The sequence below is a fragment of the Rattus norvegicus genome, chromosome X, assembly GCF_021556685.1.
Source record: "Rattus norvegicus strain SHRSP/BbbUtx chromosome X, alternate assembly SHRSP_T2T, whole genome shotgun sequence".
NCBI lineage: Eukaryota > Metazoa > Chordata > Mammalia > Rodentia > Muridae > Rattus > Rattus norvegicus.
The window spans coordinates 159,630,956-159,702,350 of record NC_141554.1 but is presented as its reverse complement, the minus strand read 5'-3'; the positions used below and the strand labels follow the sequence as shown (position 1 = coordinate 159,702,350).

The 71,395-nt window shown below is 45.1% G+C and overlaps 2 protein-coding genes across 8 annotated transcripts; one reads left to right on the top strand and one right to left on the bottom strand.

Moving 5' to 3' along the window:
- Positions 1-16,562: 16,562 nt before the first annotated feature.
- On the top strand, positions 16,563-18,487 carry Pnma5 (PNMA family member 5). Its single transcript, NM_001107579.1, has one exon. The coding sequence runs from the start codon at positions 16,563-16,565 to the stop codon at positions 17,871-17,873; it is 1,311 nt and encodes a 436-aa protein (NP_001101049.1). The 3' UTR covers positions 17,874-18,487.
- Positions 18,488-21,696: 3,209 nt separating this feature from the next.
- Zfp185 (zinc finger protein 185) lies at positions 21,697-67,455 on the bottom strand. 7 transcript variants are annotated; one of them, NM_001433021.1, is made up of 21 exons: positions 67,297-67,455; positions 57,544-57,621; positions 57,254-57,377; positions 56,832-56,897; positions 55,895-55,933; positions 55,732-55,809; positions 55,112-55,198; positions 54,192-54,275; positions 53,224-53,307; positions 52,870-52,911; positions 51,643-51,723; positions 51,392-51,481; positions 50,717-50,803; positions 41,276-41,470; positions 39,011-39,187; positions 37,248-37,358; positions 36,685-36,765; positions 34,775-34,846; positions 32,282-32,384; positions 24,541-24,639; positions 21,697-23,824 (listed from the first exon to the last, which is right to left on the bottom strand). In NM_001433021.1, exons 2-20 carry the CDS (start codon positions 57,575-57,577, stop codon positions 24,541-24,543), a joined length of 1,734 nt encoding a protein of 577 aa, NP_001419950.1. In that variant the 5' UTR covers positions 57,578-57,621; positions 67,297-67,455; the 3' UTR covers positions 21,697-23,824. The 7 variants fall into 7 exon arrangements, with proteins under 7 accessions (NP_001419950.1, XP_087456934.1, NP_001419951.1 ...); XM_087600808.1 differs by having other exon boundaries at positions 52,870-52,908; NM_001433022.1 differs by lacking the exon at positions 67,297-67,455 and adding an exon at positions 58,248-58,296.
- Positions 67,456-71,395: the final 3,940 nt, after the last annotated feature.

Here is a 71,395-nt window from a genome sequence, read left to right as displayed (position 1 = left end):
AGTGTGCCATCCAGATATGACACTGCAGATGTAAGCAGACACACACAGCAGCTATGGATACCAGCACAAGATTGGGCCTTCCAACTTTCCACCATGGACAGGGGCGGTGCCCATGTGGCCTCATTATTCCCTCAGGAGCTATTGACTGTCAATGGTTGTTAATGAAGGAAGTTTTTTTCTCTAATGGGGCAGTCACTGCTGAGATTTGATGGGAGGAAGGGGTTCAGAGGGAAGGGAAGAGGAATAGTAGCGTTCATATAGCAATGTAGTGTTTGTGTGTGTGTGTGTGTGTGTGTGTGTGTGAGAGAGAGAGAGAGAGAGAGAGAGAGAGAGAGAGAGGGAGAGAGAGAGGAAGGGGAAGAGGGGGAGGGGGAGAGGGAGAGGGAGAGGGGAGATGGAGGGGAGGGGGAGAGGGAGAGTGTATATGGAGGGGAAAATTGTTTTTAAAAAAAAAAAGTGTGGGGAACTCTGCCAGGACCAAGCGGGAAGGAGTTCAGACAGAGAGAAGGGGATAGCACAGCCTAATGGGGAGTGAATATTATCACAGTTCACAATAAACTGCCTGTGTGTATAAATGTCAAGGAAAAAAAAAAACAGGTAGAAAAAAAATACTGTCTCTGCAATACCAGGATAGAGTAATCCCCATTTTGGTCTTCCACTTCTGTTTTTACATTTAAAGAGAGGCTCCATGTCCACTGGGACTGGACAAACTGTGGTTCCACAGCTGGGCTTAGTCTCATCCCCACCCACCCACCCCCATCCCCCAACCACACCACACCCCTTCCTTATCAAATGCACAGGGAACTGAACTTCCACAACAGAGCCGGGGCACGGCTGAGATGGAATCATTAGCGGGAGATGGAAGGAGAAGGGCTGTCTCTTTGAGATCAGGACGAGTAATGCAGTCGCTTCCGCAGACTGCCCAGGAGAAGACACGCTAGGGTTCTCCACCATGGCTAATCGCGCCCGGAAATGGGGGAAATGGTAATGGGGGATGGGCAGCAGGAGCTTCCTGGGCCAGCTGTGACCATTTGTGGTCTTCTAGCTCTATCTAGCGGTCAACTCGGGCACTACCTCAGGAAAGGTTCAGCAGGTCTCATTAGCAGCCATTTCATGGTTTGTACTGTCGCATTTCCCTGAGGTCGGTGCGACTTGAGCTCAAGGCTCCAGAAAATGGCTGCTTGCGCAAGCGCACTCTTACTTAGTCTCCGGCTTTGCTGGGGACAGCCCCTGGTGTATTCATGCGCCTGTGCTCATTACAGGCTTGGAGATCGCTAAAACTTAGGCTTTAAACGCTCGATTACTCTGCTATGGAGTCAATACACAGAGAACACAAATATGTATGAACTGTTTCTGTTGCTTATGTGTCCGGAATTTGAATGAAACAACTTCCTCCCCACCCCCTTTTACATCTTAAAGTGTGTTTCCAATGAGATCATGAACACAGACACTATAAAATGCAAAAAGAAAAAAAAAAGAAACAAACTAGAAAGCTGTGAAAAGTATGCCGATGTTGGGGCTTATATGCATGTCATCTTAACTTCCCTTCGATATCTTATTATTTTTTTATGAAACGGTGGTATATGAAAAAGAGGATGCAAGCAGACACTGTCATTGCCCATCAGTGCCTAGAAGTTGGCATCTGATGGTAAAGTGCAACATAGTCTTTTCTACAACTTCCAGCTGATACTGGAGCTTTACAAGAATTTTATGAGAAGGACTTTTAAGGCTATACTTAGAAGACAACCAAAGAAAATTTAAAATCTTGAGCTTGTGACTTCTTGGAATCTTAGTATAACAATAGCATAGAGGGGGCACATTTTTACGTATGTCACCCCCTTATAGCTTTAGAACTTGCATTTACACATCTTAAAACCCTTTGTAGACCCGCACAGCTTAGTATGCTTTCACGTTCTCAGATCTTTAAAGTCTGCATTTATATACCTTACAGCACTTTTTTCAGACCTTTAGACCTTACATAAACTTTAAAAATGTTTTTTCATTGTCCAATTATCTACCACAAGACATAGTGAGAGCAGTCATGCAAAGCAGTTTCCTTTAAATAAGGGAGTAGTAAAAAGTTAGTTCAAAAGCTGTTTTATGAATTTGATCTCTTTCAGCATAAGGTCTGCCAGCAAGGTAAACTGTGACTGTGTCTTTCTCAGTTAGAAACATAGCAGCTCTAGAAACAGCAAGCTCAGTTTTTTACATAGGAAATGAACTGAGAAGGCAGCTACCAGTCTATGAGGCCAGAGAATAAAATGTGTTGTTCTGAATGGAAATGCCTCTCATTAGGGGTGGCATTATTGGAAAGAGTGTATTACCTGAGAGTGGGCTTTGGATTTTAAGTGCTCAGGCCAGGCCCAGTATCTCATTCTCTTGCTGTTGCCTATAGATTCAGATACAGAATTCTTAGATACGTCTCCCACACCTGCATGCTGCCATGTTCCCACCTTGATGATAATGGACTGAACCTCTGAACCTGTAAGCCAGCCACAATCCAATGTTGTCCTTATAAGAGTTGCCTTGGTCATGGTGTCTATTTAGAGCAGTAAATCCTAAGACAGTCAGGGGTGGCACACTCTAATCACTTGGGAAGCAGAGGCAGGATGATCTCTGACTTCCAGGCCAGTGTGCTCTACAGAGTGAATCCCAGATCAGCCAAGGAAGACTACACACAATAACTCTGTGTCAATGCCCACCCCCTGGAAAAACCATCAACAACAATAACAAAAAACCCTAAGACAGCATCCTAAGACCAAACTTACCCATTCATCAAAACCGCCTGAACAGACCCAAGAGTCAGCTAGAACATACATGAAATTTATTGAATAGAAGCTTAAAGTGAAATCACTGAAAGGGGGAGTGACAACACACGTGGGCAACCAATGAGGCCAAAGTTCTTAAGAGCCTCTCTGTTCTTTTGCAAAGAGGACCTTATTCATACCCCCACCGTCATACTGGGGACCATTATCCACCTTTTTTCTTTCTTTCTTGGGTCCCCAGAGAGACCCCCTTCCAGGCCTATGATAATGTCCTTGCTCCTTGGGAAACCATCTCAAGGAGTAACCATTGTGGGTGGCTCTGCCATATTCTAGTACAGAGTAGTCATAGGGCAGTGGAAAGCACATAAGTAACACCCTACCCTAGCAAACAAGGACATTGAGTCACAAGTGACAAGAGTGGAATATCACACAGCAAGATCTCCATCCATTACTGGTTCCAGTGTTCCCTGCTTTTTTAGTATTTTTTTCAGAATTTTTATGAAGAATTCTGAAAAAAAAATAAGAGTGCACAATGAGACTTGGGAAATTGACATAAGATCACTGCTAAGGTGAAATTGTTTAGCAATAAATTAACTTTGCATTCATACTTACTATCTGGAGACATATATATATATATATATATATATATATATATATATAATCTCCAGATATTCTCCTGAGTGATAAATCAGCAGCACCCATAGAAACATTTGTCCTATCCCAGGATCCCATAGTGAATTAGTCTATCATGGCAATACATGGGGAAAATTAATAGAAACAGCTATGGTTTCCCTCACTCTTAATTTATAGGTCATTCCATTATGATCTTATAAGGTACAAGTAACTAATCTCTTCTTTTTGTATTTGTTAGAGTTGACTTTATGACTTAAAATGTGATCTATTTTGAATCAACTAGGTTTTATTCCAGGGGTGCAGGATGATTCAACATATGCAAATCTATAAGTGTATGAATAAAGAATTACAGAAAGGCTGGTTGGTGGTGGTACATGCCATCAATCCCAACATTCCCATGGCAGAGACGGGTGAATATCTGAGTTTGAGGTCACCACAGTCTACAGACCTAGTTTCAGAACAGCCAGGACTATACAGAAAAATCCTGATTGTCCCAAAAAACAAACAAACCAAGAAAGAAAGAAAAAAGGAAGGAAGGAAGGAAGGAAGGAAGGAAGGAAGGAAGGAAGGAAGGAAGGAAGGACATGTCATGGTCATCTGAAAAGATTTTTATATTGAAATATTTAATTACATCATTTCTCCTTCCCCTTTCCTTTCTTGAACACCCCCATATCCCCCTCTCTAATCTTAAAAGGTCTTTAGCAAAGTCTTTTTCTGTTGACAATTTATGTGTTTTAGCACTAGACATCGTATTTAAACTTTGTCAAGATTATGGATGGTAATGCTCAGGAGTTTAATAGCATATATGGAGATTTCTGATAATTTTTCTTAAAATAAATATTTTCTTGTAGTTTCATCTTCTAGAGTTCTGTCTCTGTATACACTAGACTGTTCTATGCTGTCACATAGGTGACTTAATCCGAAATAAATGTGACCATTTTGAAAACTATTGAAATTTACAGTTCTAAGGACTAAGCATGTATTGTAAATTATTATAATTAAAAACAAGCACTTGTGGCAAGCAAAAACATTAGGTCCAGCTCACTTCTATAAAGTAGTTGGACCAATGTCAAATTTACAGTGACATTTATTCTATACTTATTAGTGTTTAAGCACTCATTTAGACTGTTTTAGCAAACAGGAATAATTAACTAAATGTTCACACTGTATTTCTTGTCTTCTTCTAAGTTTCACATAGCCTCTCATCTCCATAGGCCCCCAAGGAGGGCAGAAACTCAAGGACCACTCAGCATGACCAAAGTTCTGAATTGAGAGTCTGTATTGAGCCGGGTGCTGGCTGCCTGGAGAGAAACAGTTCTCAGAGTAGTGGAATGGATTTTACAAGGAGTATTTAAAGGCAAAGAATGCACAAAAACTCATATACCCTTAATTGGCTTAATTAGTGTGGTGGCCTTTATAACAGAGATAAAGTACCTATATCTTGTTTAAGCTGGAGCCATCTTTGATTTAATCTGAAACTGATCTCCCCTTTCTCTATCCCTGTCATGAAAAGTACTGTAGGAAAATATCCAGACCTGCTCTAAAAACTTGGGGTCAAAATGCACACAGCTGGTGGATGATTTCTGCTTTTGTTAAACTGCTTGTTTGCAACTGCCAACCAGAATGTAGATTTTATGTGTTCTTTGCCTTAAATGCTCCTTGTAAATTTTACCTGGTAACCAAGAACATAGTACTGCCTTAGAAAGTCCCTTGAGGGGTTGGGGATTTAGCTCAGTGGTAGAGCGTTTGCCTAGCAAGTGCTAGGCCCTGGGTTTGGTCCCCAGCTCCGAAAAAAAAAAAGGAAAAGAAAAAAAAAAGAAAGTCCCTTGATTTTGAAGCTCAGGGGTACAGGATTTTATAAGAGCATCAATGTTAAATGAACATTACAGTAGACTTGCAACATCAGTTTTCATAGAACATAGTAATTATTTCAGACACCACATGACAATTTGATTTATATATTTTTCAATTATTTTTGTCTATATTTTGTTTGTATAAACCTTAATTATTTGAATTAGTACATGTGGATTATGACCAAACCATATGGTCAGGGTTATGGAAATCCCAAAGAAGGCAGATGTGACTGCTGTAAGGAGGCTGGTATATGGCTGAGAAGTGTTTAAGCAGACACACTATGGAGTCAGGACAAGATAGTATTACCTTAGTTGCTCCACCTGACCTTCTCAGAGTCTTAGATACAATGTGCTCACGTGTCTCTGAGCAAGATGCTCAGCATACTACTGGCCTTCCATCCTGTGCTTTTCATGGCATCCCACACCGAGATTCCAGGTTCCTATCAGTCTGACAGCATGATATCTGGACTGTAGAGGCCCCAAAATCACCCTTAATACCATATCATTTTAAAGGACTGTTCAATGGGATTCTTAGAGTGTCGCAGGAAGAAAATTATAAATTCTGCTGGTCTTCCTGATATGAAGATTGATTTAAGTCTTTGCAATTTGCTTGCAATCTCTTAATTTCTGGTGAAAAGACTACCGAAAAGATCACAGGCTCCTGGGATAGAAATAAACATCTAAGGTGTCACTATGACAAAAAATGGGTGAGAGCATGAGCACATGCGTGAACACCCTATGGGGTCATTTAGAACCTGGAGAAATTCAACCAGAGATAACAATGGTGGTTGTAAGAAAGGATGGATTCTAGATAAAGTTATTATTCAATTAGCAGATAGCAGCAAATACACTTATCTGAAATAAATTCTTAAGGGATTGAGGAAATTATTATCTCATGAATTTTCATCTTAGAATTTCTACAAACCCTTTACGGAGATAATTGCCTCATCTGCTTGAAGGATCCTAATGTACCAGATAAAAATATTAGCACCATGTGGGTCTACAAATCTCTGTGTGAAAAAGCATGGAATGTGGACTCTAGCTTTCCATGGTAGTCAGGTATGTATTTGCATCAGTACCTGTGTAAATTAACTTTGTATTCTGTGCTAAAATATATGACACAAACAATTCTAGTGAGTTGACTTTGCCCAGGATTTCATAGTTTTAATCTTTTGTGGTGGGAAAGCCAGTGAAGAGCAGTTCATCTCATGGTGAATAAGAAGTAGAGCAAAGCATTCACAGGGAGTCACCAACATCAGATAGAGTCCTGTAAGATACTGTGGAGAAGAATGAGGGTCCACCTTCCATAGCTCTATCACCTCCCATATTCTATTCAAATTTTGCACCCATCAATAGTTTTAAGCTATCAATTAGGCCAGAGGCTCATAATCCAATAATCATCTCTACAAATGCTCTGACAGAAACATGCAGAGGTATAATTTGCCATTTAGGCTCCTCCTCCCTACCCACAGCAGTTTCATAAGCCTGCAACCACCTGAAAGAGAAAGTGGAAGGGCTGGGAGCAGAAGAGCTCACAGGCAAGCACTGAGAGAACAGACTCTTGGGAGACAGCTTCAGTAAGACAGCTCATTTAATGGGGAGAACAAAGTCTACTTAAACCTTTGTAAGGTAGATAGGGGCTTTCATGGTGAGTGTATATCATTGTCAGGGACCAGTGCATTGCTGGTGCCCATTTACATAAGGAGGAATTCTGGAGGTACTACTGGATCTTGAATAAGGGAAGAGAAAGTTTAGCCTGGCTACTCTGGTAGGCAAAGGTTATGGTGCAAGGCTACATGCTCCAGGACAAGCAGGCCCAGAGCAGGGAGCGCACCAAGCCTACTCCTGCTGATGTCAGGATAAGATTTTCAGGATTTGAACATGCCTTGACCTGACTCTTGCTCCAGTCCCAACCCCAGTTACATGGTTTCCCAGCCCCACAGTAATTAACTAGCATTCAAAGTGTTTCTCAGTCTGATCAGTTGACATTCAAGATTAGCCATCATATAGTAAACTAGATGCAACTGAAAATACTACCTATAAAAGGACCCTTAGTGATATCGCAGTGGAAACAAAGATCTTTTTGAAATATTTACGTTGCTATTTTATCCATACAAATCTCATATAGGAAAAACAAATAAAATTTGTAGTGTATAATGCATGTGCACGTGTATGTACAGCCTCAGGAAATATCAGTCTTTTTTCTTTCCTTTTCTTCTTCTTCTTTTTTTTTTTTTTTTGACACAGGATCTCTCATTATCCTCAAACTCTTTGAATAGGTTTAGGCTTCTTGAACACCAAGGATCTACCTATCTCTGCTTGCCAGAACGGCAATTACAGATGTGCACTGCCAGGTCATTTTTTATTTTAAACTTGGGTTCAGAGGATTAAACTCAAGTTCTTGTGCTTGAAAGAAAAACACTTTTTCATCCTAAAGCAAAAGGATATACCTTCTTCTCAGCACCTCATGGTACTTTCTCTAAAACTGACCATATAATTGGTCACAAAACAGGCCTCAACAGAATACAAGAAAATTGAAATAATCCCATGCATCCTATCAGATCACCACGGACTAAAGCTTCAATAACAACAATAACGACAGAAAGCCCACATATACATAAAAGTTGAACAACAGTCTACTCAATGATAACTTGGACAAGGAAGAAATAAAGAAAGAAATGGATCTTCAATTTCTTTCATCAGAGACTTGAAGTTCTTGTCATACAGATCTCAGAAGATGAAAAGATCTCCCATGCTCATGGATTGACAGGACTAGTATAGTAAAAATGGCCATCTTGCCAAAAGCAATCTACAAATTCAATGCAATCCCCATCAAAAAAAGAAAGAGCAATTTGCAAATTAATTTGGAACAACAACAACAACAACAACAACAACAACAACAACAACACCCAAGACGACCAAAGTGCAGACCAAAATATTCAGAGGAGGAGATGTAGAGACAAAGTTTGGAGCAGAGACTGAAGGAATGGCCATTCAGAGCCTGCCCCACCTGGTGATCCAGCCCATATACATACAGCCGCCAAACCCAGACAATGTTGCTGATGCCAAGAAGTGCATGCTGACAGGAGCCTGATATAGCTGTCTCTTGAGAGGCTCTGCCAGTGAGTGACATATACAGTGGCAAATGCTAGCAGCAAACCATTGAACTGAGAATGGGGACCCCAATGGAGGAGTTAGAGAAAGGACTGAAGGAGCTGAAGGGGCTTGTAACCCCATGTGAACAACAATACCAACCAACCAGAGCTCTCAGGGACTAAACCACCATCCAAAAAGTACCCATGGACAGACCCATGGCTCCAGCTGCATATGTAGCAGAGGAGGGCCTTGTTGGGCACCAATAGGAGGAGAAGCCCTTGGTCCAGCCAAGGCTGGACTCCCCCCCCTCCAGTGTAGGGGAATGTCAGGGCAGGGAGTTGGGGAAGGGGTGGATGGATGGGTGGGGGTAACACCCTCATAGAAGAAGGGGGAGGGTGGTTGGGGATTTAGCTCAATGGTAGAGCGCTAAGTGCAAGGCCCTGGGTTTGGTCCTCAGTTCCAAAAAAAAAAAGAAGAAGAAGAAGGAGAAGAAGAAGAAGAAGAAGAAGAAGAAGAAGAAGAAGAAGAAGAAGAAGAAGAAGAAGAAGAAGAAGAAGAAGAAGAAGAAGAAGAAGAAGAAGAGGGGGGCTGGGGATTTAGCTCAGTGGTAGAGCGCTTACCTAGGAAGCACAAGGCCCTGGGTTCGGTCCCCAGCTCCGAAAAAAAGAACCAAAAAAAAAAAAAAAAGAAGAAGAAGGGGGAGGGAGGATGGAATGTGGGGTTTTGGACAGGATAACATTTGAAATGTAAATAAATTTTTAAAATTCAATAAAAAATTGAATGGCATTGTGAAATGGGAGAATATATTGATAAACCAAATGTGTGATAAAGAATTTATATCCAAAATATGTAAGGAATTCACACAAGTCAATAACAATGTCAAATTAAGGCAGATAATAAGGCAGAGAGTGAGTTCTAGGTTTTGCATAAAACTTACAAAATTAGCACATGAAAAAGACAATTAACAAAGAAGAAAACTGGAAACATCCAAACAAAGCTAATTAAACCAGTAAATGGCATAGACACACAGAGGCATTCCAGACCAAATGTGATCATTATAATTGATCATTATAATGAAGCTATAAGATGCTAGTGTGATATGCCACATATTCTTAGAAAGTTCCCTATATGATTTGAATGAGAATGACCCCCCTACCAAGCTCAGTTGGTGGAACTGTTTGGTAAGGATTATGAGGTGTGGCCTTGTTGGAGAAGGTGTGTCACTGGTCGTGGGCTTTGTGGTTTCAAAAGCTCGCACTATTCCTTTGCTCTCTGCTTTCTACTTGGATCAGTATGTGAGCTCTCAGTTGTTGCTCCAGCCACCTGTTGCCATTCGTTACTCTGCCATCTTAGATCCCAGCCCTCTGGAACTACAAGCCCAATTAACCTCTTTCATTTGTAAGTTGCCTTGGCCATGGTATTTTCTCACAGCCATAAAACAAAATAATATAACAACAACCTAAGACACCCACATTGTACAAATGATACAGAAAAATCATTTTATACAAATGAACCAAAAAGCCATTTGACATAAAAAGTTTTATTCTTTGGGCACTAGAGCCATTTGAGCTGCTAAACTTTTTCCATGCTCTGCCTGTTTTCTCCTTTGGAAGTGTATCCTTAAAAAATTGTCTTACTTGACTTTTTAATATTGGTGGATAAGAGTAATCTTGGTGTTGTACAAAGGAACACACAAAGTGAAAGTAACGTTGACAAGGGAATTTCTTTTTAAAAGGGTGAATGAGACCCCACAACTGGCTATCAAGTACACATGGCTGAGATGGCTCTGTCTTTTATCCCCGATTTAAGTACTGATTGTGTCTCATACCATTGGCAGGAACTTGACTTCACAATCTGACATGATTGACTAATCAGACACAAAAGGAAATTTGGGCCTTTGTCTAGATATCTACCTTTGACAGAAAAATAAAAATAAAAATGTTTTTCACACTATATCTTGGTCCATTTTTTGTGGGTGTATATGTGTGTTGGGGTGTTTGTATCTGTTCACATCTCTCTGTCTCTCTGTCTCTGTCTTTCTGTCTATGTCTGTGTCTGTCTGTCTGTCTGTCTGTCTGTGTGTGTGTGTGTGTGTGTGTGTGTGTGTGTGTGTGTGTGTGTGTGTGTAGGCCAGAGATCAGCCTCAAGTTTCTTCTTTCCTTCCACTCTGGATTCTGGATATTGATCTCAGGTTACCAAGCTTGCAGTCATCTTTAGATTAACTCTTAAAAGAAGGGTCAATAATTTATCTTTAAAGTATTATAATCTTTTGGGCAATTTGGAATGTCATTTCTCCACTTAGGGCTAGAGGTGTTTCATAACAAAAGGAAAAATGAGAGAAACAGGTTTGTTGAAAAGGAAGCTAAGACGAATTACCCTTCAAAATGAGATTTATTAGGAGATCTCTGAAACCATGTGGGGAACATGGTTGGGCCTTGCAGTAGGATAATATTAGAGAGAGGTGGAACAACATTTCAGTGCCAACATGAGGGAGCCTTAAAGGGAGAAAGGGGGACTTCCATTTAAAACCTTTTGATTTAAAATATCATGTAATAAACTACATTTAAAAGAATTAAAGAAAAATATATATACTTTTAAATCTATAAACTGCGCACTGGTGAGATGGCTCATTGGGAAAAGGTGCCAATTGACTTAACTTCAATTCCCAGGACTAACATAGTAGAAGAACCAACTTCTGTCAGTTGTCCTCTGACCACCACATGAATGCCATGACACATATGTGCCCACATAGTGCACATACATGTACAAATTAGATGGTGTAATTACTTTTTTAGTCTATAAAATAAGAACTGGAAATATGACTCAGTCAGTAAAATGGCTACTGTGCAAGCATGAAGTTCTGATTTTGGATCTTAGCACCTATGTTTAAAATCTGGGCACAAAAATAACACAATTCTAACCCTAGCACAGCATGATGTTAAGACAGAAGGAATCCTAGAGCTTACTCAACAGTCACCAGGTTCAGTGGGAGACTCTTGTCTCAAATGATAAGGTAGACATTTGAGGCCACTCAGTGTCAATGTTTATCTTATACATGACATACATATGAACATATACATTCATATAGTGTACTCAAATGTATACATCCCCAAAATCTATAAAATACCCTTACTTTATCAAGAAGTAATGTTTCCCTTCATGGCTTTCAAAAACTTCTACTGTGTTCCCCTTTTCATACTCTAAAGAGGGTATTTGTGACAGTCTCTCCTTTCCCGTGGTGTTTCAAATTCTAAGGTGGGGCAATTGTGATACTTGGCTAGGGATTTAGGAACTGAAGCACAAAGCTGTTTGTGATCTTCACTGACTAACGATCCTTCAGCAAAGCTTGGGAGAAAGAATGAAGTCTGACTTTAGGAAAGTCAGGTTGTTGCAATAGGAAAAAATTTGAATCATGAGGTCTTTAAATGTCCCAAAGGTTAGTTAAAAAGGAGGGTGGGTGGGCTTTTTGTTGTTGTTTTGTCCGTTTGTTTTAGTTTTACTTTGTGTTGCCATAGTAATAAGGCTTTCCTTTAAAGGGAAGAACAAGCAGAGAGAACTCGTGATGAGCAGACACATGATGGAAACCTACCTGGGGACCTGCTGATTCTAAGGGGCAATTAAGGCTATCTTCTGACTTTGGACTGAAGGATGGGGGCAAAGTTCAAGAAGCTACTTCAAACTTTCAGGCAAACAATATGTTCTTGTGATCAGAGAGGATGAGCAGTTCAGCTAATCATTTATGATATACGAAGAAAAGGAATGTTAAAGACTTTGGGCCTGGCTTTCTTATATGTAACCAAGAAAAGCATCTCTTGACTCTTAAGTTTGAACTACCTTCTCAAACCTCTACTCTGAGTTCTACCTTTAGGCATGTATAAATGAACAAAGGAGAGGTAGGGATATGGGCATGTCTGCAAATAACTTGATCAGTGACTTGTTTTTATTAAAATATTCCAGAGGTGCCTATCCTTTTTTTTTTTGTTTGTTCTTTTTTTCGGAGCTGGGGACTGAACCCAGGGCCTTGCGCTTCCTAGGTAAGCACTCTACCACTGAGCTAAATCCCCAGCCCCGTGCCTATCCTTTTTATTTGTGTATTTTTCCTTAGGGTTTTGAAACAAGATTTCACCGTGTAACCCAGGCTGGCTGGGGACTGTGTAGCTTAGTCTGGCCTTGAACATAGTATATAATATAACCTGGGTTGCCTTGAAACTTTGCATCCTCTTGTTTCCATCTCCCAGGTATTGGAATGACAGGCAAGAAACATCCTACACTTTTTTTTTTCCGGAGCTGGGGACCGTACACTTTTTTTTAAAAAAAAAATTCAAATAAAGCAAAACAAATCTATTCTGCCACCAAAGGCCTGAAACATACACCTTGCCATATGTTGGCTGTGCTTTATCCATGTCCTTCTTTGGAGAAGCAATCTGGTGTTCCTGGATTAACATTTGAGTCTTTCCACTGAGGGAGAAGCCTTCCTTAGGAAATGGTGCAAAGTATTTAAAGTATGAGGTGGGTAATTCATGGCCAGGAAATCTAGAGACTGAGGTGAATAGAAACGGGGGGGGGGGGAGGAAGAGAGGGAGGGAGGGAGGGAGGGAGGGAGGGAGGGAGGGAGGGAGGGAGGGAGGGAGGGAGGGAGGGAGGGAACAGGTAAGAACAAGGGAGCTAGAGCAACAGCATGAGCTGCAGTGAGTGCAAACGCCAGAGAGACAGACACAGAGGCTAAGAGAGGGAGGGAGGGACAGAGAAAGGGAGGAGGGATGGAGGGACAGAGGGAGGAACAGAGGGGTGGAGGGGGAATGGGAGCACAAGCAGGTGAAAGAGAGAGAGAGAGAGAGAGAGAGAGAGAGAGAGAGAGAGAGAGAGAGAGAGAGAGAGAGAGCAAGAAAGGAAGGAAGAACGGAAGGAAGGAAATAAAACAAAAGGAAAAAGGATATGCAGGTTCTCGTTGACCACTGAGCTAAATCCCCAACCCCTCAGGCTGAAACTCATGTTCTTCTGCCTTCTGGTGAATGAATGCTAGGATTATAGGCACTTGCATTTAAGTCCAGACAATGACATCTTTTAAAAAAAGATTTATTGGGGTTGGGGATTTAGCTCAGAGGTAGAGCGCTTGCCTAGAGCGCTTGCCTAGCAAGCGCAAGGCCCTGGGTTCCGTCCCCAGCTCCGAAAAAAAGAAAAAGAAAAAAAAAGAAAAAAAAGATTTATTTATTCTATATAAGTACACTGTCGCTCTCTTCGGACACACCAGAAGAGGGCATCAGATCCCATTACAGATGGTTGTGATCCACCATGTAGTTGCTGGGAATTGAACTCCGGACCTCTGGAAGAACAGTCGGTGCTCTTAACCACTGAGCCATCTCTCCAGCCCCAGACAGTGAAATCTTTTAATACTATATATGTCTTGGTGAACCTGGAAAAGTTTTGTATGCTGGAGAAACGCAAGGGACTTGTAATATTGGCCTTCCAACTCGACAGCAGAACCTAACAAAGAACAAACAGGCAATATATAATCTTCACTTATAAAGTCCCCTGCTGGGCTTGTATTTTGTGCTGGGCCCTATATTTTGCAATCAGACACATACTTTGTGCTCAGCCTGTACAGTTAGACAGTTACACCCACCTTTCACTATTTGAATGTACAAATAAGAGTAACTGATGACCATCACGTCACAGCTAGTAGCCAATGAGGCACGAACACGTGAACAGGAGAACCAATGGCTGCTGGGCCTGGCATGACACAAGCCATGCTTGGTGGTCTCAGCGGACAAACTTTAGTCCAAACCTCCCGTCACTCTGTTCAAATTCTGAGTCCCTCCCATTTGTCCCTCCCCCAGGACCAACAGGATTGGTTAAGGCAACCAAATTGTCCTATTAGGGAATGGGGGGAAGGGGAGGTGACACCAAGGCACAGCCCCAAAAGGGTCGTGTGCAATTCCACGGGTGTGGGCGGGACCAACATATATAAGATCTTCCTGCCCGGGTCTTGGAGCCCATTTCACCTTGAAGCATCTGTGGTTGCAATGTCTCCTGGAGTTCTCGCCTGGAGGCCTCTTCATCAGGTATGGTGCTGCCTTCCGCTTGGCACCCTAAGGATTTCTGCCATTTCTAGACATCACCCATTTCATTTATGTCCTTTTCTTTTATGGTCTTTTGTTTTCTTTCACTAAAACTCTTTTTGGGAATGAGAGATAAGGGATATGAGGAAAGGAGGATAGGTGCAAAGCGTAATGGATTATTTCTGGTTGTTTTCCCTTTGTGAGATAGGTTGGGTTTTTTTTTTGTTTGTTTGTTTTTTGTTTTTTTGTTTTTTTGTTTTTTTTTTTTTTTTGGAGCGGAGGACCGACTCAGGGCCTTGCGCTTGCTAGGCAAGCGCTCTACCACTGAGCTAAATCCCCAACCCAGTGAGATAGAATTTTTATGTTGCACAGGCCGGCCTCACCTTTCTGGGTTCAGGTGACCTTTCTGCCTCCTGAGAAGCTGATCCCCAGGGTTTGTTTGGGTTTTAGAATAGGTCGAGGTAGGAAAATTTAGGCATAAGTGAGGGAAATATTTGGCAACAGGAGTACTTTAGATTGTCACTAGGATGCGGTGTTGGGACATAACTTGAAAGGTATTATTGGAAGGGGCTGGCCTGGTCCAGTGCAGGGACTGAGAGATGGCTGCAGGATTCTGGGGACTTGATGGAACTGGGAAGGGCCAACACTTGGGACAGTTGAGAAGTTGCTGGAACCCGGATCGGTCTGGGTCTTGTTCAGAGCTGGAACTGAGATAGATGGTGGGTGGACCAAAATGGCGCTGGAACAGGGACGAGGTGGTGCTGGGCACAACTAGCAGGTTGCAGGGACCAGGATGGAGCTGGATGGCAGCTGATTCTGGAAATAGGAGTGACATTTTGTGATGGACAGAGGTCAGTGGAGTCTGTCTCAGCAGCTCCTCCTAGTGGAGCAGTTGCTCAAATCCTTGCAAGGAATTAAAAAAAAAAAAAAAAAAGTCTTACAAAGTAGCTTCCGCTGGCTTACTTTTCAAAACTGACAGATCAGCCTCAGCCTACTTCAAGTGCAGGGATTAAAGATGTGCTCAACCACACCCAGCAAAAGGGGCTGTCTTTAGATTCTTGAGCAGACTCAGAATTGCTACAGCCTGCATGGGCAGGGACATTCAGGACAGACCATATTAAATATTGCTCTGCCTTGCCTTGAACAGATCAGTGGGCAGGAACCAGCATTCCTGCACTGCCTGTCTGCATAGAGCCAGAAGACTGTGAGGATCAAGCACCAGTACCAGGAAAGTCATCATCTCAGCACTTCAGTAGGGTAGGTACTACACAGAAAACAGCGGGGTGAGCATCTATTTTGGGAGTAGCCTTTAACTGTAGCAAAGAGCTGGTTCAACGTGTTTCCTGCCAAGATTCACAGACCGCAGGGTAGGGCCATACCTGGGATGACAGTTGTCTGTTTACTTTCTGGGGTTATTTTTGCTTTTAATTCCAGATTCCATACTATGTAAACCCATACGCTTGATTTATCAGCCCTCCTCAGTCTCTGCCCTATCCTGCTGTCCATACCTGTGGCTAAGATGCTTTATTACTTGGAGGACCATGACAGCACCTGTTGTCCTTCAAAGGCCTTAATCTATTGTAGAAGCCCAGATTTACACTGTTCCTCTGTCCATGCCTACACTTTAGCTTGTCATATGTTCTTTGCACCCAGCACTGTGATCACATCTGCTGAGTTCCAGTCATCTTTCTTACCTGTTGAGCACTTCTTCAGGAGGAGGAGAGTTTTCTATGTGCTGCCAGTCTTGGACCTAATAAGGAATGGGCTAAATCCAATACAGCACTACGTGGGTGGCAGAGTGTTCTCCTGTTCTGTCCTCCACTGGGTCTTTTCCAGTACTCTCAGGTATGCTCTTTGCCTCCTGACATTGGCATTTTCCCTCCAGGTACTTGCAGAATATGGAGTAGCGTCCCTGGACTTTCAAGGAGGTTGCTGCAACTGGAGGTCAGCAGGGTTCAGTGAGGTTCCGGAAACTTTCTGTGATTGCACAAGACTGAATGTCTGGGAGGAGGAAAGGTGATGGGAATCATTAAGTACCACCTTAACTTCATTTGCATTTCAGGTTGTGGAAACCAGGACATCACTGCCTTTCTGTATGGCATTGGTTTAGAATCTTTGAGTGCTAGTGTTAGGTCTGCCCATAGAGGGAGGGAACAATGGCTGTAGCTCTATTAGATGACTGGTGTAAGGGGATGGATCTGGACCCCAGGAAGGCTGTACTCATTGTGGGCATCCCCGTACAGTGCACTGAAGCTGAGATAAAGGATGCTCTGAAAGAAGGCTTACCTCCTTTGTGTGCACACAAGGTGATAGGCAGAATGTTCAGGAGGGAAGATGAAGCTAAGGCAGTCTTAATTGAACTGACTGAAGTTGTCGATTATACTATGATGCCTACTCATATACCAGCAGAGGGTGGGGCCTGGGAAGTGGTTGTCAAACCCCGTAGCCCAGATGATGAGTTTATCAATAAGTTGATCTACTTTCTGAGAGATGAAGGGCGGAGAATGGTAGATGTGGCCAAAGCCCTGGGGTTTAGCACTGTCCCTACAGGGAGAATGGAGCTAAAGAATTTAGACCAAGACAAACCAAAAGGCTTGAAGTCTCTGTGCAGTAATGGCACATGTTACCAAAAACTAAAAGTGTTTTCTGGCAGTCCCTTTCCCGGCCCAGGAGAAGAAAGCTTTGAGACCTGGTTAGAGGAGGTCACTGAGCTGATGCACTTATGGCAGGTGTCTGAGAGTGAGAAGAAGCAGCGCCTTGTGGAGAGTCTGCGTGGCTCTGCCCTGTCAATCATGCAGGCACTGTGGGCTAGCAATGACTCCCTAACTGTGGAGCAGTGTTTGAAAGCCCTAAAGCACATCTTTGGGAATAAAGAGGACTGTAAGGTCTTCCAGTTCAGGTTCCTTCAATCTTCTCAGAAACCTGCAGAGAAGATATCTGATTACTTGCTACGCTTAGAGCCCCTGCTGCAAAAAGCAGTACAGCAGAGCCCATTGTCAACACACAGTGCAGATTCAATTCGTCTCAAGCATATCTTATCTAGGGTCTCCATGACCACTGGCCTTCGGGGCAAACTATCTCTCTTAGATCAGCAAGGGTGCCCACCTACTTTTCTGGAATTAATGAAACTCACTCGAGATGAGGAAGAGTGGGAGACCACTATGGTAGGGAAGGAGCAGAATCAGGCAGAAAAGGAAAACAGGACACGTGAGACAGCAGATCAAGTTGTTACCCAGGAGGAGTACTTTAGGGAGATCAGCACCCAGACCATAGGAGAGGAGATCACATCAGTGAAACGGAGGCGACTGCTATGGAGACAGAGTACTGGAGAAGAGGAACATATGAGGGAATCAGGTTTCTGGGCTGAAAATGAATCAGATGAGGAGAAACCCTTTGTTACAATACAGGAATCGGGAAACGAGAGAGGGGCTTGGGCTATGAGCCACCCCAACCCCAAGGAAATATAGGCTCAGGACATGCAGGAATTCCTTCCTCTGGCAGGCAACAGAGATACTGTGACAAAATCATGGGGCAGCCCAGGCAAAGAGCAGGGGACATGGGTGTTGCAGAAGAGCAGCGGGGCCAGGGTAAAGCCCCCAACTTCTTACTACTTAGAAATGATTACAACAAGCAAGGGCAAGTTCCATGCAGCTCAGTGACAACCAAATGCCAGGCCCACAGGGAGTGTCAGAGACAGAACTGGGGAGCTAATATGATAAGCAGACTACAGGGTCATCCAGACTGTAGTTGGCATACTAGTGGGTCACAAGATGGTGACGCTGGGTGCTCTGAGCTAAGGATGCCCACCAGCACTGAAGCAGCACAGGGCATAAAGGAGCCCGCCACGGGGTTGTCTTGGGCAGAGGACACCAGTGCCTGGGAGCAAGTACAGCTAGGGAGGGAGGGAGTACCCAGGAGAGGAGGCCGCAGGATCCAGCCTGTCTTCAGGATCATCTACACTGCTCTAGGGGAGCCCCATGAGGGCAGCACCCTTGAGTCCTTCCGTGAGTGAACTCCCCCCACCCCCGTGAAACCCCCAATCTCCAGACCCACCAAAGGATGGGGGGATGGGGGCTAGGCAGTGCCAACGCAGGGCAGTTTCCCTCTTGGCACCTGACAGGACACCAGTGCCTGAGAAGAGCCCCAGGCTGGGGCACATGGCACCATAGGGTTAATGCCCTCAGCTGGCCTGAGAGCCTGGGAGTGTGCAGGGCAGATTTTGTGCGAACAAACAGGAGATGGAAGAACATCAGGAGGAGGACTCTGTGTGTGTCGGGGTTGGGCTTGGGGGGGGGGGGGCGTAGTTTGTTCTTCTCCCTTTTGTCCAGGGCTGCTGGAGAATTCCAGAGAGCAAGCAGGGAGAGCCAGTGAATTCAACTCTGCCAAGGCTGGCCCCAAACCCTGCCGAGCTGAGGGGTGGTCTGGCGGCATTACCAGAGCGCCATCCTCCATCTGCCATCCATACCAAACGCGTGGACGTTCCAGAAGAGGCCATCTCGAGGGTTCTGCCTACTGCCTGGCTCTCCCAATACGGACGCCCCTTCCCCTTCCCATTACTGTCCAGAGGCTGTACCCCCTGCTCTGGAACCCCGCCTTCTTACCTGCTAAGCTCATAGTGACCCAGTTGCCCAGTGAGTCCCTTCCCCCACTGTGTGCTTACCCACCATTGGCTGCTCCTGTACAAAGCCGTGAGTGAGGTGTGTGTGTTAAGGAGGGTAAGTGGATGCTATGCTCCCACCAGTTCCCTGTGCCTGGACTGTGTATTCTACACTGTTGTGGGTGATCTCTTGAGATAGCAGAAGGTCCGTGTGTGGGCAGGGCCTATATCTTCTAGTGACCACTCAAAGTTTCTGTTATGTTTTCAATGGTTTTAATACAAGCTTTGTTGAATAAATTTCAAGAATGTTCTGGCTATGTTCTACCTCTGCTGCGAGTGAGTTGGAGGGTAGTCGTGGTGACTGGATTGACACTGGCATGTATGCATGTCAGAGACCATGAGGGGCTATGGTGGTCTCCTGGGTGGGAAGGAACCAGGCTACTGGTAGCCATTGGGTTCAGGATATAATAGCCATCTGTCTTCCTAGGGCTCTTCGCAGGACAGGAATAAAGGGGCTATATGCTGAGGGGCGGATGCAGTATAGGATGCAGGCCCCAGGATTCCTGGTACAGCACTGTACTTGTAGAGAGCACAGGGCATCTATGTGATAGATTGACAGATGTACAAAAAGATGCCCTTATAGATGTGATGCCTAACTCAGAGCGTAGTGTTTTTCCACCCACCCTGTTTAATCTACTCCTGACTGGTTAGGGGCCAGCTTCTTTGTCCACTAAAGGGTGTTTGAGGACTGGTTGGACCGAGGCTTGGCAGACTTTCACAGGAAATAGGGAAAGGAGGGACTCATTCTAGACACGTGTCACAGCATTCTTCCTTTCCCTTGGTGGGAGTGTGTTTGACTGTTTGCATGCACTCATGTGTGCATGTACTCGAGTGTACATGTGTTAGTATGCAGTTCTGACTGACTGTTGGACAGTGAATAGGTATGTGAGTCACTGTGTAGGGGCTTCTTTTTGAATGTTGGGAATGTGTGTGCTCATGTATGAAAATCTCTGGATGTGTTTGTCACTGAAGGTGAGTGTGATCACATGGCATTGTATGTATGCAAGAATGAGTGTGCCAGAGGATGAGACTGGATTCAGTAAGGGTCAAGTGTCTTGAATTTGAGCCCTGTATATGTCTATGAATATAAATGGATAATGTGGCTGTGGAATGTGCTATAGAGCTTGTGAACCAGTGTGTCATAAAGTTTGGTGGGTCTGACTTGATCAAATGAAGGTGGAAAGAGGTAACAGGAGGCAGAACTTCATTTTCACAGACGCATGCATCATTCTCATGGCTCAATATTATCTATAGTGGGTGCTCAGAAATCAATCTTGAGTGGGCAATTCTTCCCTTTCCTTAAGGTTTACAGCTCTGAGGAGGTTACTTCCCCAAGGAAATCATCTTTAACTTGAAAATCCAGATTATACACCTCTTCTAATGGTTATTATTGGAATGGGGTTGTTGTTGACCACTATTTTTTCATGGGGAAGGAGAGCTCTCTGTTTGATACCATTAAAGAGAAGCAAGGGAATAGCCTATCTGTGTATAGTAAATTCATATTAAAGCCACACATCATTGTGGGACCATGAGAGGCAGCCTGGTCCCTGGTTGAGCTAAGGCTAGAAGCCCCAAAGACCCTGGAGGGATGGTAGGAGCCTTGCCTGCTCCCGGACCCCAGGCTACAGGCCCCCATAGACTAGTGGTCATTGGTCACATAAGAACAATGTCCCTCCACATGTAGATGAGGAAAAGGAAGTGACCTGTGGTCAGATAGGCTCAAGACAGAGATCACCATTCTAATGAGGTACCTAGAGGTGCGGATGGCTTAACCAATAAGCTTTCCTTCTCAGACACTCCTCCCTGCAAGAAGTATTTAACCTCAGGCCCAGCCTGAGAAGTGGGGGTATGGTTTTACACATCTCCTTTCCACCACAGCAATAAATGATTTGGAACCACAGACTGTCTCTTTTCATTGAGATCTGCAGTGGGGAAAGCCATGGAGAAGGGCTTCCATAGAGCCACCATCTAGTATCCTGTAGAAGGCCTCTCTGCACTCCCAGTGACCACCACCAAGTCTAAGCCTGCCACCAGCCATCAAGCCAAGGACTCTCCCTGTGGGATCAGCTCCCAGCCCTGGGCCAGGCACCTACATATCTAAGAGCCTGGGAACCCCACAGCCCTGGCCTCTACACAGTCCCAGGGACCACCTCCCCCACACCGCCCCTAGCCAGCTCCAGCTGTCCTGTGCCTCAGACTGCACTTTCCCACCCCGGACCGGTGTCTCAGAGCCTCCCTACAGCCCAACACCTGCCCCGCAAGACCGTGGGGGTAAGTGCAGTCAAATTTTCTGCGTCCTGGCTCCACAAAAGGATGTGCCCTGTGGCAGAGCAGACTCCGGGCTTCACACATCACACATCATCTTATTTTGTTTTAGGCAGGCTCACTCTAAGCAAAACAAAACAAGACAACAATTCACCTCTTCAGTGTTCCAAGATTACATCAGGGATCAGGCCTGTGAACTCTGAATGACCTGTCTCCTGAGTGCTAGGGTACAGGTACCAGCTACCATGTCCAGTTTTGTTTGGTAGCAAGAATGGCATCTGGTAAACCACATGCCTAAAACTACCAATTTATTATACTTAAGTGCACTCCTACACAATTGTTTTTAAAAGAAAATTATAATGCTGGTATGTAATATCTTAACATTTATTGTCATTTGTGTACATTAATGTGGATTAAACAAGTATAATTAAAACACTAAGCAATTAAAAAGAAGTAAATTAATGCAAAACCATCCGTCTGTTAGCTGCAGAATTTTGTGTCTAAGACACAAAAGGGCTGTTTTGGATTCAAATCAGTACTAACCTTACAAGCTGTCTGAGTATATTCCATATTTCTAAAACTCTTTAAATGGCAGAGTACACCTTTAAGGTGGGGAATTCATCAGATACAGAGCCTCTTCTTCCATCCCTGAGGCCTGTACTGACATGCCCAGGTAACTAAGGGAGTAACTTAGTGTTCTCTTATTAATTCATTTGGCACACATATGGTAATGCCCATCATCTGCTAAGTCCCATCCTAGAGCTGAACTTGAGAAGACTAGTTCATAATTAGTATCTGGGTGTGGAACAATGTACTCCTTCTCCTCTTCAGAGTACATGTAACAGATAGTCAAATAAATAGAATGTTCTTCTCTGATTACATGATAGGAAGAACAAGTCCACACTCAAATGTGTCTAGGGTTCAAATTCTGGAGAAAGAGAAGAGTTATAAGTAAATCCAACAAAGAGGCCTTCATTTTGCATCCCCAAGTCTTGAGGGCTATTTTTCCTTTCAAGGAGCTTCCAATTTAAGGCCGAGCCCAAAGGCAGCAGAGTGAAGTTGAATCCGAGCAGTGTATTAGTAAACTCAGGGATGAACCTGCGTCTGCTGGGTCAGACATCAGCTGGCAGTGTTTGAGTACCTGGGGACCTAGAAGTTGATGTTAGTTTGAGACAGATTCAGGACTAGAAAACAGGTCACAAAAGGCAATGTGATCAGGGCAGAGAGCCTACTGCACATCTCACTGGATAGCAAGCTTTTCTTTGAGAAGTTGCATAAGCCAAATTTGTTCCCATGTGAACACCTCTGTTTGTAGGAGAGGGAAAGGGAGCAGTTAAATTACCGTAGTGTTTCGAGGAGGGACCCAAGAAGCCCAGAGATGGGGTGAATTTCACACTTTTCAAAACCATTTCTAACACTACACTTCAGGGAAATATTTCACATTAGGAACAGGGGCCCTTCAAACAGCCTGACACATAGTCAGTGCCATTGTGGTTATCGCTTCTGGAGAAAGTATGGGCTCTGGGGGGTTGGGGGAGGAGAAAGGGAGAAAGAGAGAGACAACAGTGGTTCTACAGGAGTTTTCACACTTCTCTGAGCATTACTTTCTTCATTTCTAAACTGAAGATGAGAATATCTTAGAGATTATTAATTAGATCCAAGCCAGTGCTTTGTGGTAATGCCGGGTGTGTGGCGAAGTCTCAAGAAACCTTATCTGTTTTCTTCTTTACCCTTTTAAGATCTATACACCTTAAAAGCAGCTCAGAGAATAAAAGTCCAGAAATACTGAAGCTAAAGATTTTAACCAACTATGAAAATTCAAACGGACAAGGATATCCCTTTGGTTAGAAGCCTTCTAATAGTGTATCTTATCAAATTTAAAGCTGGGTAAACTTTCCAACATGTGCTGACATAACTGACTGGAAAAACTCAAAGGAGAATGGGAGGAGGTAATTTAAATCTGCTACACAATTCAATCAAAGACAATTAACTATTTCAAAAATTGTGAGAAATTTAAAAATACACACATCCACACACTCACACAGAATGAATAGACAAGCTAAACATTAGCCTATTGCCAACCCTTAGCATTCAATGCCTGTAATTTCCCTACCAGGGATCGTCAACAGTTTCTTTGGCTTGGCCCATCAGAAGTTTCAGAAAGTCTGCATAAGCTGATACCTAGACTTGTACCCATGTCTAACATACTGGGCCATCTGCACTCATTACAAAGCCAACATATCTTAGGGAAGTCAAAGTGGATTCATTTATATTGGAAGCAAGGATTTCAAGCCTGAACTGAGATATTCCTAAGGTATAAAAGGCTACACAAAAGTAATTATAACATCATTGTTATACAATCTTGAATGTATGCTACTTCAGTACAAGGTGGGCAGAAGTACAGTGGAACCATGGAGGATATAAGGGAGGAGGAGCCAACAATTTGGGTCAACTGGACAGCCAAAGACAGCTGGGGATCATCAGCTTCTGTTCAGCCTGGAGAGTCAAAAAAGGAAATAGAGGTAACAGTGAGACAAAGTAAGTATCCAATCCCTTACAGCCAGGTCTCTTGGGATAGATAACTAACTGTTGCAGTAATTGAGAGGCCAAGCCCAACACAAAAGCATTTCCTGGAGAGAAAGCAACATTCTAGGCAACCAAAGAGGGAAAATATGCTGTGTTCAGGCACTTGGGTCCATCCCACTGGCTACTGGCCCAGAGGATGCTTTTAGTCAACATCTTGGTTATGAAGCCTAAATCTAAAGCTATGCAAATAATGCCAGAAGACGGCAGAGAGCCTGGTGCTAGTTTGAGAGCTGAAGTGAGGTCGTGATTTTACCATATACCAACTACATGTTTGTTCAGAACCATTCCCTTTCTGCATCTTTATTATCTTGTTAAAAACTAGCCCCAGGTGTTCCAGGGTTAACAGATTCAGCTGAGGTTCTATATATTTCTATAAAGGAAGATACTATGACTCTAGCAACTTGGAAAGAGTCCCAGGGTGGGGGTGAGAGTAGGGAGGGGTTCATACATTTCTTAAGATCTCAAAGCAGCAAAGGACAAGGTCTTGAGATTCTCTAATTAGGTGACTGAAAAGTATAGCAGGGTCCTGAAGTAAAACCCAGGTCCAAACCAGGGCAAATTTTTGTTTTGCTCCTGTAGCTTAATGGGGCTCTGGGATGCTTATCCTACAAGCTTCCAGTACTCACCTAGAAGAGCTTCTCATAGCATTTCCCACAGTGGATGGTGTCACGGTGAATAAAGATCTGATCTAGGAGATCTCCCATTGGTTTATTGCAAATCTCACACTAAAAAAAGCAAAATGGAGGTCAGTACTAAAGCAGATGCTGTTGATGAATTGATGGCACATCCTGGACTTCCAAGGAGATAAGACATTGCAAACATAGATATTAAACATGATCTATAAAGCAACATAAACACACAATAAAACACCAAAAGTAAGCTGGCAGGGACTGGGTAGACGGCTGAGTCAGTAAAGCACTTGCTGCAGATTTGATCTCCAGAGCCCATATAAAAGCTGGGTGCAGAGGTACCAACCTGTAATCCCAGAGCTGGCAGGCATGGGATTTCTAGGGCTCTGAATACTATTTGTGCACTTAAATAACAGACAGCAACTGAGGAAGACATCCAGTGTTGCTATCTGGCCTATACCCCCCCCCAACACACACACACACACACACACACACACACACACACACTGGCAGGATGATCTCAGTATCCTGGTGAGGGGCTGCAGTTTCACAATCAGCCTGGGTTAAAATCTTGACTTTTATTTCTTAGCTGAATTAGATGGGCAAGTTACTGAAACTTTCCCAGCTTCCATTTCCTTACCTAGAAGATTAGGAGAGGCTGGAGGATGTGAATGTTTAAGGTCCAAAAGAAGGTGACAGTGTCCCATGGAAGAGAAGGACTCTGTTTTAGTAGCCCAGTCCCTCCTATAAACCTGTGTAACCAGGAATGTCAGTGGCAGGACTTCCTAACCCTGGCAGTTGATTAAAAAAGAGACCAAGAAGTGCCAGGTTTTCAAGAACTCTGTCTCCAGCCTGAGGCTTCTAGCTTCAGGCAACCAAAGGTACACGGGAAGGAGAGAACAGCCTTTAGAGAACCCCAAGTCCCATTGCTCATTCTTGCCCTTCTTATGGCAATCTGGGTACTTCTACTTCTCAACTTCTCCTGGCAAAGTATTCTTCAATGTAAATCAATTAGGCTTCTATTTCCTATATAATGTTTCTATCCTTTTAATTACTGTACACAAGACTGGAACATGGACTTAGAAAGGTGCTGATACATTGAGGGGTCACTTCTGGGCATGCAGAAAATGGACAAGCAATGTATATGAATGACACTAACCAATGTAATCTTGGGGGATTACTTCTCTTGGGGGAGCAAAAAGCAGCTGGGTAGTGCCAAGGATAAAATTTAGTGCCAACCCTGTTTCAACTGTGGGCAAGCAGGACACCAGGAAGTTGATTACATTGCTTTGCCTTGACAAGGTAGGCTGGTTCCTCCACCCCCAAGTTCCTACTCCACAGCAATGTTTGTCAAATCTTCTGGGCCAGGTGGTTGAAGATTGACACTGTCCTGGGACCTTTCCACCCAGTAACCATGGAGGAACCTAGGTTGATGACTGTCCAGGTAGCCAGTAAGTCTCTGCCATTTTTAATAGATTCAGAAGCTGTTCAGTCTGTAGTTCTTGCTTACTTAGGTAAAATTTATCCTCTTCAGGTCTCTGATAATGCTTACACTAGGCTAGTGACACCTTTGTCAGTGTGACAGCAGCAACCAAGGCCTCGGCTGGCTCCTCAGTTCTCTTTATGTGTAACATCAGGCCTCAGGCCTCACTCTCCTAGAGCTACAACTAGGCCTAGACACATTTTACCTTATTACCAGACTCAGAAGTGTTAAACTCAAAAAACAGATTTCAAAGTAACTTTTTACTATCCCTTTATTTAAAGAAACTTGCTTTACAATAACTGCTATCAGTAATCAACAACCCGTGTCTTATGGTGAATGATTGGATAGAAAAAAAGGTAATGTAAGGTCTGAGGATACAAGAGCTTAGGTTGTGAGGATCTAAGAAAGTTTATGGTCTAAGAAGTTATCTTAATGGTGTATATATGCAAGTTAAAAAGGTCTGAGGATGTGAAAGCTTAAGTTGTGATAAGAAAGTGGCTTAAGGTACAATATTTCAGATCTCTTTCCCTCTATGCTACTGTTGTAGTAAGACTTCAAAAGCTTAGAGGGTTTTTTTATACATTAATCAATGAAGTTCCAATAAGCTATTAATCTAGTTTTGCTAAAGCACTTCAAAATGTTATCATAGTCACAAGCTCAATATTTTAAATTTCCTTCAGTTGTCTTCTAAGTATAGATTTAAAAGTCTATACTTTTTTTTACTGTGCTTAAAAGGTCTGTCTAATCTATATACACACGGTCTTCTGGACAGAGGAGAAAGGCCCTGATTTCATGGTCTGGATTGGTACTGAAAATCAAGATCAAGTGAGCTTTTGCTCACTTCTGCTTCATGGGGAGTTTCCGTCCTCCCTGAACTTGCCTTAAAAAGTGTTTATACTTTTAACCCAAAATGATATCCCAGGCTTCTATTATGACACAAAGGTGGAAATTTACTGTTCAGCAATGGTAATGCTAATACATATATAAGACTTATCTCATATATCTAATATATGTAAGACAGTAAAAAAGTAACCTTAAAAAAACTCTTGTAAATTTTGGGGAATCAGCTTAAATCTACCTCTCTTCGGTCAAATGGACTCCAGATAAATACTGTCAATCAACGGCCTGTTTCTGCATTTGCCTTTTTCACTTATTCCTGAGGATAAATTTGTCCCCATTCCCCTGGTCTTGGGACTTCCCTCCCTCTACTAACAGGACCTTGGGCCCAGAAGTTTCAAATGTACACCTAAAATAAAATTTCTTCCTAAACTCAGCTTTACCTTCTGCCCCTAATATATCTGTTCCAATATCCTCCCAGCTTTAGGTGTTCCCTCAAAGTATGGATCCAAGACCAAAGCAGCTAGCCCCAGGTGGTCCAGCCTCATAGACTGCTTCAACTAAGCCTGCACTTTCCTAGTCCAAGACAGTCCTTCAGGAAGCCTGGACATTGAGGGAAACAGTCTGCTCTTCCTGGAATTGGCCTGCATACCAACTTTCTTGGGTCCTCAAAGATGTCAATGCCTTCAGACAGCAGGAAGCAGTCTAAAGAGCACAGCACCCCCATTCTTGCCTCATCATCACCCCTTCCTGTTTCCTGACCTTTTATAATAAACAAAAGGGAGGAATGTTAGAAATCAGGCACTCCTCCAGCCTACCCCTCAGAGCCTCTGTGCCTGCAGATAGCAGCCAGGTGCAGGTGCATTCCCACTGGTGCTACAAGTTACATATTTTCTATATGCAACACACATACTGTGTTCAGGGAGTGAGTGGCACTATTAGGAGGTGCAGCCTTGGAGTAGGTATGGCCTTGTTGGAGGAATTCAATCATTGTGGTGGAGGGCTTTGAGGATCCTTTGGTCAAACTCTGCCCAATGAGGAGGGTACTTCTGGCTGCCTTTGGATCAAACTATAGAACTCTTGGCTCCTCTGGCACTATGTCTGCCATGCTCTTTGTCCTGATGGACTGAATCTCTGAATCTGTAAGCCCCCATTAAATGCATTTTAGCGTCATCTATTTCCAAACTTGTTCTTTTTCATTCTTTCCCATGGTAGCAAATAATATCACATTCCTTTACTACAAGGCTCAGGCACAAACCCCTGGGATATCTTTTGAATCCTCACAACTTGCCACCCATGAGCAATCCAGCACCATTTTACCATCTTCATTGTCAAACTCCTCAGTCAATCTAGAGAGACCAGTTTCTCTAGATTGATTTGTGAATGAGAACTCCTAGAAAGAATCTGACTGACTGCTTCGAACATTAATGATGTGGAGAGGCTGGAATATTGAAGCCCAATTACAATTATCTTCCATTACCTTTGACCTACTAAACAGCAACTCTTCTTATCCTCTTACTAAAAAACAAAGACCTCACATCTTAACAAATAAAAACCCTTCTGGAATCTAGCAGTTAAGCAACCAATCAAATACTAAGTATGTACTTAATGTTTCCACCAATGTTGTTAAAGTATCTTGATTTATAGAATTAGTTGTTGTGAGAAAAATAAATGAGTATTTCAACCCCAGCTAGTTTTATGTTTGATTAATGTAGCAATTCAGCTTATAAAAGTAAGACCAAAAACAAAACAAAACCCTAACTGTAGGTAAGATTTCCCCTCAACTGGAGAAATTTATCATCTTAAATTGGTTTATTTTAAGCACTTAATTAAAAGCCATAGGTTATATATAGTATAATCAGAAATGGGCAATCTGTGCTTTAATTAAAATGTGAAATCATCTGTAACAAAATGATAAAATTTCTCATTCATAACAGTAAGTTATAAAACTTATGTAAGGTCAACAGTGACATTAAAATGAATTTAAATTTATAAAAAAATTAGACTTTATATCAAAGTTACACATCCTTTCTAAAATAGCTGTATATGTTCATCTCTCCCTCTGACTTCACCACTTCATTTTTCTCTCCTATATCAAAGGGGAGGACAGTGGCCTGTATTAAGATATTAAAAATTCCCATGTGTAAAGGTCACTTTCACTTGGAACACTAGACCCACACTTACCCGTCACATTTTTCTTTTAATGTTCATAATTAAGATTGTACTAAAATATCTTTATCACAAGCCAGTTGTAAAATTCCTTTCAAATTCTATAGTAAAGCCACAAATCTCAGTTTGGTTTGAGTTGAATTTCATAAAGCTTAGGGGACCACCTTAGATTGCTAAGTGTTAGGTAGCAAAGAAATCAGGACAAATTTCTGAGATGCCTCTAACATTCAAAGCAGACATGGCAGCCAGGCTCTCTGTACCTGTTACAGAGTTCTGGTTCTTCTTAGAAATTCTTCACTCCAGGACCTGAGCTTTGCTGCCCTTCCTTCAGCTTCTCCCTCCCATCAACATAAAGCCCAGCCATTGTAGGTTCATGCTGTCTTGGCTCTCTTGGCTCCTGGCTCTTCTCTTGGCCTCTTGCTCTACAGCTCCTCTTAGTTTCCCCCACCCTGCTCTTCTCTCCCTCTCTTGAACCTCACCTGTTTTTCTCTCATGGTTTAGTTCAGTCTGGACCCTTCCAGATGCCTCTGGCTGTTCTCTCCTTCATACTTGCAATAAACCCTTCTCCAGAACTATACCTAGGAGCAGTCATGTCCTCATTATTCATTCATCTGGTGCCAAAACCATGGGAGTAGCATATGAATTCCTTTCCAAGGAACCTGGCCTCTCTGAAATAGCCTGCTGATTTGACTTTCCTAAGGTATGTATGGATCATTTGTCTCTGCTGGCTTCTGCCACCTACCATATTATACTCCAAATTCAAGACGTCACTTCCTCAGACATATCTTCCCTCCATCTGCTCTAACCATTTGTCTCTCCTTGTGTACTTGGTAAGTGTCTCTCTGGCTCCTGCAACTTGCTACAACTTCTGTGCACTCATCATGCATCTCTTGGTCTCTCTGGCTCCTGGAGCCTCCTATATCCTCCTGGGATGTCTATCAACTGGGTACCTCTCTATCTCTCGGACCTGTTATGCCCATGAGGGCATCTCCTTACTCTTCCTCAAGTGTCTCCCAGTCCACCTCTTCAACAGTTTTGTCTGCTACCTTCTCTGTCTCTCTTCTCCTACTGGATAAATGTCACCCCAGAGTTGCCTGCTTTGTCTACTATTACTACAAAAGTCATACTGGTGTGCTAGGATGCTCCTCTTGTCCTACTGGGCCCCTGTCATGTAGAAAGGGATGCCTCTCCTTTGTGATTTGATACATTTCTCTCTGACAGCTCTCTCCTTCTGCTTGTATTGCAATTCTTGCAGCACTACACTTACCCACTCTGTTCCCGCTGGTCTCAGCTCCTTCCTGGAGCTTCCCCTTGCAGTCACACAGCTGTGCCTTCCGCTCTTTCCTTGCTTGCCTCCTCCCCCTCAGAGTTACCTGCTCTATCCCTCCTTATGCCCTCCAGAGCCTTGTATAGCCCTTCCTCTCCTTTTCCTTGGACTCAGACATTTTATTAAAACCTCACTGTCTTACAAGAAACAGCCTGGCCTAGGTACAGATCAATCAGTGGCCAAAGACTGGCACATTAGATTTTCCAACAACTTCTGCCACTGCACAAATGATCCCCAAATCTTATGTCTAAACTTGTTCTGCGCTACACTCCCAAAGATCTCTCGTCTCTAAGGTTGATTTTATTTTATTTTTTTGGGGGGGAGGTTCTTTTTTTCGGAGCTGGGGACCGAACCCAGGGCCTTGCGCTTCCTAGGTAAGGGCTCTACCACTGAGCTAAATCCCCAGCCCCTTGATTTTATTTTCTACTCTTAAAATTCTCCTATCTCTATAAGTTCTTTGCTCTCTACTCTTAAAGAAACCTCTTAAGACTATTTTGTAAACTATCTCAGGATTTGTAAGTTCATTAGGTATGGTTAAAAATCTGTAACAAAATTTAGCTTTAAAATTGTAATAAAAGACTTATAATGAAAAACCTATACATTGGTATCTTAATTTGATACAACTTACACTTGTTTAAAAAATAGATCTACACCTACATATAAGTAGATATTAGCCATAAAGCGCAGGATAACCACTCTACAATCCACAGACTCAGAGATGCCAAATAATACAGAAGGCCCAAGGGATGATGCTTGAATCTCACTCAGAAGGGGAAATAAAAATAGACATTGGAAGTGAATGGAGGGAGGGAACTGGATGGGAGAAGAGGTGGGGAGGTGAACAAGGCAGGAGGATCAGGTGTGGGGAGAGTCAGGACAGAGGGCAGCTGGGAAAAAGAAAGGAAATCGGTTGGGGAGCTTTATCTCAGGGATGAACCAGAGACCTGGGATGGAGGAGGCTCCTGGGAGTCTATGGGGGTGATCCCTAGCAGAGACTCCTAACAGCTGGGGATGTGGAGGACTGTAAGTAGCTACTGGCTAAGAAAATGCTGCTGATGAAGAGCTGTCACCAACAGATCTACCTGGATAAGGATCCTGCATGCTGCATGTACACTGTTGCAACCCAAAACATCTCAATTGGATTTAAGGCCAGCTTCATGGAAGGGAAATCATATCCCATACTCTAAGGCCTATCAAAGGCATTGGCTGGGGAGTGCATAGGCCCCATTGTGGAAAATACTGCTATTGTTGTTCATGGCTACAGACTATGCTGCTGTTAACTTTCATCAGGGAAGCTTTTTTTTTTTTTTTTGCAGTGAAAGGTAGTTACTGTAGACTTCTAACTAGTCACAGTGCTAATTGGTATGACTGTTGCTTAGGTCTAAGTGGGGGAAAATAATCATGCGTTTGTATTACTACCTTCCAAGACCCAGGAACCATCACAGAAGATGGAGTAGAACAAATGTAGGATTCAGGGCAGCTTGTAGGGTCACTGGTACCTCAGAAGTGGTGCAAGAGGCATATTGACTGACTTTGAGTGAAATAATGTCTTTCATCTGTTTTTGGTGCTCTATATTGGGTACATGGACATCTGTTCACATGTCCTCTAGGAAAATTTAATCCAATATCCTCTGATTTGTGCCATCCTATTCGTGCCAGTTAGAATGAATTGTATTTCTGTGTTGGGGCCTTTGTACTCAGTGACCTTCTATAAGGCATAGTTTTTTCCTAGGACACCTTTTTTTCTCCTTCACTCTGTTATTAGCCATGTAAACTGCCAACACTCCACTCTTCAGCTCACAGCCCCGCTGAGTCTCGGAGATTGTTGACAGCTGTGAACAGAAATCCAGTCTCCTGTGTACTTCCCACTCTCTGATGTGATTAGTTCTGTGCTCTTCAGAATACTCACACCTCTTTCTTACCTTAAAACAATACTCATGGCAGCAGATGCCAAGATGTTCAAGGGTAATCTTCGGACAGTCTTGGATCTCACGGCTACAGTAAGTACAGACCCCTTCAGTTGGTCTAGGAGATGGAAACAAGGATCAAGCAGTCAGGCTGCTTCCCACACTTCTGATATGATATAGCACATCTTCTAGGTTTGCCAGGAAACCTATGCCAAAGTGGTTCTCCAACTTGTCATTAATCTAAACCAGTCTTGACAGCCTCCTTCTCCATGCCTGGGACCATGGAGCTCACCCTTTCTTCTAGTTTCTATCAAGGCCACCCCATGTTTAGTTTGACTGCATAGCCTTCTCAGAACTCATGCTAAAGTCCTAAAAGATACTTACTTCTTGGTCAGTTGTATCCTCTGTTCCAAGATTCCTTTTATTTCTAAGAATCATCTCTGCTTTCCCACTTTTCTTTTCTTCCCCCAACAGGAACTGCTGAAACAGGCTCTATTCTCTCATCCTACAGGCTTAAATTAGGACTTCTGTCTTCTAGAGATGTAAACTTGGTTCCAACAGAAGTCAGGGTATTGCTAGCAACTAGGACCTAGCACTGTCATGGGTACAGATGTTTTAGTACTATGTGGTGGTTTGAATAAAAATGCCCCCCATGGGTCCATAGGGAGTGACATTATTAGGAGACCTTGTTGGAGGAACCATTTCACTGGGGAAGGGCTTTGAGGTCTCAGATGCTTAAGCCATACCTAGTGTCTCACTCTCTTCCTGCTGCCTGTGGATCCAGATGTAGAACTCTCAGCTACCTCTCAAGTACCATGTCTGCCTGTGTGCTGCTATGATTCCTGACATGATGATCATGGACTAAACTTCTGAATCATAAGATAGCCCCAATTAAATGTTTCCCTTTCTAAGAGTTCCCATGGCCATAGTGTTTCTTCACAGAAATGGAAACCCTAAGACACCTTGCCATCCTGCTGGTGGCCTATAGCTGACTCTCTGGACATAAGAAATGCCTGAGAATCCTCTTCTCAGTGCATCCCTGATTCTTCCATGTTCTTTGTGTACCCTTGTGCACAAGTGACTGGAGTTGCCTTGGAGAGAATCCCAATTCTGTGACTAAGTCCAGTGATTAATCAGTAATGTTAGATTCTAGATTTATTATTGGAACAATGGAGAGACACAGCACCATGGTATTTGAACTGCCATGCTTCTTGAAAATGATATATTTCATTTGGTCCTATATAACTGAAAAATTCCCAGGCATCTCAGCAGTCTACCTTCCATGGTTTATACAAAGCTTGGGTGTATCCTCCAGAGATTCATGTGTTAGAAGCTTTGTCCTTACTATATAGCAATATGACATGTGGTAAGACTTTTAAGAGTTATGGCCTAGAAAGAGGTAAAGAAGTCATTGTAGGTGCTTCCTTCTTTGTTTGCATGCTTGTTTTTGAGACAAAGTCTCACTGTGTAGCCCTAGGTGGCCTGAAACTTGCTATGTAGTCCAGGCTGGCCTCAAATTTACTGAGATCCACCTGCCTTTGCCTCCTGAGTCCTAGGAATAAAGGCATGTGCCACCATACCCAGCCTTGGGCATTTTGGTAAAGTAGCATATACAGACTATAAAATTACCTGATGATGAGACTTACCAAGTGATCTATGACTGTCCAGAATTTAGTAATCTGCCATAATAGAAGAGACACTATCACCCTATTTATAAGTTCTGTACTTGTTTGTGTTGGGGTAAAGGAAACACACTGTTGATATTTGCTTTATCTTAACTTTCTCCCCAGTCTAGCTGTGGCGTCTGAGTGTAAAGCACAGTAAGTTAGATTTTATAATAAGTGAGAAGACATATGGCAGAGGAGAAATATCCATAACCTATTAGTAGTCAAGCCTCAAGATTGATTTCTGGCTCTGCCAGTAACTAACTTCCTGTGACATATTCCTCTTTCCCCTTTTCCTCACTGTAACCTGGGTACATCCACTCTCTGATGCACATTCTTTTCTTTCCTATGCCAAGATTTAAAAATAGCCCTTTTTTGTCCTAATTTAGGATCAGTTCCATGACTCCAGGGCACTGTGCCTTCTTAGTTTTGTCTTCTTGATGATAAAACAGACAAACAAACAAACAAACAAACAAACAAAAACATTTTTCTCTCCACACCAATGACCTGTGTAGTTGTTTCTTCCGGAATCTATTCAGTTGTGCGAGTTAGTCAAATGAGTCGTTAGACTCTATCCCTAAGAGTCGCATCTTGCTGATAACAACCTCCCTAGGCTTTCCTTCAGACCTTTTGCATCTATTCTTCATCTTGGTTTCCAGGCTTCAGTTGCCAGAAATATGACATCCAGATTGGGGTAGTACCACCTTATGCTGTCTCCCTTGTATGACACAACTGCAAACAGATCAAAAGCTTCAAAGAAGCAGAGGAAGACCCATGTGAAGATCTTCCTTAGTGCTCTCTCACCTGTAGACCTGGAAGACCTTTGTCAAGAAAGCAGACATACCTGTCAGAAGGTGGAGTGCCATCACGGGGGGCTTTCTTTGCCAGATCCAATGAGTCTTCAATGCAGCTGGTACTGCAAGAAGTGTAATGGAGAAGAGAGCACAACATAAGCCGCATCATTGTCATAGTCATACGTAGAAGATGCTTTTCTCATTAGCCTTGTGGCCACAATTAGAGACATAACTGCACTAACATTCATCACTGTTGTGATGAGAAATGGCCTTTGGTACAATAGGGACTTATACTAAGGAGGCACACTTTTCTTGGTGAGGAGTTCTTTCATGGTGAATGAAGAAGACACCCTATGGAAAGATTCTTGACATTTATGTACCAGTGGGACCCTCAGTTCCTTTGACCAGCAGGAAAAAAAATAGAGTCTTACTACATATGATATGTATGGGTTACTATGGGAAATTTCAGGAGCCCATACACTGAAAAATCAAAAACTACATATACTGCCTACTTTTATGTGAACTTGACACAAGCAAGAGTCATTTGAGAGATGGGAACACTTGAGGAAATGTCTTCATAAGATCAACCTGTAGAAAAGGCTGTAGAGCAGTATCTTAATTAGTGATTGACATGGGAAGCCCAGCCTATTTTGAGTGGGGCCACTCCTAGGCTAGTTGTCCTAGATTCTGTAAGAAAGCAGGCTGAACAAGCCATCAAGAGCAAGCCAGAGAGCAGCACCCCTCCACAGCTTCTGCATCAGCTTCTGCCTCTAGGTTCCTGCCCTGTTTGAGTGCCTGTCCTGACTTCCTTAGATGATGGACCATGATGTAGAAGTGTAAGGACTTATTCCCCAAGTGGTTTGTGGTCATGGTGATGTTTCGTCTCTGCAGTAGCAACCCTAATCAAGATAGATATTGGTACCAGGAGTGGGGTACAGGTGTGAGAGACCTTACCACATTGTTTGGGGAGGATTGTGGAAAGAATTTGGAAATTTGGCTGGAAAAATCCATTGCGCTGCCTAAGTCTGCTGAGCTGTTCTATGGTAACTTGGAAGATAAGAATGCTGAGAGCAATGCAGATGAGGGAGGCCTGGTTTGTGAGGTGCCAGAGAGCAGTTACAGGGTCACTTAAAGACTCTATGAAAGGCTTATATATTCTCATTAAGAATCTATGGTACTGGTTAACTGGGGCAGATGAATTGGCTGTGATTAACAGGAGACACTAAATTGAATCCTTTCCTATACTGGGATAATCAGTGCTGGTTGGCTGCATTAGTGGGGATCACCAGCATTATTGAGGTAAAGCCTTCTGGGAAGTAGGTCCTCAGCATTAGCACTCAGAAGCTCTGTTCCAGAGGTGGGCAAGGCTCCACCTTGTGCTGGCAGCTGAACTCGGCAGTGTAAGAGTCACCCAGGTGCCACTGGATTTGATGGCATGAAGTAGTGAGTATGGAGAGCAGTGGGGGCTTTATGCTGTATGGCAGGACTGGACTCCCTGAAGAGAGGCTGGGAGAGGCTGTTATTGGTGAAAGTGCAGTCCACTTGCAGCAAGAGACCCCATTTGGCTTAACAGCAATATGTTTGTATTTCAAGCTGATAGGGCCAATAGTGCTGGCAAGTTTTAAATCCAGTTGACACAAGCTAGACTGTGGGTGGGTGGAACATCACTGGAAAGACTTGGAAGTAACTTCCTGCATGGCATCAGAAAGCAAACAGACAAGGGGTTCAGTGAGGCCACCTAGCATGGGGTCTAGATTTTCTATCTACCAAATTAGAAAGAAAATCTGAAAATCCATAAATCATGCATTAGTAGGCACTTGCAGTATGCTGTCATTCACTGGATGCTTACCCAGTAGGTATTGTCCACTGAATCCTGCTTGAGGTAGCAGGATTTAGGAATGAAGGCAACAGTAGGCCTGGTACAGGCTATGACAACAGAGCACCTGAAACTTGTTCTTACCTGTCACAGTGTGAAAACACTGGCTTCCCAGAAGACACTTCACTAGCATTCATGTATTCCTTCACGAAAAGAATCCCTTTGCTGTAGAAGGAGCACAGCGGAATAGGACATGTACTAGAAGATTCTATGGGACTGGACCGCACCCACAGAGAAGGGTCAGTGCCCCCAGCCCAGTGTGAAGGAAATACAGACACTCATGTAAAGGCCTAGGGTAGAGGGGCTAGTGAGCTTCACAAGCCAGGCTTCAAGGGAAGCTGCAGGCAAATGGCAGGATGCCAGTGCCATTTTACACGTAGACTAGTTCTTTCCACATAGTGCCTTCCCTGAAGCAGTCACCTGCTACACTTCACACTCTATTATGAATCGGGTTTCAGGTGCCTACAAGGAACCTTAATCTATGGAGGCTTTGGGAACAAGGTCTTCTTCAGGCTGGCTCAATGTAGCCCCACCCTTGACCCTCATTTCCATGTTCCAGTAGCCTGCAGAGGCTTTCTAAAGCATAGATTAAGGTTCCTTGTCCCCATGCTCAAGGACATTAAGACTTGATAGATGGCCCTTCTTACATAGTTGAGCTGGAGTCCACCTCACTTGAGGCACCAGCAACAGTCAATTGAGATTGTTCGGAGGTGTTGGAGACAGTAACAGTGGCAATGCTGCTTGAAGGGCTTTTCTGACTGAAAGAAATGGAGAAAAGAGTAAGCACGTCTCTACTTCTTGATTCAAATAGGCCTTATATTGTAAGGTATCTTGTTGGGGCAAACATATGAAGGAATATTTTTTTAATAGACACAGGTGAAAGACTAAGACTTGTAAGGGAATGTTTAGCTGAAGCAGACATAAGAGAAAGGGTTTTTTTTTGTTGTTGTTGTTAAAGTAAGTACATGAAAAGATGTGATAAAGGATTTTTCATTAACCATATGAATGTATTGGTCTGTCTTATATTGTGTACTTGTTATATTTGTTAGAACTCTACAGAATGAAACATTAAGAAACTTTTGTTGGTATGCTAGAGTTTTTGTCACTTTTGTGCATTTGGGCTGATTGACAAAGTGATGTCATCTGAGACAGACACATGTGCAAGAGCCTTGGAGGACACATGTTTAGAGGACATATAAAAAGGACTTGACAGACAGTGACAGAGGCTGAGTTTGGCTTGTTTACAGAACTAGTTGTATAATGTTTGTTGGTCTCTTGTCTTTGTTGATTTTTGTTTTGTTGAGGGAGACATAGTTGAGAAGTTTTCCTGGCATCTCTTTGGGTGTCTCTTGTTGACTTGAGCTGAGTCCAAGGCCTGGCTGTCTGTTGATTTGTGTTTCTTATTTCAACTCTATCAAATTTGTTCATCTATAAAGTTTTGTGAATGGATTGAGCTATTGCTATTAACCTATGAATTAAATTGTTGATTTTTTAGACAATACAGATGGCAGTTATTTTAAAGAACTTTAAAAAATGTCTATTTTTTAAAATATCCTTTCTTTCCCACTACCTCTGGTGGATGGTGGGCTAAAAGAGAGTTTAAAGTATTTAAGAACCATCATTTAAAAATGGGCCTTAAAATTTAAAGTTACAGAATACTGAGGATTGCTGATTTAATCCCAGCCTCTAATGGATTTTATTAATAAAGAAGAATTGACATAATATTTTAGCATAGAGAACAATCATAATATACTTTAAAAATAATATATAAACAACCTTGGTATGGACAGGCTTTTCTAAGACTAGGAGTCAGAAAGGTCACAGTGGGGGAGGCCTGAATTGCTCACGGAAATGCTTTTTATTTCGTACTGCCTTATACCTTGGTTTTTTGGGCTGTCACAGAAAACTTTTAACCCTTGTTTCCTCAAACTACTGCTGCCATCCTATTTCAGCCATCATATACTCCTAGGTCAGCACTACAGAGGTGAATTATTGACTCACTGGTCCCTCTCGGGCCATCCTGGTGTTAGTAACAGTGAAAGAACTCATCCAACTGGCAGCTTAATTATGCAGTAATCTCATTCACACCAGCTTCTACCTTTCTCAGACCTTACAACCCCATGATGGGGTTGTAAAACACCCCATAATCGTAACTCCAACCCACACTGTTTCTCAGCTCCAACTGGTTTCTGGAGCAAGGCAACATGTTGCTCTTGTTCAAACAGATCTGATGCTAGGACTCCAAGAGACCACCTGCACTCAAATCCTTGTTTGGTGTGCTTTCTGCTGCTTTTTAGCCTCTCATGTCTGTGAAGAGAAAAAGGCTTGTGCTGTAAGTGCATGTGTTTGTCCTGGGTTGTAGGCCCTGACAGCTGGGCTGGGGCAGTAAGAGGGTAGTTCAGGCCCTTACTTGTTGGTATAATCCTCTACTTTGATTTGCTGCTGGGGTTTGCTGGGGCTACTCTGTGGCTTTGGAATGCTGAGATCTGCAAGTTGTTGAGAAGCCACATTTGAGTCACCATGTATCTCCTGTAAGGCGTGGATGTTCTTGGGGGCTGTATTTTTCTTCTCACAAGCATCTGGAGTGCTGAGAAAGAATGAATATTATATATCATACAATACTCTGCAGAGAAGAGCAGAGACCTGGCCCTTGCTGATTTCTGGAATCTGAATATTACTTCCCAAGGGCATAGGGGGAATCCATCTCAGGAAGCAAGCCCCCTCCCCCCGCAACTCCCAGAAAGCAAGCAGTTTTGAAATGGTCCTAAGTTGAACCATCAAGAAATGAGAAGATAAAGAAAATAGGAGAGTTGAGGTCAGAAGTTCTTGCACAAGCTTATGGCTTATGCCAAGCATGTTCCTGGTTTAGTGACAGTTATGTTCCTTTTCTATACACCAGGCCCTCAGGGAATGCCTTGGATGAATCTATCCAGTAATAGCTTGCCTCCTTTTATTTTATAATTTTCAAATCCCCTAACATGCAGCATATTTAAGACCTCTTATCGTTTCTCTTTAGACTTTCTTGTTTTGTAAGCTTCCATTGTGTTTTAGCATACTTATAACTAAGCACTGCCAAGGTTGAGAAGGCAGGAACCAAGTTATATTTGTCCATGTCCTGAACTGACTTCCCTTTATTCACCTGTAAGTGTCTCAGATACTGAGCCTTTTCTTTCTTACAGTAATAAGACCACAGCATGAGCTCTTGAACACGTGAACTCTTCTCCTTACCCTTCTGTATAGTGTTTCCGCCCTTGTATGAACCCTCCACTTTATCCTGTAGCTACAATCATCCAGTTAATCCTCTTTACACCTTCCAATTCACACCCAACACTGACAGCTATGCACCCCTACTACCTGTGCCTCCTTAGTTCATGTTCCCTTCTCAATCTATAATACAAATAATACTCCATCCTAACCACCCTACTGCCTCCCCCAAGGCAGCCACATTAGATGAGCCAGATTCGTGGTTCAGGCTAGCCAGACAACTGCCCAGAGGATTTTCTTAAGAAAAGCAGAGACTATACACTGGCTTCCAGGCTGTTCTTGTATGCTCCCTTCACTTGTCATATACAAACTGACAACTCTCAGCTCCAGTCAGTGGTCAGATCTTTACTCAACTCCAGCCTACAGGGTTTCTTGTCACCTGGATCTCCTATGGGCTCTTCAAAGTCAAAACGGCCCAATGACCTTAACATTGTCACATCTGCACAGCAGCTCTTCTAACTTCCTCATCCTCAGCTAGTTCCTTTCAGCATCCAGCCTGTCACCCCAAACAGAAATCTGGAAGCATCCTTGGGTACCACTTTTCCATTACCATTACCTTTAATTAAAGTCAGCAACCCTTACAGCTGTATCAGGTCGCTCTCAGCCTGAGCCACAGATTCTGCCTTGTGCTGCTGTACACCTCCCTGGCCTGACACTCCTCTAACTCATCTTCTTGAACTCCTCTCCTAGTTGAAAAGCATTGCTGGCCTTTTGGATCCTCAGGGTATAGTTTGCAGTCACTAGCTCAGGAACAAGTGACTGCTTAGTTTCCTTTCAGGGGTTCCTGACAAGGGTACCAGTTAGCTTTTATTCCGTGTAATCACTTTAAGTCTATACTCACTGTAGTGGTCCAAGAAGTAGCACTATTAGGAGGTGTGGCCTTGTTGGAATAGGTGTGTCACTGTGAGCATGGGCTTTGATATCATTGTCCTAGCTGCCTAGAAGTCAGTATTCTGCTAGCAGCCTTCAGATGAAGATGTAGAACTCTCAGCTCCTCCTGCACCGTGCCTGCCTGGACACTGCCATGTTTCTGCCTTGATGATAAATGGACTGAACCTCTGAATCTGTAAGCCAGCCCCATAGTCCATGTCACCCGTGCTCTGTCATACTTTGATATCACCACTGTATAAAGAAAAATAGTCTAGAAGTCCACCCATGTACACTCTGGGAAACAACTTCCTCTTTGCTTCATGCACCAGGAAATAGCCAGACTTCTGTTGATCACAGTTGCATTTCAATTTATCAAATCCCAGGAAGCAGTCAACACCACCTTAGGACCAGGGTATCAACATTCTGAGCACACTCAGAGAACCCAGGCAGTGGCCTGGAGTAAGAAAGACAATTCCCACCCATGTTCTGACCCTGGCAGAAACCTTGATCATGGGCAGCAGGAGGCCAGTGTAAGACTAACCTGCTGGCACAAGCATCATGTTTGACGAGCTGATTGAGTGCACTGGGGTTGCTCTGCAGATGGGGGGTGCTGGGATCTGCAGCATATTCAGTGGTTGTTAGTAGGTCTCCTTGGTCACCTTTCATATCATCAGGCATCTCTTGCCAGGCCTCGATGGTCTTGGGGTCCATATTTGTCTTATAATCACCTGAGGGGCTGAGGAAGAACAAGTATCATATAGAAAGAGGCACAAGGTACTGGCTCTTGTTGTCCCACTGTACTCTGACATAAACAGCTCAAGTGACACCTAAACTATGAAGGCTTCCTTAGTTTGCCTGCAATATACTCTCGAAGGTGGGGGCTACAAGAAAAAGTCAATGGTGTTGCACACCTGTCTCTTTGTTCCACCAGCTTAGAAGCTCCCTGCAGAAGAAGAACATATTATCAATGACTACTATCCCTGAAACTCACTTATGAAAGTTAAGGCCATAGCAGGGAGGCTCTAAGCTGGCAGAACAAAGAGAATGAGTGGTGGCCATGCTTTTCAGGGACTATATTGTAAAACTAATTGAAGTTTTCAGCCTCAGGTAAAGGAAAACTAAAACTCCTCTTGGGGGGAAGGGAAGCAATTGTCACCTCCAGCTGTACCAGGAAGAAGTAGTACTCAGCGAATGGAGGCGAGATTCTCCAGGAAGAGCAATATGGGGATATCCTAGGCCTTGAAGCAGGGCAACTGAATTTTCAAGAGTTGCAACCTTTATTGGTCATGAAAAAATATTGGCCAAACACTCAAAGGATGCCTTTCTGTGCAATATAACATCCTGAGGGGGTATATTAGTTTCCTGCCACTCAGCCTCAGCTACTGCTAAACTGGAGTGGGTAGGGAGGGAGGTCCGTGGGATGTGAGATTTGTTGTATTCTCTGAAACCTTCACAGACTCAGGTAGCTTAAGGCTGCCACTGCCATTTTTTTTACCTCACTACATACTGCACAGGAGGCAATGCTACTTTCTACACAATGTAATCTGTTGCCTAACCACTGTTGCCAGCACTGAGAACATGTCTAAAACTTACCTTCTTCTGTCAAATACAAACTAGAAAAAGCCCACACTTGCAACACAACAAAGAGGAAAACAATTTATGTCTTAGATTTAGTATGTGATAAAATTTTGAAGGAAAAAGGCAAGACAGTGTGCTATCAAATGACTGAATAAACAAAAAAAAACTGGCAGTGGGGAACTTTATCTTGAAGAATTTAAAACGGTAGCATTTGATAATATTTTGTACACCACCAGTGTCCTGCGCGTTTTACATATGTAAACCCGTTTAACTTTTTAAACTTTTTATGTTAAGAACTATTTCCACTATTGTTCCTGTAAGAGCTGAATAACATGCCGAAGGTCCCAAAAAGTTACCTCGGGCTTACATTCATGCCCAAGAATCCCCGAGTTTAGTCCACTATGCACAATCAAATGAACATTGGTCAAAGTCCTTACAGCTTCTGACAGTTAAACTTTGTTACCTGGGCCTGTCCTCAAGCCCCCCAGTCAGTCTGTTTTAACAAAAAAAAAGGGGGGGGGAGGGAACTGTGAATTCACAGTCGAGGAAAGTCAGTCCTGGTTGGAGGGCCAAATGGCCCTTGAGGTCCAGGTTTGGTCACTCCTAAGTAGGCTACTGTAGCCAACCGCCCTCTGACATTGCTAGTGGGGGATGGGTAACCGGAGCACACTGGCGCAACATGAACCATTTATGATCTTTCAGCGCCATCTCGTGGCTGGAGCTAGCACTGCCTCAGGAGGAGCCCCTTAGAAGCCAGTCTCTGGAGCAGCCATTTCGCACTCTCCTCTCATTGCTGGCAACTTCAGCCTGAGCTAGCGGCTGCAGGAAATGGCCGCGCGAGTAGGCGTATCCTTACCCTGGCGCCGGTCAGCTTATCATGCGCATGCGCATGCGCGTGCGCGCACCAGCAGGCAGCGAACCAAATACGTCTGCGCAACTGAAATGTGCTGCAGTCACGGGTGCAGGCATTCTGTATTCGTGGTGCTGTCTGCGGCAGTTCCATGTTTAGCCATGCCTCAGTGTGTGTGTGTTCTCCCAAAGTGAACACAAGGGCTAGAGTGGAGCTTGTAAACCTTAACATTAACGCTTTGGGCTGGATAATACTGCTGTGTGTGTTCAGAAGAATCACGTGGTCGGTTAGCACCGTCTATGATTCATATCCTTTAGAAGCCACCCTAAGTTGTGGCAACCAAAAAAAAAAAATCTTCGGTTACTACTGTATGACGCAAGACGGTAGGAGGTGGGCAGAACAAACCTCTGATTAAGAACTGCCATCTCAAATGTATACTGGAGAGGAATGCTTAAGAAAAATGCTGGAGACATATCCTCAGGAAATTAAACAAAAATCTCAAGAAGTGTTTTGTTATTAATACTGCCCCAGGCGACGGGCTGGAAAGATGGTTCAGCAATGAAGAGCACTGTCTACTCTATAGAAATCTTAAGTTTTATTCCAAGCACGCACATATAGCTAGAAATAGTCTTTAACTCTAGTCTCCAAGGATCCATGGTGTGCAAACACACATGTGTAGGCAAAACACTCATACAAATAAAATTTTTAAAAATTTAAATGGGGAAAAACAATCTAAACAGCCAGTTATTAAACAGTGTCATCAGAAATGTTTGCCTTAATTTTTCAAGCTGCCAAATATTAGAGGAATGTTACTGTCTGGACCTGGGCTCTGCCGTTGGGCAGATTTAGAATTTATTGCTAGTTGCGCATCACACGTGCGGACCCAGGTTTCCTCCCGATCAAATTGCACAATCAGAAATCCTTTGGGGAATGATAATACCAGATCAGTATACCAGCTGGAAGGTGGCATTGGGCTTCAAACACATTTCAACTAGCTTTGCTGAAGTTTCTCTTTGAGGATGTTCATTAGGAATCAGCTGCCACAGGTATGATTTTGGTAACCTTTCTGTTTGTTTCTCCATTTGCCCATCTCACAAGGTTATTGGGGCAACTGTGAAGTACATAAAGACAACAGCCTGCAACTATCATCACCTAATATGTTCACTCAGTGCTAATGTTTAAAATTTAAAAGAAAAAATGGTGCATAACAAGGCCTGTAGCTTATAGATCCACTTTCCATGCCACCTCCCAGCATGCGATTTAAAGTAAGAAGGTGACTGTAGTGTGATAAAATTCAAATACCTATTCACGTTTAAGTCCATAAACCACAGCAGTTCTTGTTTAGATTAAAAACCTGGTTGGTAAAAGTTTCATTATATGGACCAAGGCCCAGCTATTCTATGCTTTGGAACATGTTATGTCCCAGGTCCTGATAAAAGACCCTGTCTCAGAAAACAAGATGTGTGGTGCTTAAGGAATGACACTAGAAGTTGATCTGTGGTCACACAGACACACACACACACACACACACACACACACACACAGACACAGACACACACACAGACACACACACAGACACACACAGACACACAGACACACACACACACACACACACACACACACACACACACACACACACACTCATCCCAGAGAGGGAGACTATAATAGATCAAATTATGAATGTTACCCAAACACATGGACTTGCATCCACATATACATCCACATATACATCCAAAATCAAACTAGTATAAGTAAGATAACTATGACAGACTGCACTAAATCCTACAAATCTAGAAAGATACTTCATGCTATTTTGCAAATGACTTTGAGGTTTAGCTACACTGAAAACAAATTTGTTTTATGAGGGTTGTAAACAGGAAGGATGACTCCAAAAAGAAAGCCACCAGAAGCAGACTAGATCAGATAGATGTCTTCTATAATAGCCAACAGCACTCTGAAATAGTTGGCACCATTGTGGTACAGGAGAAAGAAAAGGCTGGATAGGGAGTCCTGACTGCCATGCAGAACTATGGGAGCTAGCGACAGGAGTTTGGCCTTAATTTCAAGGAAATAGAGAGCCATTGGAAAGTTGAAAGAGGAGAATAAACACATTGTGGTTTATTTAGGGAAGATTGTTCTGATGCCTACACAGATAGCAAAAAGATACATTAGTGGCAACTCACAGAACTGAGTCTCTAGCTGAAAGGCATTTCCTACATTACTGTATCTGGCTCCAGGCATCCACTGCAACTAGGTAAATTAGTGAGAAAATGAAAACGCTGAGAGAACTGAGCAGAGAGACCCTTACTCAAGTCTTGGGAAATCGCGGACCCCAGACACAGAGAGACCATTTTGGATGTAATAAGCAAAGGCGAGGTTTATTACGGAGACCTATTACAGAGATCTCCGGGCCGACACATATCCCACGCAGGAGACAGAGGTGTCGACCCCGAAACTCAAAAGTCAGAGGGTTATATAGAGAAGGCTAGGGGGTTTTGGCGTGGTTACATACAATTGGCTCATTCAAACATAGCAGTGAGAACAAAGCAGAAAGAGTACGTGTTAGAAGTCAGGGGCTTATCAGGGTCTGGAGGATGGCTCTGAGTGAGCTGGGGGGAGATGTCTTTCTGTCAGACGTCCCATGAATCAGTCCCATTAACTCAGGCTGGTTCCTGCATTCCTTTTCTTTATGGCTTGTCAGTCCTGTCTGAACAGTGTTTCCTGTGCTCCTTTATCTTTATGGCCTGCTAGTCCTGGCTGTAGGGCTTAGCCCTGGGTCTGTGGCCTTTTGGGGTTTATTCTTTTAATTTTTATATTTCTAAACCTAGAATTCGTATAATTCTCTTTTCATTCCCGTCTTCTCCTACTAAATAATTCTAATCTTAGAATTTTGATATCAAGTCTCGTATTTGGTCTCACCAGTTGTCCTAACTGACTGGTACTGTTGTCTCAGAACCATCAACCGCACAGCACCCACTCGATTTTTAACAAAAGCAATTAACCTGTTTGTCACGCAGGGGCCAAAAACTAAAACCAAGAAAATTATTAATAATGGCCCAGCTGTAGCAGAGAGTAGGGTAGTCATCCAGGGAGATCTACTAAACTAGCTCTCGAACCATCTCTGATGTGTTTTTCTGTCTGTCTTTTGTCTAACCTTTTTCTAAGTTTATTTATGGAGTCTTTAATTACTCCTGAATGGTCTGTATAGAAGCTACATTTTTCTTTCAGTATAGCACACAGACTCCTTCTTTAAGGAATATCAGGTCTAATCTTGGGAACTTTTTTATTTACGAGCGGTTTTGTCCTAAAGGTTTTTGTTAATGTCTGTTTACACAACTGTTAACAGCAGCTAGGCTGGTCAAGGGGAGTAAAGGGAGGGGCATCTCTCCTTGGGGAGGAGGCTCAAGAGAGAAAGACAAAACTCCCTGGCAGAAAACAATTTCTCTCAAGCAAATTATTTTTAACTTTTAACTTAAGCACCAAGAGGACCAAGTAAAACTCTTTGACGAACAAAGCAAACAGTTTCATGATTTCAAACACAGTCGTCAGTCCAAGATTTCAAACACAGTCATTAGTCCAAATTCAAACACAGTCGTCAGTCCAAAATTCAAAAACGAAACAAAAGCCAAAAAGACACTGGACAATACCACAGAAAACAAACCAGACAAACAAGACCAAGACAAAGCATCCTATAACCAATTTTCACAGATGCCTGGTACCTTCAGTACCTGGCCCAAACTGCAGCTTAACCTTAGCTGCTTCTGGGATACCAAACACAGAAACAGAATACAGACAACAGACACTAACACGTATTCCACTTCCACTCTCTAAGCACTGACCAGAGTGAGACTCCACGTCCACTCTCTAAGTACTGACCAGAGTGAGACTCCACGTCCACTCTCTAAGTACTGACCAGAGTGAGACTCCACGTCCACTCTCTAAGTACTGACCAGAGTGAGACTCCACGTCCACTCTCTAAGTACTGACCAGAGTGAGACTCCATGTCCACTCTCTAAGCACTGACCAGAGTGAGATTCCACTTCCACTCTCTAAGCACTGACCAGAGTGAGACTCCACGTCCACTCTCTAAGTACTGACCAGAGTGAGACTCCACGTCTACTCTCTAAGTACTGACCAGAGTGAGACTCCACGTCCACTCTCTAAGCACTGACCAGAGTGAGACTCCACTTCCACTCTCTAAGTACTGACCAGAGTGAGACTCCACGTCCACTCTCTAAGTACTGACCAGAGTGAGACTCCACGTCCACTCTCTAAGTACTGACCAGAGTGAGACTCCACGTCCACTCTCTAAGTACTGACCAGAGTGAGACTTCACCGGTACCGAGACACACATATATACACACACGGCGGAACCAAAACAGAGACAGACACAGACTGACAATTGCGGCGCCGCTCACACAGAAACACTCAGACAAACATCCAACTCACCTCCAAGGGGTCTTCGGAGTCTGGGGTGGTTGCGCAGATCCCGGACGAGCCCCCATTATTATGAAAGATCCCACGCAGAGAGACCCTTACTCAAGTCTTGGGAAATCGCGGACCCCAGACACAGAGAGACCATTTTGGATGTAATAAGCAAAGGCGAGGTTTATTACGGAGACCTATTACAGAGATCTCCGGGCCGACACATATCCCACGCAGGAGACAGAGGTGTCGACCCCGAAACTCAAAAGTCAGAGGGTTATATAGAGAAGGCTAGGGGGTTTTGGCGTGGTTACATACAATTGGCTCATTCAAACATAGCAGTGAGAACAAAGCAGAAAGAGTACGTGTTAGAAGTCAGGGGCTTATCAGGGTCTGGAGGATGGCCCTGAGTGAGCTGGGGGGAGATGTCTTTCTGTCAGACGTCCCATGAATCAGTCCCATTAACTCAGGCTGGTTCCTGCATTCCTTTTCTTTATGGCTTGTCAGTCCTGCCTGGACAGTGTTTCCTGTGCTCCTTTATCTTTATGGCCTGCTAGTCCTGGCTGTAGGGCTTAGCCCTGGGTCTGTGGCCTTTTGGGGTTTATTCTTTTAATTTTTATATTTCTAAACCTAGAATTCGTATAATTCTCTTTTCAGAACCAGTTGAGAAAACAGCCAGAAAAGTGTCCTCAAAGGATCTACCTGGGTAGACTTTAGCAGGTCATGAGGATGGGCTGGCCCTTCATCAGTTTTAGCCCTCTTCATACCAACAATAATGTTATAAGGTTGCTAGCACTGTTTAAAACTGTACTATTATTTGTGCCAACATCTTCCTAACTAGCCTTGGTCTCCGGGGATGACTCCATTTTAGTTTGGAACCATGCTGCTTACTTCTCTCTTTCCAGGGGCAATCAAAAAAGTGACTGTCCTACCTATCCTAACTTGCTTCCAAACCAAAAGGGAGTCATCCCCGGAGACAAAGGCTAGTTATGCAGATGAATATGTGGGGAAGGCAGAATTTGTAAGAAGGTCTTCCCCACACATTCATTGTACCCAAAGCCAGTCCTTGCTAGGCATGGGCCTATAGCTATGATAGAGTTAGGAGCTTGTATTTGCTCTGCTGGAATTTGAGAGTCAATGGTGGAGATGCGGGAGTGGCTACACTAGAAAAGAGGAAACTCCAACAAGAAGTAAAACATCCATGGGCAAAGGATGTGGCCTTGGTGATGGTGGTGGGAAGCACTAGCATCTCACTCTCTTTTTTCTGTGCCAATGTCTGCTTCAGCACTTTAAATCAGGCTGCGACCTTGTGTAATTTAGATGACTTCGGAGCAGAAATCTTTGCTTCTCTAAATTGCTCTAATCAGAGCCAATCCAAGCCCCAGGGGCCTCTGGGCAAACATTCGGATTTAATGGCTTACAAACAAGAATGGAAACAAAGGGTGAAAACTCAGAGAGAGGTAGCCCCATTGACAGTCAATGGTCACTAGAACAAAACACAAGGGACTTGGGGCTGTTAGTAAATCAGAGAGAGAAAACAAAACCTTTCTCATTCATCTAAGCTCCCATCCCTTCATTCACAGGGATCACTCCACACTGGAGAGGAGGGTCTAGGGTTCCCAAATGACAACATAACTGAGGGCCCAAGAATAACTTGGTCTGGAGTCAGTATGCCTCTGGGGAAATATTACAGTTCTGTTCTCTATACCCCCGCCCCCTGCTCTCGCTCTCTTGCTCTCGCTCTACTTCCTCTGCAGATTTGTAATGTTGGTTTGTATGTCAGCTGCGAACACTGGACCCAGGCTCCAGGAAACCCTTAGGTTGAGTGCACAAGGCTTTGTGGGAAGACTTGCAGAGGTAAGCAATGACTTTACTCCTCCACCCATAGTCTGATGGAAGCAGTTACCTCATCCTTAAATGCCAGCTGCCTTGAAGAAGCTGAACATGTGCTAATGATGAACTGACCAACTCACAAATCTTCAATATTAGTCACTGTTGTTGACTAGGGGCCAGACTCTGTTCTTCCAACTTTCCACACATTAATTCTCCATATCAACTTCAATATTGTTATCTGTGCCCATTTTCTAGATGAGCCACCTGATGCTCAGAAGGCCTGAGTGGTGTGTTCCAAGTTCCACTAGTAATAAGAACTGGAACTCAGCTTTCTTCTGAGTTCTTGTCCTAACCCCTCAATCAATCCTAAGGTCAGCAGCAGCCCCATGTTACCAAGTCCAGAAATCAGTTTCAGCATTATTTTGGGTCAACAGTGGGTCTCTCCCTCAGACTTACCACCTCTGTTCCCTCGATCCTGCTATACCTTCAGTTTCCTTGACCACATGTTTCTGGTCTTCTTTTAGCTCTTCCCCCTTGTCTGTCCTTGAAATGTTCATGCTCCAGTGTTCTTCCCAGTCTGCATAACCTGCTAGGCTACTGACTGTCCTTTCATGCTATCAATTTAATGTCCCCAGGTAGATGTGTGGAAGGTAGCATGGGGAGTGGGACAGTAAAAAAGGTGAATTAGAAGACTGATGATAAGCTGGCCTGTCGCCTGCCTGCCCACCCCAAGGAAAAGGAACTTGGGTCTTTGTCCTCCTTGATGGATGTGGCCCCTTCATCCATTCTAAGCAGAGGGCACTGTGGCATTGGGAACGGTGGAGGCAGACCCAAGAACCTCACCCATTTCCCATTGCCTTCTCCTATAAGCAACATAATTAGAAATCTTGTTTTAACAAAGGGTTACACAGACCCAGTGTCCCCACCCATCTCTGCTGATTAGTCCTGTCATTTTCTGAGGGCATTGAGGTACATGGCATGGTGAGCACTATAGTCTGATCTCGTTCATATTAGCATCTATCTGTCTCCTTCATCAGATGAAGTCAGTAGCTCTGGCCCAGGAAGTCCCAATCACCTTTAGATCCCAAGGCCAGGTCTTTGGCCTCACAAAATTACAGTGCATAATTACTCATTACATAATTATTTTAACTGTATATCAAGACAGCAATGGAGAACCCAGGTTCACCACACCTCCTACAAACCAGTCATCCCCACAGTGGTAGAGCCAGTCTCCTGCTTCTCTCTCATCTTGAGAAAGGAATAAAGGGAGACAGGACAGCAATGGGGCCTCAGTACCTCAGGGCTTCCAGGTCTGGGGCCACCAGGTGGAGTCCTGCTCTGGGGGTTGAGATCTGCAGATGGACAATCTTCTCAGTTGTCAAGCTGTAGGCCAAAGGAAAGACTGGAGAATGTGTGGGAGAGAAGTTTCTCCTTCCCCCTCTGTCAGCATCAATGGACATTCTCCCTCTGGAGCCTCCCTGCAGTGTGATACCAGGCCTATCTACCTCTCCCTCCTTGTCCTCATCGTTTCTTTGTCCTTGAGACTTCTTGGTACTTTAGTTGTGGAAAGATATCACCAGTCTCCCACCCAGAGCTGACGCTATGCTACTCTCAGACAACGAAGGTGGACATTCTAGCAAATGTGCCTGGTAAGGGGAAGCTACAAGATGGGCTTGAAGTGGAGATAAGGGGTTTGACACAGTCAATCTGACATTTTTTTTTCTTTTTTTTCGGAGCTGGGGACCGAACCCAGGGCCTTGCACTCGCTAGGCAAGCACTCTACCGCTGAGCTAAATCCCCAACCCCCTCAATCTGACATTTTAAAAAGGTCGCTGGGGTAGCAGCCTGAAAGCAACAGCCCTGGACTATCACCCCACTGCTAGACCTTCCATAGTTGCCAAACCCAGCCAGGCAGACCAATGAGAAGCCATATTACCAGATCATAGTCTAGAGCTGGTTCTTGACATGTACCTGGGTTCCTGGTTTCCAGAAGGGCTAGGCATATTTGGCATGCACTCAATTAGAATCTCCTGAGATATTTGGGTCCTTCTTCCATCCACACTGGCAAAGAAGGCAGATGTGAGTTGTGCTGGAGACAACTGGTGTGCCTCCTAGGTATGGTGAACTTGGTCAAGTTAGAGAAGTACCAGGTACAAGCATAACATTGGGATACTACTGCGCAGTGGTCAGTCTCTCACAGCCTAAAGTGAGTGACTGATTACCTTAAGCCAGGAGTATGTCTTGTCAGAGCAGGTGGTTCTTGTCTCTTTTCAGGAAGCACGTCCTCATCTACCACATCAACCCTGTGGGTGAAAAAAGTGGCAAGTGTGGTCTTCTCAGCTACTTTGGTGGTTTCTGGTCTTCGAAAGATGTGCTTTCACCAGTGTCCAGATGAGTCGGGTGACTAAAGCTCTGGCCACTCCAGCTCAGAAGGACATCACCACTGGAATATTCACTGGAAACTATGAGTCTGACTTTGTTTAGAAATAGGCTCTTAAGAGATGCAAAGAGGGTAAGTGTAGGTGGAAAGTCAACAAGGAATCAGCATTCCAAATGTTCCAGGCCCAAGGCCTAGCCAGTGCTAAGGCCCAGAACTGGACATACAGTGTTGTGTTGAACGATAGCAATTGATTAAACTACAATAAGTAGTGAGGGGTACTGGGTTGGCAGCACCCTCCCCCATAGACAAAGTAACAGACAATAATGTGTTCTTAGTTGTGGCTACCAGAGCCAATATCACCAACTAAATGGCTTAAAACTCCAGAAGTGGAGGTCAAAAATTTGAAATTGAGGTGTTGGCATGGTTGGGACAAATTGTATTTGCCTCACTCCAGTTTAGGCCACTGTCTTCACTCATGTGGACTTTTCTTTGTGTCTGTATGTACATTTTCTTGGTCTCAGAGGGACACTGCCATTGGATTCAGGGCCTACCCTAACTTAGCATGACCTCATCTTACCCTGTTTGCATCTCTATAGATCCTTGCCTTGCTCTCCTGACATAGGACTCATTCCTCCTTTCACCATTGGTCCATAGGACCAATCAGTAACATCACAGTCAGCTCCCATGGAGTTTCTCTTGGTGGTTCAGGTCCTAGTTCTGGATGACAGGAGAACACAGGGCAGGACAAGAGCAAGGACTCTTGTTATGTTGGTTTCTTGGTGCCTACCAGCTTGTGGAAGAAGTGAGGCCATCTGCTAAGGCCCCTTCAGCCCTAAGCAAAAGCATTCTCTCAGCCAGTCTCCTAACTGCACGGAACTGGCTAAATGAGACATATGTGTCACCAGTCACTCAGGTCTTCACCTGGCCTCCAGAAAGATGCCTGAGTTGGTATCACATGACTCTTCTTGCTCAGAGAGAGCTGCCCTCCTTTCCCCAGCATTCCCTACTGACAGCAGGCTTTCTGTCTGGATAGCACCTGGCTCCTGAGGCTTTCCTTGCTGATACTTACCTTTTTGCAATAAATGGCGACTGTAGTTCCTGGGTAGGACTGCTAGAAAGGAAACAGAATGGGGACACGTTGGAGAAAGCTCAAGGGCAGGTGTCATCTTGGCCCCTTTCCCAAGAGGGTCAGAACCTTTTCAATTCTCAGGACCTTACCTAATTTTAGTTTGTTTATCTTTCTAAGAAATGCATCTGAGAGCCCTGAAGCTCAAACTGGAACTCTCATGGAGGTAATTAACTCATTCTTTAACTAGTCAAAGGAAAGCTGAAGCCCCAAGCAAAGGAGAAGGAGCCCAGGACATGGAGTCAGTACTAGCCAAGGCAGGCTTAACCCCACAGGCCCCATTCCTGGACAACTCACCTAGTGGTCTTCTTAGCTGCTGAAAGGACGTAAGAGTGCTCCCGTGGTGCTGTCTTCCTGAGAACACCAATTGCAGCTTGGGACCTGGGGTAGTATAAGGGGGCGGTATTGGATGGGTATCAGCCTAGCCTCTTTGTCAGTCTAGCCCAGGATGTTCACTGGCTGACTTAGGAGTATACCATGGAGTTGAGAAGGATAAGCCAGGGTAGCATTGCTTTAAGAACTATTTAGAGAGACAAAGATATGGGGGAAGGACCCTTACTTAGTGTGCCCACCCCCACCCAGGAATGTTGACATCTTCACATTGGTTCATTGACTCTCCCAACCCAGACAAGTAGCTGCTGAGATACTCCATCACTGACTGAGCCTAGCCACTGCTCTGGTGATTTTACTAAATGCACACACCTAAGCAGGTAACAGGGCAGCATTCAGTAGGAGCCACCAGATTTCAGGCCTCATGCAACTGTGGTCTTTTTGCACAGAACTGACAGCTTTCCAGGGCCTTTAGCAATGAGTTGTCACTATGCTTCCTAAACCACATATGGGTTGGCAGATGTTGGCCTTTAGCTGGGTTCCTTCTTTCTAAGCAAGGGGCATTTGAAACTCTGGATCCATTCCTGCATTCAAAGAGCACTGCAAACACAACAAACCCGGAGGTGGCAGGATGCAACAGCCTTTCTAGGGTGCTTTGCCCTGCATATTTTTCAAGTTCCTTGAGAATCTACACATGAGTCTTTTTTTTTTTTTTAGTAGACCTGTGTTTCCTAGATTCTATTTCTAGAAGGGTCTCAGAAGTGTCTAGTCCAGCACTGAGAGATTGTTCCTAGACTTCTGGAAAGACATGGGGTGTCCTCATGATTTATGTGTTATGCATTTTGTACTCTAACTCATAATGATTCTTTTCAGCAATCTGTGAAGACTCTGGCCCCTGCCCTGCCCATGGGTAAGCCCATAATAAACACCGTCACCTCCGTTTCTGCTCATCTGGGGTGAATGGCACCTCCTCTTCCTCAGTCCCTGATACGGAGCTGCACCTGATGTTGTACGGGGCTCTGTGGGGGAGAGATGCGGGCTCTTCTTCCTTCGTGTCCTTCCTGTCCTCTGCTACAAGCTATCATCTTTGACTTATTGACTGTCAATGGTATTAACATTGCTCTTGCAACATTGAGCCTTAGCTCATGCCACTTGCTCCCAATTAAAAGCCAGTACTCTTTCCTCCTGATTTTGGTTCCTCAGCAGCCAACTGCAGTTTCACTACTTGCCTAGAAATGCCTGCCAGCTATGCCATGAAACAGAATGATGCGGGCAAGGAATAACCTGTATAAAGATGTGGACTCCTGGGAAGTGCTGGCACAATCTAGACATCTGTCTAGAGCCCCACTCCTAGTCTAGGGGCCCTTGGAAGGAACCTCAAGGGAAGCTCAGCTTTACATACAAAATACCCACATCAATACTCTATGGGGACAGTGGCAATGTAAGAAATATCATGCTCCAAAGCATAGCTCAGTCCAGCCCAGCCCAGCCCAGCCCAGCCCAGCCCAGCCCAGCCCAGCCCAGCCCAAGAACCTGAGACATGAATGGGGAGGGAAGCTCATCTAGGAAACCCAGAGAGTGAGCAGCAGGCCCCATAGCTATGGGTCATGCTCCACTGTCTAGACCCCTATGCTCCTTCCAGAAGCTCACAACAGTCTTTGCTTTGCCTCCTACAAGAAGTATATTGAGCATGGCCATTCATTTTTCTAGAGCTTTATCATCCCTTGCTCCAGGCTGCATCTATAACTGGCAGGGGTTGTTAAGCCACTAGGAATAGCTCTCCCTGGGCTGTGCTCAGAGGCAAGAGTCCACCTGCCCTCAGCAGGTCTGGTATCTGGCATCATTGTATACTCACAGCTTCTTATAATCTTCTGTAGTCATCTTATAGCCAGGCGACTGAAGAGGACGACCAGAATTAGCTGTTCCCAGCTGCCCAGAAGCACTAGAAGAGCAAGACATTTCTATCTGCCTAACCACAGGTCCCCCCCTTACCTCTAGGTTTACCAACACAGCCCAAGAGAGACAGAACAGGGGCCACTGGGAGACTCTTCCTTTTGTCCCTGCCAGGCATTCTGAGTAAGGCAGACCCAACTGAGTAGGAAAGAGCCCACTGGGCTCTCTTCCATATCTTCTCCAATAGTGCCCCAGTTTTGACTAATACCCAGGTGTTTAGGAAACATGACGCCTTGGCATACTGGAAAGGTGAACTAAGCACATGGCTCAATGCCCTTGGCAAGTGCAAGGTGCCTGCTGTGAGACCAAGGGGATCAGGGGTAAATAAAATGAAGATGTGTGGGCACAATCTACATCTCTGTCCACAACCCTCTCCCTGGGTGAGGACCTCCCCCTCCCAGCCTCTGTCACTGGGAAAAAGCCAGACAGGACATTCCCTTACTGCTTTGCTAGCCCTCTTTCAGACTTGACTCAGGACAAGGCTCTCCCAACCTTCCTATTGACCATCTAGCCAGGATGTACCTTCTTGCAGCGCCATTGGTCTTAGAAGGGTGATGCTGGGAGTGAGAAGAACTATCTATTGTTCGGGTGAACACTCCCCTACAAGAGACAGCAGAAGATATTGAAAAGTCTGAGTGTGGCCCTAGTGGCATGAGGATGCAGGTAGGGTCTGGAAGTGACTTACCGGATGATATAACCAGCTGGAGCTCTTGTGTTTGGAGACCTGCCAAGAGAAAAGGAGACATAAAGGGAATTGTGGCCTTACTATAGATTTCAGACCACTTATTCCATCCTATTTCCAACTACAACAGCTGATAGGTATCCTAATACAGTGGCCAGTCTACTCCACCTTATCTCTCCTTCAGTCTCTCCCAGGAACACTGCCATGGCTGACCCCTCCATAGCCATGCTGAGCATTGCCTAACTTATAGTAGGTACCAGGCCAGACTTGCTTTATGGTTGGACATTTACTCCAGAGTTCTAGAAGTTTCTGACTTGCCAGGCACCAGGGCACTTGAAGGAGAGATCATTCCGTTCTCTCCTGGATCATACTGAAAGTCCTTTGGTCAGAGCCCAGGCTAACCTCAACCCTATGGCCTTCCCTTCCCACTCCTCTAGAATGTTTACTCCTCTGGCCTTTGGGGCACTCACTCCCAAGTAGCAATGGAAGTGTGAAAGCAGAAGGCTTGGTCAACAGCTGAGTGACAGATGGGGTTCAGAAGACTTGGGAGCACTAAGGAGAACATGCTAGAAATAGTGAGAGAAGGGGCAATCTCAGGTTCAAGGTAGGCCTCTCCAAAGAGCTGGAAAGATGACAAGGGACTCAGTAGAACGTTCTATTCAGCATGAGTGCCCTGTGCTGGAACAGTGGATCAGGTCTAAGGGTACCACAGAACTCTAGCATTCACTCCTATACACCTTGTTCTTAGCAGATTCTTGGAGATGGCCAAGTTGCAGAAACACTAAAACGAAGTTCAAAGAACATTACAAATGACTCACTAAAGATCCTTCATGCCATTCTCAACTCATGCTCCCTATGTGTTCTCTCTGTGAGATCTACACCTTCCTTGCAGAAGAGTTCCTGTGGTCCACTTAAGAGTCAGCTATGTAAAGCCTCTTACCTGACATTTGATTCGTCTCTCACAGATGAGAAGGATGTAGCTCGGTTTTGACTTGACAATGGCTCTCTGCAGAAAGACAGGCCCTGAAAATAGTGGCTTCCATGCTCCACCCCACCTCTTACCCCTATGGCTCTATCCCAAAGTTAGCCTGCTGTGTACCAGCACTGCACCTCACCATCCCCTTTCCTGACCCACTTTACAGTAAGTATGTGACTACACATGCCTCACTGATCAGCACATAGGATTGTGATATTTGTGGCTGTGTTTAGGTTTTCAAGTTTTAATGTCACCTGGCTGGCCAGTGGACACACAGCCTGACTGAGCTCTAAATGGTGGGACGTCCTGGGCATCTCCAGGAAGGGCCAGGTCACATTGCTCCCACTATTTCTGCCTTCCCCTCTGGCCTTGTGTCCTGGACTTACTTGGTATGGTCCTCAGAGTTGTCATGCTTGGTGATCCAGCTCTGGTCACCCTTCAGTGTAGTTCGTACTTTCATCTGTTTTAGGATATTATTGCGCTCCTCTTCTCCTGATGGTAAAGGCCTCCCTGGCAGGGGCAAAGCTAAGAGCCTTAAACAGGGGACTCCAGCCCCAAGTTCCATGGCCCTTGCCAGCCCACCCATTTTGAAATCATCCATTAGCTGCATGGGCAGAGTTCATGGCCCTCTAGGGGTTTGCCTGGGATATTTTAGGCAGACGGCACTCAGACTTACCTTTTCCAATATCTCCTAATGAAGAAATACTCATGATGTTTATCTTTCAGTTCTGCAATTAGTGGATTCAGTGGGCTCCTGGGAACAAAGACATGCACAGATCTGTCAATACATGAATTGTAATGACTTGTGGGTCACCATTAGAGTTTGGATGTGATTTGTCCCCTCAAAGCGCTTGTGTTGGAAGCTTGGTCCAAATATGGCAGTATTAAGAGGGGACACTTAAGAAGTGAAATTTTGGGGAATAGAAAAATGACTCAGCCAGAGCTGGCCATGGTAACACACACTTATGCTCTAGCACTCGGAAGGCAAAGACAAGAGGATCCCTGAGGCTTGCTGGCCAGCCAGTCTAGAAGACCCTATCTCATAAAATAAGGCAAATAGTGATAGGCACCTGATCCTGATCTCTGACTTCAACATGTGCACACATGTGCATCCATACTCAGCCCCTTCACCCACACATCCACACCCATTCCCATCCCCACCCCCTTACACAAAATACAGTTGGATTAGATACTTATTAATAATTATAATCATAATTCTGTGTGATGGAATTCACGTCATGAGAGAAACTGGTTCGTTCTCATGAGTGTTTGCTATCAAAACACAAGCGTGGCCCAGCTCTGCTTTCTCCCTGCCTTTTTCCATCTCACAAATGCAGGTTCTGCCTGCCACTGGAGTGCCGCCAACCATGAGATCCTTACCTGACTAAGATGGTACTATTGCTATGCTTTTGAGTCTCCAGAAGTAAATGAATATATTTTCTCTAGCCTAGCACCTAGCCTCAAGTATGACATCATAATAGTGAAATGAGCCTGGTGTGATCTTAGCACACCAAGATCATGCAGGTTCCCCTGCAGGTATCAGGGTTGAAAAGACTCAATGGAATTCAGAATGTATGAGAGGGCAAGGACTAAGCACACATTCCACCTACCTTTATAGCCATGGCTGCTCACCTGGAGAATATGGAAACCTGTGGGCGGTCAAGAACTGTCTGCTCTAGTCAGTTATTAAGAGTAGCCCACAGACAGTGCTAATGGAAAGACTCTGGGGAAGGGAGCTGGTGGTAATAAAGACGTTCTAACGATGTCATGGAGACGAGGATGGCGCTGAGCCAGACAGTAGGACTGAAGCACATCTCAGGCACATCACCTTTGAGAAAAGGCAAAATGACTTGGAGGTAGGGCAAGGGCTCAGGGAACCAGCTGTTTTAGCACTCGACCATCTTTCTTACACTAGCTGTCAGGCCTTGGACAAATCAGTTAATTTCTCTGGGCTGCCTCAGTTTTATCACCTGTAAGATGAGAATGAAATGATCTACATTTCTGGACTGCTGTCAAGTCAGGAATATCATTGGGCAGCTTGACGTAAGTCAAGTTGTAGTGACTTTAAATCTGTTTGTTGGAAGACAGCCAGCCAGTGTTCTTTAATCAGTACAGGACAAAGTGGGTATTTGCAGACCTAGTTGAGGTTGGCTCCTCATCCTGTTTCCTCACAAGAACCCAGTGCTAAGGAGTGGCCTCAGCATCAGATGAGGAGACTCTGGTTAGAGCCAACAGCTTCCTCATAGTCTGTTCTCCAGGCTGAGAGACCCAAAGCTGAGGAAGAGGAAAGGCCTAGACTGTGGGTTTGGATATTGCCCTTAATAACTACACTAGATCTTTTGGACATAAAGAGAGCCTGGGAGGTTCAGAGGTGTGGACAGGATAGAAAGCAAGGCTCTGGAGGTGCTAAGGCAGACAGGCCTTTCTCCCTGGGGTCTGCCAACCCTTGGGTCCCTCCAGGGCTAGTCTCTGACCTAGTTCAGCTGGCAGGACCTGGATATGTTTCCATGGAAGTGGGGGGGCACACTAAAGGAGGAAGGGAAGGAGGCCAAGACCAAAGTAAATTAGCCACATCAGCAAGAGCCTGCTCTCCCATAAACTGTACCAAGTGAGCAGTCCAGGCAGGCTGAACCTTCTACATGCCAGGAATGGAACCTCATCATGGCACTAAAGCTGCCACATCAGAGTTCAGTTGCTCTTATGGTTGTATAAACCCAGCAGTTTGCATCTTAACAGGCATGTGTAGTGACTCCATGAGGCAGAATGTATGGGAGAGTCAGTGCCTGTATGCAGACCACTAAAGCCTGAGCCTTCAGTCCCTCGGTCTTTTCATGCTAACAAGTGTGAAAACCTTAGACAGCCCCTCTCCTCTTTGCATGAAAGCAAATGGCCCCTGTTGGTCCCTCCAATACACTAGGCCTTTTTTGCTGTCTTAACTTATTTTCTGTAAGGCACCTCAAGGAAATACTCCTTTCCAAGACCCCAGAGACTGTGGCTACCGGTTTCCTCCACACAGGAACTGGGCAAGCAGGTGAAGCTCATCCCCACTATAGCAGCCACATCTATGCTAGGCCTTGTACTAAACCCAGAACTTATGAGTTTTCCCTTTGATAGATTCAATAGCCATGTTGTCTAGAAGTTTCCTAACACATTAGAACCAAATAAGCCACTTCTCAAATTACAACACTCCCCAGGCAAAGGAGCAAGGATGTGTGCCAGAAAGGTCTGGGGCTGGGGCTTCCATGTCACCAGCTTTCCCTCAGACCTGACTGATCTCGGAAATCCAATTCCCCTTCCAACAAGACAGTAAACCTGAAAGGGACGACAAATGTACTGCAGTTGGATCACTACTTGTTGAGCATCTGCAAGGTCCTGGGTTCCATTCTCGCCATCACATAACTAGGTCTATGGTAAATTCCTGTGTTCTTAGCACAGGGAAGATGGTGGCAGTAAGATCAGAAGTGCAAGGTCATCCTTGGCTACACAGCATGTTCAAGTCCAGCCTGGGTTATTTGATATGCTCTATTGAGAAACAGCAAAGAAAAAGATCACTGCTGAAGTAGAATGAAGACTAGGGAAGCTCACTGGAAGAAAGAGACAGGTCAGGACGCCCAAAATTTGCTCCCACACTAAGAAACCGTAGTTGAGGCTAGATGTCAAGTAGAGATTAACTGGGAGTGAGAAAGAAGCAAAGTCTTTAACATTATTTTGTTTTCAATCATTTATTCACTCTCCCAGGCTGGCATTCGTCCATCCATCGATTCATTCATTCACCCATTCCCCAGCTGGCCTCAACTCACTATGTAGCCCAGTATGACAGTTAGCTTCTGTCCACTTGCTTACATTTCCCAAGTGCTGGGAATATGTATGTGTACCACTACATTTGGTCTATGCAGTGCTGTGGCCTAAATCCAGAGCTTCACGGTAGGCAAATACACCAACAACAGAGACAAATCAGTGATTATTTTAGTGCACTGTGACAATGAGATGCTGCCTAAGGATATAGATAATGGGGTTTGTTTTCACTCTTGTGTGCTAGACACTGATCTGAGTGTAAGAGTAGAAAGAGGTAGGAGGGAGAAGAGCTTCATTCTCAAAGATAAACGGTGATCCTTTATGCCAAGTTGTGGAGAGGAAGCCCAATTCCACTTCTCCAGGCATGCAGACGCTTTGCAGGGATCAATCTCTGGCTTTGCCAAGGCAGGGGCCCTGAGAGCAGTCAGGTTTACAGAGATCATACTACAGTTCTGTTTCCTGATACAGAGTCCATATCTCAATCCTGGATGAACTCCCTAAGCATGAAAAAACTAGAAAGATAGAGCAAGAACATGTGACCTAGTGGCTAAATGCAGATGGATCAAGTGACATCTGTATGAATCCAATAAGGCTGGTATTCCCACAGTAGGTGCCCAAAGTCAGCCTGACATCCGGGCCATATTATAGAAAAGTTTTGCCCGCAAGCATCTTTTGTGTTGTTTGGAGGTGAAGGCTCCCCCTGCTCTCACAGAGGCATAGTCTTGTGGTCATAAGGATAGTAGCAAATGGTGCTAAGCCCCAATCTCCCAGCAACTTGCTATTAAAGATGGATATAGGCAGCCAATGTTAATCTATTGCATGGGCACTGCTTGGGGGTCAGGAGCAGTCTCAGAGAAGACAGTTTGTCTGTGGGAAGAACAATGCATCGTCATACTAGCTCTATCAGCCTGAGCAAACCCTCCTCCCCACATAGCACCTTGGTCCCTCACCACCATGTATGGGTGCAAGACCAAATTTGCAAAAAATCAAAATCTGCAAGGGAAACAGACCCCTGATGCTATAGCTGTCCTCTATGGCTGTCCTGCAAGAGATTGGTTTGGCCTCTGGATCTCTGAGAATCAAAACTTCCTGAGCCCCAGAGCCCAGCCAGATTAGGTAGCTCCTTGGCCAGAGTACTTCCACCACTCCCTTCTTGCCCAATCCAACCTATGCCAACAGATGCAAGTATGGCCTTAGGGGAAGCCCTGTTCTCAAAATGCACCCGAGAGCCCTTGTATCTGTCCCCCCCCCCCGTGGGGGAAAGCAGAGGTTTTAGAGCAGCTTTTCTGCTCATCAATGGAGCCCAAGAAGAGCTTGCTGCTTTGTATGTGGTGGAAGACCAATATAGCAATGAAAATCTTGGCTGTGGCAGTCTCCCTCTAGAGGCTGCACAGGGAAGTGCAAGGATGAGCAGGTATACTGGCTTTGCCAGGGTGGAAAAGGCACTGGATTCTCAGTCCAGGTCACTGATAGGAGTATGAGGGGCTAAGAAATGCTAAAATTCAGGAAACATGACCTCAACCCCAGACTCACATTCAGCATACTTAGCTGTGCTAGTCCAATCCTTTCTCAAGGAATGCACTTGGCCCACAAACTGGACCCAGACTGACCTAAACTAGCACTCAAGCTGCCAATTTGATTCTCTCTCCAGGCCAAAAGGACTGGAATGATGAAATGTTCCATTTGTGAAACATGCTCCCTGTGGCCAGGTTTTTGTAACCCTGGGCATTTGGATTCCCACTGTCCTGCACTGGAGTCTCAGCAGCAATCAGCAGATGGGTTGCTTTCCAACCGTAAGGAGCTAGCAGAGACACTATTGTCAGTAGTCCAGGAGGTGCTGAGATCTAGTTGCAAGTGATTTAGAGACCTTAGACAGAGCTGGCTCTGCCAGAGCAAAGGCTGAGCAGCAGCTGGCTCTAGTCTGAGTTCCTGGGTCTGCTGCTCAGTGTACAGGTCCCAGGAATTGAAGGCTGAGCCCCCCCCTGGCAGGAGTATATGGCCTGTCTGCAATGCTCTAGTCCCTGGAGCTCCTGCCTGCAGGCCAACAAGGCAGCAGGAAGGAGGTATACTACGTGGAAAAAAGAGTTGGAAGAGACTTGGGTTGCAGAGGGAAAAATGTAATATGGAAAAAAAGCAAGCATGGTGGGAGGGGTGGTATTTGTAAATGTGCTTTACAGGTAAATTACTTCTGCATGAAAGTCTGGAATTTTACCTCCCACCATCCCATCCCCACATCCCAGATTCTAGACTTCTTGGCGTCTATGCTATAAGAATCCTGGGAGGAAGATGTCTGAGGCTGGTCAGGTCCTTTTCAATGGGGTAGGGAGCTGAAACCCCAAGGGGTAAGGGATACTCTTAGCTATCTGTCATTCCTAAGACCCCAGAATCCCCAGATTCTCATGTATCCATTTTCTGGCTCTCAGAGGGATGTATTAAAAATGCTTGAAGATGCTGGGCTACTTCAGGGGTGCCTTGGCCTACCGGACCACTAAGGGCTGCTGGGAAGAACTCTTAGAGATGCCTCTGAGATATCTGGGTGAGGCCAGCCTGCTGAGGATAGTGAGTATCATCTTGCTCTCAACAAGACCTTGGATCCAACTCCCCATATGAGCTATTTACATTGTTAATATTGTTACCGCTGCAGCTACTTTACAAGAAAGGGTGCAGAGGAACTCCTAAGCTTTCCTCCACAGTCCTAGGCACCCCTCTCATATCTTCCCATCACAATGGTTATTTTTGCAATCTAAAATCTAAGGTCTCAAGCCAGCCCTACTACTCTCTCCATCTGCACATGGCATGTCATTAGGTCAAAGGGGCTGGGGATCCTCGAATCAATACCCTCCGTCCTGCATGAGCATCCCAAGGCCTTACGGCTGCCATCTCTTCAGCCTTTTCCAGAGGACATGTGATGAAAGGAACTCAGCCCCACTCGCTCCCAACTTTGGCCAAAATTGCCTTTGACCTTCTTGAAAGTGATCCTCTACTGAGGATGCAAAGAACTACCCACCAGCTCTTCTAGCACCCCAAAATGTTTCTCTCTACAGCCTTCTCCCCACCAAGCCCTCTATGCTCTCTCTAATACTTTCCTGTCTAGCTCAAGCTCAAAATCCCCTTCACCACACCCTTGCTTCTACAACTACACCCGTTTTGGGATAAAAATATGGAAGCCAGGAGAGGAGAACGCATTTGCCTAAGGTCACATTTTCTTTTCTGCAACAGACACCTATAGAAAGCTACAGATCAGGCTGGGTGCGGGGAAGATAGACGAGAGTCAGAGAAAGACAGACAGGCCCTGCGGGCCTTGCCAGAGTACCGCAGTTCCCAAGGAGGTGCCCTTGGATCAGGTCCTAAACTATTGAAAGAATGAGTAGGAGCTGAGTGTGCGCATGGTCAGGAATGGTTAAGCAAGGTCTGCTTTTGGGGTTTTGTGGTTTTTTTCTTACTCTGTCTTTATAGGCTAGACCAGGCAATGCCTTATGTCAGCATTTTCAACAGGGATCCCCATTTGTATGACTGCAATCCTGGTGCCTCCTTTCTCCATAGCAACCTTCTGCCACATCAAGCTCTCTGGGAAAGTGACTTACTCATCAGAAAGTGGTGTTCTGAGCCAACCACCACAGGAATCAGCCCAAGAGGGCTGAGCCTCATGCCTGAGGTGTGCCCACAGATGGAACCAAAGACAGGGCCACCAACAGCCACCACCATTGAGTGGGTTTGCTCACCACTGGCCCCAGAGGCCAAGGCTTTTCTGAATCTTGGATGTCTGCAGAGCTCCACAGCCTCCCAAGGCCTCCAAAGGGCAGCTGTGCAAGAAGAGGGGCTACAAAGCAGGCATTAACAAGTAAGTAAAGAACTGCTCTGTGTACTCAAATTCCCAGCTTCTCCTCAAAACAAGAAGTGAGCACTGCCCACAGGAAAAGACCAGACAGTGTATCTGAAAGCAGCCATTAAGTTTCTTCAGCAGATAAATTCCCCAGGGACATCTGCTTAAGCTGCAGATTCCTTCTATCCTCCTCACTTCTGAGTTTAGGTCGCACATCAGCCCTGGAGAACAACATACACAAGACCTCTAGGTCTTGTGTTTTCTAGCTTCTTTTCTACGCAGACCCCCTCCGTCTTCCCACCCACACCCTCTTACTTTGGTCACTCTAGCAGGGACAGTGAGCTGAAAAGACCTGCCAAATATTTCCATGTGGATCCACAAGAGAAGGGCCTCCATTCTGTGCCTCAGCTTCTCTTTGGGAAAAATTAACTGATACCAGCTATGCCAACGGAGAACCAGCTAATACCAGGACCAGGGCAATGTGCTAAGGGGACTGAGGGAAGATCAGAGGGATGAACTATCCAATATATCGCCCATAGCAGAGTGTGTGGTCAGTGAAGATCAATTCAAGCAGAGAATTGAACAAGGAGAATGTTGAACTTAGGATGAAATGTTCCTCCTCAATGGTCATGGGAACAAGAGCTGAAGTGGGGCCTACTTTGGAAGAAACCAGACAAGTTGTCTGCACCCAGGCCCAGTACCAACCATGGGTGTCCAAAGTCTGTAGTGTAATATGAGAAGTTTCTTCAAGCACCACATCCCTCAAGAGCAGCTCCCCCAGATCCCCAGCAATGATTCTGTTCCATGTCACTATAGAACTGGCAATGAAGGGGGCCTCAAGGTTTAGCAAGCAGAAAGTAAGTTTGTGTTATGTGTGAACCAGCACAGTATAGGTTATGGCTTGAGACAACATCTAAACTAAAGGGCTCAGTCACATATGGAGGCCTCGTTAAGAAAGGAGAAGGGCAAACTTCTGGATCTCATCAAACATAATTCTGCATCAAAGCCAGAATTGGGGGTGTTTTCTTGGCACACAACTAAAAACAGTTCATGGAACAGGTACCAATGCCCACCTCAGCCAGGTCCAGAGTCTCTGCCCTACCAGGTCGTAAAAAGCCCAAAGCAGTTTGAGGAAAGAGTTTGCTACACTCTAGTTGCTCTGGAACCACTACTCTCAAGTTGGGAGGGCTTTGTCTTGTTATGATCCAGACGAAAGCTCCTTCTGGAGTAGCCTATCTCTCTAGAGACTTCTTGGTAAAATGTGGGGCTGATTTCTCTCCTCTCCCTCTTGACCTCCTCAACTTTCATTCAAAGTTTCTCTCTTCCAGGGAGCCTTCCTAATCGTTCTAGCTTGGGTTGTATCCCTAATTCAGGTTTAGGAAGCTATTAACACATTTCATTCTCAAAGCTGCAGCACCCTCTATGGTCATGAGTCACGTTTGTCACTGACTCTTGGGTGTCCAGAGGATGAAAACGAACAGATATTGAGGATCTGTTGTGTACTCAGCCTTGATCTAGGCACCTTCTATCAGTTCCACTCCACCGAGTGCAGAGCCCCAGCCAGCGCTGTTAATTGATGGGAACAGGTCAGTTGGGATGGTTCTGTTCCTTCCAATCATGTAGTGAGTGGGCTGAGGGTGGTGAAGTGAATAGCACAGTCTCCAAAGCCCTCCAGCAAGTTGTACCTGGTGTGTGCACCTGTGCCCTGGAGACTTGTTGGCACCCAAGCTGGCACTGTTTGTGCAGATGAGCCAGTTGAGGCCATAGGAAGATAAGAACTTCATAAGCCTCCTACGGCAGCTCTCTGATTAAAAGCCCCTCACCACTGTTCAGGTTTATCAGCCTGTGGAAACCTGCTTCCTGCCCTAGTCTAGGCACCATGACTAGAAATCCAAAGAGCCATGAGGGTAAGACAAGACCAAGAACAGGTGTCACATTAGTGTCAAGGCTCAGTACAAATGGTTTATGGAGAATACAACTCCCAACAAACTTTACAGACTCCACAGCCTTGGAGGGGAAGGGGAGCCTGGTAGGCTTCTCTTTTTTACCAGTGGAGCTGCCAGGTGCCACAGTGCAGAAGGAAGTGGCAGAGCAGACAGGAGGGCCTGAGTTTTCAGCCTTTCCCAGAGGCCAAGTTATCACTAAGCAGTTCCAAAGAGGACGAGGCTCTTGGCTCCCCCTACCCCCGTACAAACAATCCAGTCACAGAGACTGTGCACGGCAGATTCCGCTGATAACACCACAGTGACACTTGATTCGGCGCCTTCTGTCTGAGTATGAACAGCTCCCTTCCCAGCCCTGAGGTCGCCCAATGCCCAGTACATGTCTATCACAAACTATCAAGTCCCTTTGCTCTGGACTCCAGGCCAGTGAGGGGATTGGATTATTGAGTAAGCTTGCCTCTGTATATCAGTTTCCTCATCTACAAAATGGGCACATTTTACTGAGGATGTGGGATTCTCTGATGTTTGCAACACACGAACTATGCTCACCCATTCCCCTCCCCGCTGACAGTCTACAACCAGTCTCATCCACAAATGAGTAGGACAGAGGGACTAGGCCAGCCAGAGAGCCACCTGCTTTTTATTGGTCACTCTGAGGAACCTTGCCTGTTTGTTCACTCGCAGTGGAAAGCAGAAACCGAGGGTACTGCCTCACTGACAGGAACCGCAAAAGGGATGCTCGGAGCGAGTATGAATTATTGGCAGGGAAATTGAGGCCCTGGTTTGTGTCCAGGACACAAACCGGGTGCTCCTTGTTGCCTCCCCGTGGTCGGGTCACTTCTTTAGGACGGCGACTCAACAACCCTACCTGGTACAGGTGCCGGCTTGTGTGAGGGGCAGAGAGAGGTGCGGTCGTGGCGCGCGGGCTCCCTCGGGTGGGCAGCGCTGGACCCAGCGGGGCCGCGTCAGCGGGCGCCTGGAGCGGGGCGCAGCGGGAAGCGCGCGGGGACGCGAGGAGGCACGGAATGGGCTCCGCCCGCCCGAGAACAAACAGGTTTTCTCCGGCTGCCGAGAGCCTCGCCCCTCGCCCCTCCCCTCGGCCGGCCCCCTTCCTCTGCCCTCTCCTGGGGTAGGTAGATGCGCCTGGCACATTCCGCACATTCTCCCGCCAGTGTCCTCAGTCCTCCCACTGCTTCCCTGCTCCGCCCTACGGAGCTGCTGGAGAAATCAAGGCTGGGGCTCCCCTCACCAGGCTCAGAGAGAGCTCCAAAAAGTTTTGCCGCCATGGAGAACTTCCAGGCTAATTCCTTTGGGCTCCCACCCCTGGGGCCAGGAGGACTCCACCAAGTGAAGGGCCCCCGCTGCCTAGTGGAGTCCCTGCCTGCGCTCAGCGAGATCTGGCCCAGGCTCTGGGCCAACGACTTCCACAGATGCTGGCGGGTCAGTTCTGTCGAGAACTACTGTGCCTAGATCCATTTTACAGATGGAGATCCCAGACAGGGGCGGGGAAAGGACCAGGCTTAGGGGTGGGGGCGTGGGGGTGCCGACTGATGGCTGAGATCATGCAGGAAGTCAGGCATAGGAGAAAAAAGTGAGCGAGAAGCTTCTGTCTGGCGCCTGGGAAAACTTGCACCCTGGAGGGTCATTTTTGGAGCCAGCGAGGCAAAACAGGACCACCTCTCAGGGCAGGCCGGAACACAAACACACGTTCAGTTTGATAAATGACATTCATTCACGTTTTTTGGATACTTACTGTGTGCAAGGCACTAAGTGTGAGGATGTAGTAGGGGAGTCGAACTTAAGAGAACATCCAACAAAGGCTCCTAACCCTCTCTGTGAGGTCAGGGAAGTCCTTCCAATAGAGGAGATAACCTATCAGGATGATAGGCTCCAAAAAAAGGGGGGCGGGGGTGGGAGTCCTGCTTCCTTAAGTGTTGCCAATTTTATAGCGGTGGCCCTCAAATCTACCAACTGGTGCTCTTGCCTGGGACTAATTCTCCTTCCCATTCAGCTACCACACAGTAAGCAGCTTCACTGGGTATATGACCAGATACTACCTGCTTAGATCTCTTTCCCACAGCTTCCTGTTGCTCTTGGGATGAAAGAAGATGCCTTTAGAAGGCCTAATGCTTGACTACGGTCAACCTCTGTCTGTAAGATGGGCCACCCTGGCTTCCCCGTACCTTCTGTAGCCTCACACCTCAGAGCTTTGTTTCTGCACTCACACTCTCTGCAGTACCCTTCCTATATCCCTCTGCCACTGAACTCAGCCATTTTTCAGATGTCATCCAACCATTCCCAAATCCTCTCCAACCTGCCACCTAGTCAAGTTGACCACTTCCTTCTGTGCACCCACTCTCCTAGTGCCCTCAGATGTTAGTGCATAAGCCTTTATTCTCAGTGGTGAGCTCTGGGAGGTTGGTGCCAATCAAATTATCTCTGGATCACAGAGACCAGCCCAGAGGATCTGGGGCATTTGCAGAAGGAAGGGATAGAATGGAGACTGCAACTCTTTTTTTTTCTTTTCTTTTCTTTTTTTCAGAGCTGGGGACTGAACCCAGGGCCTTGCGCTTGCTAGGCAAGTGCTCTACCACTGAGCTAAATTCCCAACCCCGAGACTGCAACTCTTTTTTTTTTTTTTTTTTTTGGTCTTTTTTTCGGAGCTGGGGACCGAACCCAGGGCCTTGTGCTTCCTAGGCAAGCGCTCTACCACTGAGCTAAATCCCCAGCCCCGAGACTGCAACTCTTAAAGGAGGGTTCTTTTCTCTGTTTATTAGGAAGTGCCTTGTGTGCTCACGAGGAGTGGTTAATCTTTGTCTCCTGCCAACAGGTGTTTTCCTCCTTCCAATCCTGTTAGTCCCAGGGCAGTGGCCCGCATCTGGTGCTTCTTCCCCTTCTCCCACCAAGGCTACCGATGGCCTTCCATCTGGCTTGGCATCTTAGCTCCCAAACATACTAACTGTATGACCTAGGGTGGATCACAAAACCCTTTTGGACCTAGTCCAAAAAAGACAGAATGTAAAACACAAAGTGATACACCATGGGTAGGAGGGAGCAACGTGGTAGCAGTTGTCTCCCAAGGCCCTCCACAAAACAGAAAGCTCTGCTGCAGAGCCTCGAATCAGGATGGGCAAGCTGTGGAGCATGAGGAAGAGTGATATCCAGTAACATAACTGGCCATTAAGAGCTGCAGCAGACCTCGAGCTCTTTCCCTGTCCAAAGTGACTCAGGTTCTGCCTATGACAGATTCCTCATGGCGGGCTCTAGCCAACCTTAGACCAGCCTTAGACTCCTCCCTCCTAGCTAGGCTGCCAGGCCCTGCAGCGGATCTTGCCTGCAAACGGGTTTGACTCGAATGGTAAGTACTGTGCCCTGCCCTGCCCACCTGTTCACTGCTCCAACAGAATTTCTAGTGATGCTTCCCACCCCCACCCTATTCCAGGGCTATCTCCAGTCACTTCAGCCAGGCACCATTTGGGGGAGAAGAGTTGCTACGCAGCCCATGCTGGCCTCAGATTCACAACAGTCCTCTTGCCCCAAGCCCCTAAGTACTAGGATACAGGTATGTACAAGTGCTATGCACTCAGATAAACCAAGTGCTGTCATATGAGCAAGTCTATTTGTTTGAGATGACACCTCTCTCTAGGGACATTCTGTAGGCTTGTACCGATTCTCAGCTGTCAAGTTGACTCCACGAGCCTTTCCTCGGACTCCCCTTAAGTTCTACCCCAAGGTTTTCTTGGTTATTACCTGTCTGCCAGACTCAACTGTACCTGTACCTGGCCTGAGGCTGGCCATGTCCCTGCTTTCTATTATTGTGCCTTAGCCCCTGCCTCAGCTCCAAGACTGGCCAAGAAGCCAAGTAACCCTTTTCAGAGTTGCAATTTCCCCTCCATCCTTTCCTTCCGGCTCTGGCATCCTTCCAGTTTGGGTAGTAGTGCCCAAGGGGAGTGGGCAGCAGTCCCCAAAAATGCCACCAACAAGGCATTGCTTTGAAAGCAATGGCTCTGAGTGTAGAAGGCTCAAGGAGTAGGCTGGACGGGCCAGGAAAGGCATGGCATTGTAGGTGCTGTTCCTGTTCAGAGGGGCCACAGCTCAGGAGTAGGTAACCAAAACAGCTTCTCTAGCAGGCCAGACTGAAGTCAACAGATAGGCCAGAGGATAAGTGGATGTCTGAGAGAATAGGCCAGCAGGATTGCTAGACTCCCCAGGGTGGCCCCTTCTCATCTGCAAAGCTGGAAGCAGAGCTCAAGCAGGCCTATTTAGCCGAAGAGTTTCCAAGCTTGGAAAGGAACAACAGGTGGTCCACTGAAAGCAAATAGGACCCAGCGGTGGAGCACGCAAGATTCCTATACCAGAGTAAGTATATCAAGACAAATGGCCTGAACCCTGCAGCTGCACACACAGAAAAACAGAAGCAGGGACAGGGACTGTACCTAAAGATCCCACAAACAGTCTGCTGCAGGACTCCAGAGGCTTTGAGTGGACTATGTGTCTGACTGATAGAAACTGGGGTGCTGGAGTTTGTGTCTAGGGAGTGCCAGGTTCTTGCTTGTACCCTAATCCCCTGCTTCCCCTCCCTCCTCCTCAGGTCCCCGCCCTGCTGCCTCATCCTTCTAAGCTCTTCAACCAGTTTACACTTGCTGGGTGACTACTGACTCTCAGCAGGGTGGGTCCCCCGGGGCTAGGGGTCCCCAAGCTAGGCAAAGCCACACCCAGGAATGGGCCTATGGAGCCTGGAGCTTGTGATCCCTGGCCTCTGTGTGTGTGATCAGCTCACCTGCCAGGAAGTGGCCCAGATTCTCAGCACTTGGGGTGAGTTTCTTACCTATAAAGTTTTGCCTTCAGTGATCCCTACAACTCCACTGTGAGGTTGGGCCTCTTCTCCAGCATGCACAAACACTCGCACTTGCCAAGGCCTTCCACCACACTGCCACTTCCATGTTGCCCAGGAAAAGGTACTCCCA

Bases quoted from the DNA above. Each gene is read 5' to 3' on its own strand.
- Pnma5 (NM_001107579.1), top strand. From the start codon at position 16,563: ATGGCTGTAGCTCTATTAGATGACTGGTGTAAGGGGATGGATCTGGAC.
- Zfp185 (NM_001433021.1), bottom strand. From the start codon at position 57,577: ATGAGTATTTCTTCATTAGGAGATATTGGAAAAG. The intron at 55,810-55,894 runs GTAAGTCACTTC...TGTCTCTTGTAG, and splicing joins CCAGCTGGTTATATCATCCG to GGGAGTGTTCACCCGAACAA. The intron at 39,188-41,275 runs GTTAGTCTTACA...ATTCTTTCTCAG, and splicing joins CATGATGCTTGTGCCAGCAG to CACTCCAGATGCTTGTGAGA.